The sequence below is a fragment of the Takifugu flavidus genome, chromosome 1, assembly GCF_003711565.1.
Source record: "Takifugu flavidus isolate HTHZ2018 chromosome 1, ASM371156v2, whole genome shotgun sequence".
Taxonomy (NCBI): Eukaryota; Metazoa; Chordata; class Actinopteri; order Tetraodontiformes; family Tetraodontidae; genus Takifugu; species Takifugu flavidus.
The window spans coordinates 13634967-13685757 of NC_079520.1; the positions used below are offsets into that span (position 1 = coordinate 13634967).

The 50791-nt window shown below is 43.7% G+C and overlaps 1 long non-coding RNA gene across 1 annotated transcript; it reads left to right on the plus strand.

Moving 5' to 3' along the window:
* Window positions 1-872: 872 nt before the first annotated feature.
* Window positions 873-25958, plus strand: LOC130540232 (uncharacterized). The gene is made up of 7 exons (XR_008954336.1): window positions 873-1214; window positions 1806-1896; window positions 9610-9707; window positions 9968-15397; window positions 17113-17186; window positions 17999-18087; window positions 18229-25958. It is a non-coding gene; the product is annotated as an uncharacterized LOC130540232 (long non-coding RNA).
* The last annotated feature ends 24833 nt before the right edge of the window (window positions 25959-50791 follow it).

Sequence of the window (50791 nt, forward strand, 5' to 3'; positions counted from 1 at the left end):
TGTGTGTGTGTGTGTGTGTTTATCTGTGTGTATAAGCAATTATCTATCTATCTATCTATCTATCTATCTATCTATCTATCTATCTATCTATCTATCTATCTATCTATCTATCTGTCTGTCTGTCTGTCTGTCTGTCTGTCTGTCTGTCTGTCTGTCTGTCTGCCTGCCTGCCTGCCTGCCTGCCTGCCTGCCTGTCTGTCTGTCTGCCTGCCTGCCTGTCTGTCTGTCTGCCTGTCTGTCTGTCTGTCTGTCTGTCTGCCTGTCTGTCTGTCTGTCTGGGCAGCAGAAGTGTCTTCAGTCAGCGCTCCATGTGAGGGCAGTCAGTGTGTTAATGGGGTGGTTCCGTTGACACACCGGAGGCACTGATGTTGTTTTGGCGGGGGCATCGGCACGGATTGTGTTTTAATTTTGGCGGAGGGCTTTCTCAAGCCTTGCACCAAGCTGCACCCATCCCCCCACCTTTGAATCCCCCGCCAGCCTTGTCACCCAGCCCCCTCCCTCATTTGGTCCCAATGAGAGCCAAGAGTTGAGGAGTCAGGGTGGTCTGCTAACTGGTCAAAGGCAGCTGATAGGTGTAAACTAAACTCAGCAGGCCTGTTGTTTGTGTTTACTCTGTGTGTGTGTGTGTGTGTGCGTGTGTAACAGTGTGTTCAATCCCACACCTCTTATATTGCTTCACATGTTCCACTTTTTTAAAATGAAATCAATCAGGTTTGATTGACTTGCACAGTTGGGGAGACCTGTCGTCGCATCCCCGGTTCTCAAGTCATGTTTCATCAGCAATACTCTCTTTGGTTATTACTTCTAATTTAATTACATTTAATGATTCCTCTACTGCTGCCTTTGTGGAATTTGTGGCCGTGTGGTGAAACAGTACGAACTAAAACAAATGTTAAAATGTAGTCTGACATCTGGTGTTTGCTTTAGAAATCTAATCTCACTCCTTATCTCTGACAAGTTTCCCTTTGCTTTTCTCAATTTGCAGATTGAAAGAGGACAGAGGTAAAGGTCTAGTCTTAATTACGTTAGTTATCTGTGCGCCAAAAGGATAAAGTTCTCTCACCAGGGCTGTTTCAAATTAACCTAATTGGATTTTTAGCAGAACCTCAGCAAATAGTCAGGGTTAAATAAAGAGTGGGGCATAAAGGAGGGAGTTCAAGAGAGCTGTGCTGCGTGAACTGAGAAGAAAAGCCCTTTGGAGGGTCATGTTCAAGGTACTCTTTTCTATTTCCCCTCAGCAAACAGCAGAGAAATGCTGCAGGCTTGTTCCAAGGACGGCTGGACTGGCCGGCAGCACAGGGGTTCTTGTCTGGAGGCCTCAGCTTTGGTGGAGAGACACTGAGAGACAGGGAGAGAGAGCAGTACAATCCAACTTTTTAAAAAAATGTTTAAAATAAACATTAGAATGGTTATTTTTATGGTATGTTATGAATGATTTCATTATTCTTATTCAGTCTAAGGCTTTTTTCTTTTGGTATACGTAAATTGAACCCTGTTGTCATATAAGTTAAATATGCCTAGATCAGGAGTGCTCACACTTTTTTAGCACACGAGCTACTTAAATGACCAAGTCAAAATGATCAACCTATTATATTTATTTAGCATTATATTGAGGATTTCTACAATTTATGTCAATGTATGTTGCATAACCACCTATGTTGCACAACACAACATCATTAACTATGTGCATTTCTTCTATTGTGATAAACGACTTCTGTCCTCAAAACTGGGACTTTAGTTCCTTCATCTTTCTCTTTCTCAACTCGCTTTTCGCGGGAATTCAGTGTCGTATTTTCCTTCAACAGTTCGAAAATGCTGCTCTACATTTCCCTTCTTTGGTATTGCGATGGTAGACTGGCAGATGAGGCAAAAGCAACTTGAAAATGTCATCGTAAAGTAAGTCCTCCTCTCAGTCCGTTTGAAAGTTTTATTCGTCTTACTTGGTCCTGCTCCCCCACTCATTTCTACACTCTTTCTTAAGTTTAAGAGAAATAAAAACAAAGTAACAAACTGACTAGCCTGTTAGCTTTGCTGCTTAGAGCCGTTGTTTGCATATGCACAGTGACCAAAGTGTCAAAAAAGATCAGATGTCATCTGACTGGCTGCCCTGTAGATCAATCAAGTGACGGGATGGATGATCGGCTGACGTCCAGTAGTACCTTGGCGATCGACTGGTAGATCGCGATCGACGTATTGAGCACCCCTGGCCTAGATAATAGCAGGCCTGAGATCTGTCTGATTATTTTAGGATTCCTTCCTCTCAGAAAGCACTAGGAGCACTCACACACCCTGGTGTGTGAGAAGAAATTAAACCAAAGTAAACGTTCCATTGTACCAGTTTCCTTTGTTATTATTCGGTCTTTCTGTAGTTGTTTCTTTAATTTGTGGCGCGCAAATAAAAGGGAGACTTAAGTGAGCAGAATTGAATTCCATTTGTTTCTCATAATAAAAGTCAGAGGAATGTTATTAGGCTCTCCCCCGTCTGATATTCAAATATTATCAAATTATCACTTCCTGGAGCAGCAAAGGCTGCATTAAGAATCCCATCTTCCCCAACATGTCGAAGTGTGAAAAGATTCCAGGGGCAGTTTGATTATAACAGGGTAAGAAAATGAAAGTATTCTGTGTTCAAGACTCTCAGGGTGAATTCATTAGAGAGAGGAGCAGCCAGACATGTGCAGCCATCTTCAGACCGAGTTAACATTAATCACAGGTGAAATATATTTCATTCTCCTGACACATTCTACCTGATCCAATTCAATTTCAGGAAGGAAAAATGAAATTAATGATAATAGTTTTTATCGCTGCAGAGTCGGTTTGAGAAAGCGGTAATGACACTAGCATGCTCTGAATTAGAAACAAATGCTATTTTAATCACAACCTACCGTGTGTTCACATTGGGGAGGGAGAAAAGGAAAAACTTCATTAGTTTCTATTATTTTCTAGATTTAGAAAGCGCATTTCATTATTTGCTGCAGTGATAGACGAGTTAATCAACCGCAGCAATCACAACAACTGTGTGCATCCGTAAGTAGAACATGGCAGAACACAGGACAGGACAGGACAGGACAGATCACCTCCGCGTTCCACTCTGTGACTCTGAAATAGGCCTCCATTTTAGGCCTGCCCGGTCCCTGCTGCCCTTCATTTTGAACGGGGCATTAGGCTGAGCAGTCGTCCTTCCCTGAAGGTCCCTCTGAGGGAGCTCCTTTGGACCCCCACAGATACTCATTCTCTGAGCTTATTTCATGTATCACATTTCTTCATAAATATTTTACAGTTCTGTGATCAAAGCCCACCTCTGTGAGCCTGTGTTTGCCTAATTGCTTTGGCTCATATATGTGAATTCTAGACATGTCCTCGACACTAAAGCTGGCTCTGCTGAAACCAGCACTAAAATACCAGTCACTCCTTTTTTATCATCATAATTATTGTAATGTTTTATATTTTATAACAGCAGACAATGAACTAGTCAACATTTCAGGTTGTTTCTGCCGACATGGGTAAAGAATTTCTTATGGCTCAGCGCCTATTTTCACTCTTTGGGGCCACTTTTGTATGCGGTGGAGAGCCCGGAGTTTCAGGCAGGTAGACACCAACAAAAAGCTATTTAGCCTTTTGCTGTATGTTGGGCCCCATCTAAAGTGCTAATGCTAATAAAATCAAAGTTTTCAACACATCCAGCTAATGCAGTTGGAAGTCGACGGATTCCTCCAAAATGCTCCGTGCCGACACGGTTCACAGCCTTTCATTTACCATTTTAACATGTGTGAGTACTTTACATCCCTCTGTAGATTTGAAAGTTTGGGTGGGATGTTGTCTTTTTCGACTTAGTGTGTGGCTCTTTCTCACAAGAAGACCCTCCTGTCAACACGGTCTCAGTGTCCAAGGACAGAGATATTGACATAGAAAGGGAGAGAAACAGTTGAAAATAGGCTTTAGTGTGTTTGAAATTCAAGGTTTCCGACCGCCGAATTGCTGTCGTACAGAGCCAAATATCTCGACGAGGCCTCGTGTCAGTTGAACCGCTCTTATCAGGGCCCGTTTTCACGATGCAGATCAGACATCGGCAGCAGCACGTCCCACACTGAGCATGAGAGGATGCCCACTGTTGTTGTGTACCTCTCTATTTGGCACCCTCGCCGCTCTCCGCACACACACCGCCCTCCCTGACACACACTTTCTCGCTGCAGTCTGTCACATTTCCTTTCCAGAGAGGACACATGCGTGATGAGATCACACACCTGGCCCCGGGGCCGGTCTTTATTATGTATGAGCGGGTTTATCCTCGAGATGCCTGGTGTCCGTTTTTGCCAGAGAAGTGGGGAGATGCGTGGTTTTTATCAGTGGCTGGCCGAGGTGTGTCAGAGGTGCGGGGCAGGCGGGAACGGGAAGCTCCGCTGCGCAGCGGAGGCCTGGTTCACGTGCGCTGTGGGCTCCCAGGCTGGTGTGCTGGCTCTCAGTCTGGATCTGCTTCAGACAAGCTTCCCACGGAGGTCAGCTGCGCCGACGGCGAAGCAGAACAGAGAGGAGAGGAACGTGCAGCACAGCACACCTGTCCTCACCGCTGAGAGGGTCAGCGTGACCACATCTATGGATCACGCGGTTGTCGGATTTTGTTGATTATCTGCTCATTCTCTCTTTGTTCCTCCTGTTTGAAGAGATCTACTCTCAAAGCGGTTTGACATCAGTCTAATTTCCGCTCAGTGCAGACAGGATCATTTTAAGATAAAGTGGCCATCTAATAAGAAGTGGCCATATCTCCACATAGACTAGATCCCTGAGTCGATCTAGGCCTCCCTGCTGCCGCACTGATAAACAGCGCTGAAGCCTGTGGTCACTGTTTAATCGCAATATTCAGACTCCTCCATTCACCCTCCTCTTCAGCCTCGATGAGAGTGTTCGCTGGTACCGAAATGGAAGGATCAAGATGCCCCGAAGCCGGCTCTATGATGTAGAGTTAGTAAATAAACAAAGAAATAAGGAAGTGCTGGTTCTTTCTAATAGGATAGTGAGGTAAGAATAATCAGCCACAACCTGAGAATCACGTCTGTGTCCCGTTACAAAGCGGGGGTTCTGGGGTCAGGCTGCCCCAGACAGGCACGGAAAAGGATTTTTAACAAGTTGTCATGCTTGACCAATATCGCAAACCCTATTTCTCTTCACCTTTGTACCCTAAACACAAATACACACGGGCACACACACAAGGAGAGAGACAGAGAGAGAAAGAATAGCATCCATTCATGTTAGCCATCTGCATCCTCTTTCACCTGGGGCTGTTGAATGTCCCCTGGAACCTGACACACACACACACACACACACACACACACACACACACACACACACACACACACACACACACACACACACACACACACAAATGCGTAGCAGTCCAGAGTATCTGAAGCAGTTTTTCACACCTGCTCAATTTGTCAGACTCTGCGTTTGTGCAGTGGCGTGGAAGACTTCCTCATTATGGCGGCCATTGTGGCTGCGCTTCTTTTCAAAGGAGCTGAGGTGGAAAGCTTACTCACTGTGGCGGGGAACATCATGTTCATTGTACAGTCTCCAGCGCCTCTGAGCACACAGCGCACTCCCACAATGACACAGGTGACACCAAGCATGTCCCTACTTCCTGGCGCCTGAGACGTCGAGGGTGTGAGAACCAGTTCCTTCGTCATTAATTCGAGCCGCGAGCGTTTGCGTACATGCACGTGTGTCGGCGTGCTGTCAAGCACATGCGCACGTTTGGTTTAACGCGGCTCGTCGGTCCGGGGACCATTGAACTTTTGGTTCGGGCCATTAATGGCCCAGTTCTGAGACAGATCCGCCTCGATGGTACCCAAATCACCTCAAAGTCCAGGATGGCGTGGGCCCACACTCTGAGTTGCTGTAAAGCACGTTTCCGTGCACGTATGTCTGTGAAAGAACGAGAGAATAGGAGAGAGTGGTGGGGTCAGCGAAGAGTTCAGTGTGTCAGAGGTCTCGGAGCCACGGCTCTTTGATTCCTCTCCCTTGTGGCTCGGAGAATTTCCTCTCCAGTTTCCCAGTGTGGAGCCCCCGCTGGGCGAGGAGAGCCACGCCAGGAAAATTTATGTTGATGTCAGCAATGAAAACAGCACCATCCCTCCACCACGTCTCACAATATTTGTCAAGCAGCAGTCCGTCCATTCTTTCCCGTTCACTCCACTTGTTCTTTACCATCTCTGAATATTTCCCACTCGCGCTAAATAACCTGTTTTCCTTTTTTTTTTTTACCCTGAAATATTGAATTTGGTTGGAGTGGGGTTTCACACTTCACAGGGCTTGTTTTTTCTGTGGGGACTTTGGTAACACAACTCACAGCTGGACTCCTCGCGGGCCTCGCATGTTCGGGACGTGTTTTACACTTCCTTCGCTCAGGCTTTTTATACACAGGAGAGAGAATATTCAGGCAACATCCGGTGGAGGACTTTTACTGTAGGTTTGCTCATATTGTTTACTTTTGTTTTATAAGCTTTACCAACATTACACAACTTTTTTTTTTCGTTTTTGGGAGGATTACCAAAAAATAAGTAAGAGAAGAACAAATGACCATCTAAGTGAGAGGAAGCTGACAGAAGATTGTAAAATGGCGTCAGGTCATGTGACTCAGGTGTCAAAACTGTTATTCTCACCATATTAGCCTCATGGCTGTACATTACCAATGCTATCGTTAGCCGCTCTGAGCCATTTGCATTAATGTGGTTAATTAATGTGGTTGTGTAAATGCCTTGACATATGATTGATGTGTAAAGAGTCTGTGTGGGAACTACAGGAACATCATGTTTGTGGTTTGGATGAGGGATTTTTTTTTTAAATGCACCAGTAACCACTCCCGTCACTGGCGGATGGTTTGGACTCTTCCCTTCACTCCCTGACACATGCGCAAGGTCAAAGAATCAGCCAAGAGCCCTAAATAGAATGAGAATGGCTAACAGGGCCACGACTTCAGACGGCCCAAGACGGTCCCTCGAATCTTCCATTTCTTTGCCCAAATTACTGCCAGTGCCTCCATCGTGGTTCCATTGTTGTCATGGAACGCAGAATCAGCCACTAATTCAAGCACACAGGCGTCACTTTCAGAGATGGGTTGTTTGGCACTTCTACTTCCTTATCCATGATTCATGTCCTCCACAGGCCACAACACACACTCTCTGTTTCTTCACCCGTAGAATGACCACTGTTCTTGCCTGTGATTTGCATAGATTAAAATGTAATTGCAACTGACTGTAGGTCTGTTTGCATGACTGCTGCTGGCAGGATTTGAATTTTAAAACAAACAAAAAAAAACAAGCAGTAAATATATTTAACAGCAAATGTGACAAGTAGTGATTCCTGTCACATTTCCCCTGCATGCCGCTTGCATGGCATCCATCCATCATTTCATTGGTTGGGATGCTTGGCTCCTGCCATCATCACCATGGCAATGTGAGTGTCCTCCTGCTAGCTATCACCATGGTGATGGGAGTGTCCCCCAGCAACCATCAGCATGGGCCAAATGTAAGCCTCTTAACCAAAATCACCATGGCAATATGTGCCTGCCCAAACACCGAGCTTTGGTATGTCTGCGAGTGTATTTTTGCTGCTTCGAATCCACAAACCCAGCAGCAGGAGCCGTCTCTGCCGATGCTCCTCTGGCTCTCTGTATGAAGTGCTCCCTTTTTAATGTCAGTGTAGTTTTTCCACGTGGAATGGTGTCGCTGTAAGGCCTCTATTTCTGTAATCTCCGCCTTGGCCTGGCAAGGATTAAAGGGCTCTCCGGCCCTCCCTGCCCCACCACCTCCAGGCTTCTCACTGGGTTTTGTGTCCCATCTACTCGGGACTTCAAAATAGTGAGAGCTGACAAAACCGGGGGAGCGACTAAAAAGGGGGCCTGATCCAGAAAGAAGCATGTCACCATTCCAGCAAGGACACGGACACATGGCACACACAGCCATCCTCCTCAACAAACACCATCATTCACACACACATTTCAAATAGGGCACATACGCTGATGTGCAAAACGTCCTGTTCCACTTTTGCGAAAACGTGCACTCATACACACATGCACACACTTAATTGTGCATATTCATGAGCATACATACAGAGTGTTCCGTTTCGCAAGGCTGACTTTTATTGTTTCCCTGGTGTGTACAGTGTTTGTGCGATGCCCATGGGTATGTTTGTACGTGCACGTGCGAAAGCGCACGTCTCCGCATGTGTGTTTGTGCATCTAGCTAAAGACCCCGGTGAGTATCAGGAAGCATAGCTTTAAGGTATGATATGTTAATAAAATGTGTCAAGATGTCTGGAACCCTTTCTCTCTTTATAAACAAACTTACAGCCTGAGCGCGGCTAATTAGCCAGCCCATCTGTTCAGTTTAGCAAAGTTGTTGAGATTTACCACGGAAACTGTAAAAAGACAAGCTCAGTTCGACACAGCAGATGACAAGTGTTAAGAATTCCAAATTCAATTCCCCTGCCTACAGTCTCTTGTTGAGTCTTATTCAATTACTCGTCTTTATTTATTAATTTAAAAATGAATTCGATGCGCCCTTTATTTATCTTTTTTTATTTTTTTTTGGCTGGAATGACCATACTGTGACACCAGCGGGACCGAAGTGTTTGCTGAGCCACAACATAAGAAGATACAAGGTTACCTTCCCTAAACAGCATCTTCCAAAGCTGTGGCAATTTGCTGGGAGAACATTAATTGGTGTGGCTGGGGCCCAGGTTTTTGCATGCTAAGCACTCTGCAGCTAAGTCTGTAATAGGTGTGCACGATTGTGTGTGCGCGTCTACGTGCGTTTGAATTCATGTGTGCGTGCTAGCGCCGGTGCGGGGCAGCAGGGGCGGGGGTGCAGGCTGGTCCATCTGCTCTCTTCTGCTCCTCTGCACTGATATAAGATTACGTTAATCTGGGTACTTGTCAGGACAGGTTAGTGAAAGCAGACGACTGGGTGGGACTCATGCTAAACAGGTTGGCTAGAAAACGGAGGTTTTTGCCCTCAGACTGCGGCGTGGGCTTTGGCACCAGGCTGGTGAGCAAACAGTCCCCAGCCTACCGTGGGCCTTAACTCGCTGGAAAAGTGCAGCATGTGTTCTCACCTCCAGAAAAACACGGATACACATTATTTGACCTTTGCTGGACGCTGTTTTTTTTTTTCTGTGCATCAAAAGTTACCTTGTTTTGTCTACTTTCTCATCATGAACGCATCTTTTTGTCAAGTTTTTGTCTCTTCCGGCCTTTCGTTTGTGTCCCTCCCGAAACATTTTTATTCAATTAAATAGCCCCCCTAAATCCCATCCTGTATCCTGTGTGCTTCAGATGTTTTCTCTACAAGCACTTTAAGACCGTAATGATTTTGTAACTTGTTATGCTAATTAGAGCGGCTTGCTCTCAGACTATGTAGCACAGAGGATTTATTGCCTGTTTGCTTCAAGGGGAAGAAAAGAGAAGTTAGAGTAATTAATCCCGTTAACCAAGGATAATTGGAGAAAAAATAGCCCTGCGACTGGCACTGGGTGGGAGGAGTAGTAGTTAACTGTTGTAGCTTCCTGTGTTTTATTCCAAACTTAATGTTTCCTCTTGTTTAAACTTCCTCTCAGGAATCCTGCTAATCCTGTAACTCATGCCCCATTGGTGGACTGGCTCAACACTGGGGGGCCACAAGAGGAGGTTCCTGAGTTCAATCAAACATCAATAAGTATATGTTCCTCTATCCTTTATCATGCTATGACTTTGGCTGATTCAGCTTTTCATGATGCTTGTTTGAAACACGCATTGTGTTTTTTGAGCTAAGCGTTTTCTTTTTTTGCATAAAGTTTTCAAGAATTATTTTTGTTTTAAGAGGGACTTACCCTGAAATTGATTTTTTTTTCACACTAGCAGTTTCTAACTTTGTGTTTCACCTAAAGGTTTTCTATTTACAATGTAAAATCAAGTCTTTTCCTTTTTTCTTTACAGTGGGCTTTCCATGTACGGACTCTTTATAATCAGCTGCACCAACAGGCAGTGTGAACTCAAATCCACAGTTATTTCCCTCAGGAAAAAAACAATCTCATCTGTGTTTTTCAGCACCTTGCAGAGGCTGTATCATTTAAACAGGAGTAGACCCCCTCCAATACCAATTGATGCTAAACAGAAAGAAAAAATAAACAGTGGAGCTTTTTTTTTTTTTTTTTTTTTTAAATGTCTCCGTCAACATCTTGTTACCATTCTGCAACTTTCCTTTGGGTTCTGTCATCCTCTCCTCTTTACTCCCTGTTTAACTTGGCCGTTTTGTGGAATGTCATCCTAAAATTACACTCAAAGCTGGAAAATAATTTTGTCTGCATTAATTCCAATTGAACATTTCTGGGCTGTTGGAGCTAATTGCTGTTTTGATTGTTTTCATTTTCAGCTATTAGCCACATTAGGTCAGATTAAGGACAAGCCCGCTGCGACAGAGCCTGGTAATTAAGCAAAGATCTGCAGTCTGGAATCAGCTCTGTCCACAGAAACCTGACTTCATTAACAGGACTAACCTGGAGCCGCTGTCACAACGGCTGAAAGAAACCTTTGCTTTACTGTTTACTGTTTTTTTTTTTCTTTTTCTATTTTTGCCACCCAGACATCACAATCTGCTGTTTAGCATCTGCTGTAAGGAAATTGTCACAAACAGCCAAAGTATGGGAGGCAAGGGCATGGCAGAGGGGACGGAGGAGCGCTCCACATCCCTTTTTGATCATGAAACCTTCATTAATTAAGGCCAAAGATAATTATTTTCTCAATTTCTTTTGCTCCGTGGCTACATCACTTCTGCTGCCAGCGTTTCCTTTTATTTATCGTTTTCATTGTTTTTGTTTACCGCCCCACCCTGTCTGCACCATATGGCTGCAGATCAAATAATGTCAAACATTTTGCCCTTGCAAGTTTTTGCAATTTGCAGTTTCCAAACGTGAGACCTGTTGAAAGCAGGAGTGATAATAGGCATGCTCGACCCCCTGTCGTTTTTGTCCCACCGTATCTCCGTTCAATTAATGCTACAGCGGGAGTTTCATGTAATAACACTTGCACTTCGGAGATGTCCACGTGAGCGAGGGACGGGAAAGGGAGACAGGAGGAGGGAACGGAGGCAGGAGGCAAACGCTGCATGAGGGGGAAACAAGCCCCCCCCCTCCCAAAAAAAAACACAACCCCCCAAAAAACAATTAAACCTGCGATGAATGCCATCATGAGTCTGTTCTGTGCAGAGTTGCACGACTGTCGCTTTACCGCGTGCTATGCTTGTCTATCATTGTTTCGGAGCACAATTAGACCGGTGCCAGCAGGGTGGAGGTTTTCGTCGACAGCTGTAATTACCCATCGCCATGGTGATCACTTTTGGCCCTCCGTGGCGTGGACGGACGACAGAGGCCCCTCCTTCAGCCTTTAATCAGATTGGCCTGTCACTTGACAGGTAGACACAGGTGGGCTGGACACTCTATTTGCATGCTGTGCTAAGTGTCTGAGGCAGTTCCATCCAAACAGTGTTAAAACCCGGAGAAGAGAAGCTTCAAAACACTCAGCGTTGTTTGCAGAACGGGAGCGTAGGTGGACTTTGTGTATTTGTGCACGTGTTCAATTTTAGGACGTATTATTACAGCTCACAGGAAGGCTATTTGTGGTTATCTATGGCGTGTGTTGGATGCTCCATAAAAAAGCAAACACCAGCTTCGTCTCAGCGCTCGCTTGCTTGTTTTGATGTGGTTTATACTTTGCAGTAACATTGAAAAGGAAATGCATGTAAGATATATACTAAAGTGTTTTTGAGTCGCCCAGATTTGTTGTGTTCTTTAACCTTTGTTTACTCTGGTGGTTCCAACCCAATTGCAATATTTTAGTAATAGCAAATCCTCTGAAGAAACTGCATCCAGGCCCTGTCCTAACCACAGCCTGCAACTGTAACCAAAATCCACCAAATAATCTATGTCTAACATGTTTTTAATGTCACTTTTATATTTGACACTAATATAAGCAGATAACACTGCAGCTGTATGAATGTTTAGTCCTGATTGCATTAAACACATAGGATTCATCACATTTGGACAATTATTGAGGAGCTGGTGGCTTCGGGGACCTCTGGGTGGGTGTGTGGGGGTGAGGGGTGTGGGGTCTAAACTCCCCGGTAAAACCAAATCATTGTCAACAAAAGATCAGAAAATCCTGATGATAAAAATAAGAAATATCCCCACATCATGTGGCCGAGTCAGCGCTCTTTAAACACTGCACTTACGGTAACAGAAAACCTCAGGTACAATCTGATAATGTCACTGTGATAATTAGTGCAGAGAGGCTTAAACCAGCGGGCTGCAGGGAGACGGCCCCTGGAGTGGAGAGATGGCACACAGCTGGATCATACTTAATTAACTAATTGAATATCATTTTGCCAGTTAGCTCGGAATTAGCAGGATATTAAAGCGCAGACAAACACGGCACTAAATGGACAATATGAAATTAATTTAAAAGAATGGCCTTTTCGGGCAAAAGCTAAGGGTTTGATGAAGATGGTTGATTTTATTGAATTCTTCATCATTAAAAAATAAATGCATATTTCATAACTTGGCACATATTTAATTAGTGTAAAGAGACTTTAACTGTTTAGCTCACAGTCCAGACAGTCCCTCTGGTCATTCAGAGTGTGTGTGTGTGTGTGTGTGTGTGTGTGTGTGTGTGTGTGTGTGTGTGTATGTGTGCGTGTGTGTGTGTGCGTGTGTGTACGTGTTTCATTATTCCCACACACGATCGCCAGAGTCAGCTTCTTGCTGTGTAGAGGAGAAACGTGGCTTAAGAAGGAAGGAAAATGTCTCTGGGTGAAGCTGAAAAGAGATCACGTTGACGGGGGCGACGCTGGAACCTACATTAACTGCTGTGGTTTGATAGCATTCACGCAAAATTTGAGAGCCTCTTCAACAAATATCTCATTCAAATGACATATTATTGATGCACTTTATAATGTATTTATTAGACATGTAGTCACGCACAGAAAACACCCACAGCAGTGCTGGTTTATTTTTACCCTCTTGCAGCTGCTTTACCTTTGGCCACATCTACAGCCAATATGAGCAAAGGAGGTAATTTTTTCATCTTATGTATTGCAACTTCCCCCCTTTGTGCACCGTATCAGACAGCCGCCTCAGTTATCTTAATATGGGGATCAGCGGGAGGCATCAGAAACCACAGGAGGAAGCCACTCACTACTACATCCTGTTTGTTGTTCCACTACCCCCCCCACCCTCACTCTCCATGCAGTAATAAACAAATAAAGTGGGGGAAATTAATCCCCCTGGAGCCATTGTGGGCTCTCCACGTCACCCACCGCCGTGCTCCCCAGCTGCCTACATGAGTATGTGTGTCAGGGAGTATATACGGCATCGCACGGAGCGACGTGTGTCTGCACAGTGGCCCATGGGCGGGAGAGGTGTGTGAGGAAGAGGAGAGGAAATGTACTGACAGGAGAAATGAAGAGGACAAAGAGAGAAGGAATATGAGCTGCTGATGCATGCCGTGGCAGGCATTGACCCTGGTGTGAGCTGGTCCGCCAGCGGAGCAGCTGAGCAGGACCGTGCGTCTCACAGCTTCCAGCAGCCAGAGCTCAGAGAAAATGTTCTGCCTCAGATCTTACAAACCCGCGCACAATGGGCGTTCAGTGTGTGCGGGTCAGCACAACAAAGGACGTATGGCTTGTTGTTTCCTAATTAAGAATGTAAAGGGATTAGGCTTCAAACACCACTATTTTTTTTTTTTTCCTTTTTCTTCTGTTATTAGTCTCTTGGTTTTTTTAGTCGTACTTTTGTTTTCCTCATTGTCTACATCATACCTCTCTTTTTAAACCCCTTCAATTTCCCTGGTGGCAAAAGTAGCACAAAATGCACCGAGCAACCCCACCCCCACCCCAAACCCCCTCTTTCTGGTTCCCAGAAATAAGCAGTATTCTCTGGCCCTGTTTGATCCTTTGACTATGCAGGGGCTTCATGTCTGGCCAGTGTTTTTGGATCAGCAGGTAGTCGCAGGCAAGCTGTTAAAGAGGTCATCATTCTTCTTTCTCTCTCCGCTCCTTACACACAGATGGGGACCTGCTGAACTCTGCCAAAGGTCAGCGCTAAATTACATATTTTATGAATTCTTGCTTTAGCTGGGGCCTTCAGGAGGGCACGCTGGATAATGAAACCAGAAAAACAATTATCTGACTTTTTCATCAATTACATCTCTTGTTTAAGCGTAGCTACGTGCTGACAGTTTTTAAAATATTGCATTATTTCCAATTATAAACCAAATGCCCTCCTCCTTTTGATTGCCTCTCTCTGAGCTGGGCCTTGCCTCCACCCGCTGTGGGCTGAAAGCACCATCTGAAACCTGCGATGTTTGGAGAGGAGACATCTTGGCTGGCATCCAGCTCATTGTACACCAGTCTGGACGGGCTGCCATGACGCTTTTTAACTCGCTGTACAGCAGACAGATGACAACTGCCGCCATGCCATTCAAGACCTCAGAAAAAACATCTCGCCACCATGTCTGATGCATTAGGAATGGAAATCAGGTTCTGCTGGGGGTGCTGCCCATCCCCTTTGTTTTACAAATGGACTCGCTTGAATAGATGCGTGTACTGTATGTAGCCTATGTATGTTCAATTTGGGCCAAGTTCTTTTATCCACTTGTGGTTTAAATGGTGCTGGTATGCAGAAGAGGCGGTAAATAGAGCTGATGCATTGCTGTTCTTGACTATTTCAGGTTCAGCATCTGCCATCAGGTGTCTGCTCCCCAGGTATTCTGACTTGTGCCGGAGTTGTGAGCGTGTGTGCTTTTACACAGTCGAACATGACATTTCAACGTACACGCGCATTCCGGGGGAAAAAAAAAAGGAAGAAGAAGGCAGTGTGTGCACACAAACGCGCTTACACACTTCACAGAGGCTGTGGGAGAGCCAGAATGCAGAGCCTGAGGGTTGTTGTGCCTCTGATGTTTCTATTGTTTACTCTGTTGTCCCAGTGCATGTAGGAGATTGTTGCACACTTATGCCTCAGTCCAGCCTTGTATTATTAACTCTGACTGCTGTGGACAGCAGGTTACTGTCCAGGAGAGCTGCGAGACCATGCGAAGGGAGGAAGAGGTGTGGGGGAGGAGGCAAAGATCGAAGGAGACCAAAAGAAAAGATCATTGAGTGTACCTTTTCCCCCTATATTTGTTCACATAGTACTTTCTTCTCTTTTTGGGCTCAGCTTTGATCCTTTATCCTCAAACCTCTGCCCCCATGGGTCACCAGCTGTCAGACAGCCAGAGGAGGGTGCCGCCTCTCTTCTTATCCTCTCTTCTCTCACTTTTCGGCATTTGGGATACACATCGTTTTGCACCCAGGGAATCATTTGGGAACCCTAGGTAACTGAACCGAAGCCACACAGATTTAATCGCCCCTCAGCCCCCCTCAGACACGCACCACACTCCTGCACCTCCTACCGGGTCTCCTCTGCCTGGTTTTGCCCTTCTTGCCCTAAGTCTCTGAAATCTCATTGAAGGCAGCAAAGTGGGAGTTGAAGTCTCTTGATTAAGTTTCTTACTTAATGGAAGAGGAGGGGAGGAAGGTTGCAGCAGGTGTATCTTTTAGCCTCACTTTGGGCTCACAGGCAGGTGCTCAGGTCCTTTCCTCACTCTACCCCCCTCTTCTCCCAACAATCCAGTTATCTGTGTCTATTACAGTGGGGTGGCTGGCAGTCAGGATAAATCCTCACTCTTCTTGAGATGTTCTCGGGTCCTATCAACTGGGGACAGGACCTTGAACTCTGATGAGAAAACTGGTCCAGGAAAATTGAATTAGCTTTTGTGTCTGTGACTTCATTGATTGCTATTAGAGCTGGCCCGAAGCTGACTGAAGCAGCGTTAAGCCTGTCTGAGTGGACTCCTCATGCCAGCCTCAAACAGAGCTGGATTCTATCTGTCACATCCAAAATGCAATTAACGGCCGCAGCAATTAAAAATTTCAGAAATAGGGGTGTAAAGAGGAGGTGAGGATTATCTGTGTATACTGCCCGGGTTAACGTTCAGACTCACTCGCGTTAGAGGCTGTTAACAACGAGAGTGAAAAGTCTATAATTGTGACAGGTCTTTTGGCCAGAGATGATGGATGGATACTGTGATGCAGACGCTTCCTGTTTCTCCGGGTGCAGAGCTGCGGATGAAAGAGCGTCGGTGTGTTTTCAAACCGAGGAAGAACAATAGGTCAGAGGAAGAAAGAGTTTCCCTGACCTGACCCTCCCGCCCCCTCCCTTCTGTTGAGGCTGGGGCCTGATAGCTCTGACACCACTGATCTCTCTGGCTGACTCACACAAAGAAAGAGATACCTGTGGGCTTTGTCTGCTCTTTCTGCCACTAAATACAGGCACCTGCCTCACTTATAGCAATTTTGGTAATTGTGCAGAGAAGATCAGAAATGTAGCATCTCCTCTATGATAATAAGCTAATAGATAGATCGCTCTCTATCTCTCCCTATGCAAAAAGCCTGGGATCAATACTATAAAGAACAAGAGACGACCCTGTGACACTTTTAAACTGAGCTGCGTGACAACCACCTGTGCAAGCATGTGCGTGACCTTACAACACCACCACATGTCGCTTCCTTCGGGTAACCAGCAGGGCAGGATGATTGATGATCACTTGTTTGTTTATCTGTTCTCCCTAGAATGCTCATTACAATGTGTTTCATATACATATTGGTGTAGTGTTGGTCACACAGCCGTGTGTTTTGATCCTTTGTTTGTTTTGGGGGGGAAATCACCTATAAAAATAATCTCAGTTAGCTTTGCTCTGTATTGCAGAACTGTTAACAACAGCTTTTGCAGGCTGATACGTTGCAGAACTGTCAGAAGAAAAAAATGAAAAAAACTGTTTTGCTCTGACAGGAAGATGCATCAATGATGGCCAACATGTCCTCGATTAAATATTGTGCAATTAATGAAATGAAAACAAATGCATTTACCCTCCAAAGATCTAAACATTTAAAACAAACAAACAACAACAGTAATGATGAAACTCCAACTTGTTCAGTTTCCTTCACGTTCTGTAACGTGGTCTCACCCTTCCCGTTGGTGCCATTACAGCCTCCATAGGTGTGGGCCCAGAAACCTCCCCAATGGTAGCTCCCACTGTGATCGCCTCCAGCTCTTCATATGAGGTATTATGTGTGTGTGCATGGGTCTGCGAGTGTGTACACTGCCACCCTCACTCTTTTATTCAAGTATAGCTCTTTCATCCTCTGTAAGAGGGCCGCAGGGTCTTGCCCTCTGAGCCCCAGAGATGAGGTCTAGTGTTTATGTGCATTAGATTTCCATCCCACAGAGCAGACCCTCCCTTTTTACACACATTAAAGAAGAGATGTGGACAACAGCTCAGTGGTTTACATCTTTATTGTTGTCTACAGGCAGGAAAGATTCAGGACAAAGCTTTTGATCTGAGAATTAAAAGTGCTGCTTTCATGATTATTTCTAACATTAAGGAATAAAGCAATTATCTTCACCTATTTTCAAAGATAAAATATGTTATTCCTCTAGAATTGTGTCAAAAAAGTTTGAACTAACTTGTTTTATATTGCCGTTAATATTTTACTATTCAGATTCTTATTCAGTTGTTTATTTTTCAAATATTTTTTTTATAATTTTATCACATTAAAACATGAAATCTTACAAAGATATGCCATAAAATCAAATCTAGTTATTGGGTGAGTCGCATCCTCCCTTAAAGGCGTGTGTAATGTGCACAAATAAGACTCCTGAAACAAATACAAATGGCACCGTGTAAATTTAGGCTTTCATACAGCCGTGTACGTGAGCACTCAAGTGCAATCATTATCTATTGTTGTAGGGTGCACTCACACAAACACACACACACACACACAAATGCGCGCGCAGGTCCGATCTGCAGCAGAGGCCGAAGCTGACCTCCAGTATGTGTGTAGATTTATTCTAATCAGTACTCTGCTTCTGACAGGTTAACTGCTGCCCCCTGACCTGGGAAGCTCTTCGGGTGTCACCATCCTTGTGTTCCCTGTCCGCTTTTATCGGCAGCAAAAAGAAAATGTAAATTAAACGCAGCATAAAAATAGATGATGGGAACTTGTTCTTCTCCTCCTTTTTACCCCCCACCCTAATTTTCTTACCCTTTTCACCACTGCATTGTCTCTTAGCCACACCCTCAATATCATTTTCCTTCTTCCACAGGTGCCATATTTAAAAACGCAGACTGGTGGAAAGCGAGTGGTGACATGACAGGTGATGATCAACCTTAGTCTACTAAAGTTATCACTGCAAATATATTCTTTTTATTTTTGCGGAAAGTGACCTTTTTTTGCCCTGGTAAAATGCCTCATTCACACATTTCACACAAGCAGAATTAGTCTATCCCTCTTTCTGTCTGCACGTCTGGTTGAAGAATGCCCTGTTACATCTGTTTTGTTTTGCTGAGGAGGCGGCAGTCATTAGATAGCATTGTTATCCCTCCATCAGACCATTTTTCCCAAGCCATGCTTCTAAAAGCCCTCATACACTTCATCAGTTGTAATTCTTTAGCTCTAGGTTATTTGGCAGCTGCTGTGCCCCACTGGCAAATCCCATTCGTGATGCCGTCCCTTTCACCACAGCCAGAGACCCATTGATTTTTCTTTTCTCTCCTCCAGCCTTACCCAATTCATTCCACATTGCTCGATATGAAACGTTTTAATTTTTGCTCACACATCCACCCGGGCAGCAAACGCTGTTTTCTTTTTCACACTCATTTTCCAACATTTTAAACAGTTCAGAGGTCTCTAAATGTTATTTTATTCTCTTTGTTTCTGTCGACATGCTATGAGTACCTTTGCATGCCCTCTGTGATGCAGACAAACTAATAAAAATAGTTTTTATCTGCACTGTTAGAGATTTTTAGGATTGCATGTCATCAAGTGAGTGCTAACATAAGCAGCTGCATTGCTTCTATGACTGGGCATGGATGGGCTATTATAGAAGCTCTGTGCAGTCTGATGGAACATATTGATGTCTGAGTATACAAGCCCTACTTAATTAGTCATCACACCCACTGTTTTGGTCTCTATAGAATCTCTGTAATGGTGCTGCTTTGCATATGTGAAATTTATAGACGGGCTTCTTTTTTACTGAGTTTAAATTACTGTATATGGGAAGCAAAACAGTCTTGAGATTATGTGTGTGATTCAGTTTGTGCTATCTAACAACATCTCTGTGTCCCTGGAGGTGTCATGACAGAAGTCTCATAACTGTCTCCACTATTTTGTAGCATTTTTCACACTAATCTGGAAGCCCTGAACAGGCCATTGTAGACATTTTGGACTGTGTCATTGATTTGGAATCGAGCTCTGCGCCCCTTGTCCTTTACTTAGTGTTGAAATCAATGATGGCTGCTTTTGACCATGCATTAAAATCTGAATGCTTGCACCCTCCCAAACACACACACACGCACACACACACGCACACACACACACACACACCACACACACACACACATGCTCTTCCTTCTGACTTGTGCTTTTAATCTCCTCTGTAGCCTATTTCTCCTTCACCACAGGACCTGGATGCGTGCCATACAGGAATATTCAGATAACATGGCTCCTGTAATATCTGACATTACCTGGTGCAAAACTAAAAATCAGACTTGTGTTTGCTTCCATGGATTTTAAACAACACTAAATGAAGGAAAAGTCACAAAAACCTCTTGTGAGTTCTTCATTGACCGAGTAACTATCTTTGGTGTACCATCGGCCTCGACTACCTTCTCACGTTTTTATTATCTGCTATTTTTATTATGTACCCTAGTGTACATAAGGACTGGCATCATTTATAATTAATATAAAAAGAAACCTTAAAACCAAGGGTCCTGTGGTCATTTGTGGCCCCTGCAGGGTTCCATTTGACCCATGCATTTTTGTTTAGAGTTTCCCTGGAAACCACTCAGGTTGACTATTCTTTAAGTCGTTTGAACCCCTTCATACATTAGATAAACTAGGCTGGTATCCCCTGTTTTCCTTCCAGAATGATGATAAAACTGTAAATTCAGCCACCATTTAATATGGAATAAAAGATTTAATGTGCTCAGGCAGACAAGCTTTGCTTTTACAAACCCCTGTTCGGTAACATGAACGCAACACCAAAACAGTCATACACACTGTAATGTTGGTTTTGTCTGGTTAATTAACTTTCAGTTTTTAGACATTTAGACATTTCCAACCATGGAGTAGATTTGAATATAAGAATATATAATAATAATTAAAGTATATCCATACCTGTAATTGCAGCTGGATAACATATGAAAATATTCAGTGATTCTGCTATGAGGACAACAAAACTTTAACCACAAAGGTGTGAAGAGTTATGAGGCCTTTTTTTTTAAATTGTCAAATCAATGAGCTACATAAAGTTTGTTTTAATATCAAGTGTCACATTGTCTGCTCAAAATTAATTTGGTATTTTTCTTCTGAGCCTATATCAAGTACATACAAATGAAGAGACCACTGTTATTACCGCATAGCCACCACTGTTGCTCCATACTTAAAAGCAACCCAACAGAAAGAAGGACACAATGGTTGGAGAGGTTGGAAAAGGTAAGTTGATAGAGACACAGAACAAAGGTAAAAAAAAGAGGATATCTCAGATGGGCCTCCTGCAGTGCCCACCTGAATGGACGTGGAGAAGAGATGTGAGAAAAAAGCCGTCTCAACCACGCACGGTGCACACCTAGCTATCTATCCCCATACCATCCAACAAAGGGTATCCCCTGTTGGCAAGTAGGTAAATATTGTGGATGGCTGAGGGTTAGAGGTGCACTCTAGACCCGTAAGACTTAAGTGAAAATCAATGCCGCTGTGCCTTTGAGGCCACAGTGGTGATTCCGTGAGTGTGCATGTTCACCTGGAGCGTTTGTAGTAATGGTGGGCTATCATAATGGTGAGGCTCTTAAAAAGGTCATTGTGTTTGAGTCGAAGTGAGCAATTTTACCTCTTTTAAAAAAATATACTCACAAACACTGAACAATGCTTACGGGGAAAGACATAGAAGCAAATGTAATGTTTGTGTTGTAAAAACTGTAAAAAAAAAATTATGGTAGGTTGGGTATGAATTTTTTAGTGTTTTTATCATTTTTTTTTATTTTTTGAATCTAATTATCCACTGAAGAGGTGCAGGCATTACCCAGATGCAATGGCCATAAAATATCTGAGAAAATCAAGCCTCTAAATAGGCATTCAGGCATATTCTGGGTGACACAGACAGAATGAACAGAATGGGGAGTTTCTATCCGTGTAACACTACAAGTTAGTGCTTCACCCTCTACTGTGAGGCATCATGTTGTTGCTCTGGCTCACGTTTCTGCCTACACTGTGGGCACGGCGCTTTTCTTTTCCCATTTCTCCACACTCACTCAGCTTTTGTACTACACTGGCTGTTCATTACTAACCCTCAAATAAAGCTCTTTAACAGCTTTCAGAGCTCTCCTGGTGTAATCCCTCCAGTCTGAAGGTTTGGCTTGATAAAATCGAAAAGTGGTACTTCCCCCCCCTTGCGTCCTCCATCAAATAATTAGTTGCACATTTTAGATATCTGATAGCAGTTTGGTCATTAATAATTCATGCTCACTAAATTCATAAAACATCATCCAGTCCCCAGCAAGTAACATTTGATATTACATCTAAGGCCCAGAGCAGAGATGTTTGCCAGAATCCCATCAAATGAAATTTCTAAAAATACTGACTAGCATATTCTCCCTCAAAGGCTCGCTGTGGCTCTTTACAGTGACTGGAGAAGGAGCAAAGTCCCCTGCTATCTATTTTCTTTGGCGCAACAGCTCTTTTCTGAACATCTTCCATTTGATTTCCTCCCTTTCTCTCTGTCTCTTCTCTGTCTTTGTCAGCTCTGACTCACGACGTCAATCTAATGGATTTGAAGCCACCAGTATCTTTTAATGTCTGATGGAAAGGCACTTGTAACTCATCGAATTTACTCACACCTTTCTGCTGGGATTTTGAGGGGGGGCTAAAGATCAATTATTTGCTGAATCTGAAGTTTCATTAAAACCGCTTTTCTCTCTCTGTGTCCTTGCATCGTTTCAAGTGGGCCATCTGTCTAAACATCTCTCAGGGTTCTTTTCCCTTTTTTTCTGATCATTTCCTCGCCTTATTCATGAACCCTAGGAGTCCAGCTTTGTAGTAGCATTGGAGCTGTTGCAGCCTCCCCCCACTGAATACAGCTCTGTGCCTCAGCCTGCACAAGTCTCCCCCTTCTCTGTTACGTCTCCCCGACTCCCCCAAAAGCTACTCTTCCCCTGTACCTCTATCCACCTCCTCCCCATGAGGACCCATACAAGCTCTGAAGTTACTACACCAAAATGACTGGCCATGTTGAGATCGGTTATCCTCAACCTCTGTCCCTCTCTCTTTTCCTCTATCAAACCCATTCACAGTTTGAGACCCCCTGCCTTGAACTCGGCCTATCCTTCTTCCCTGTCTCTCCCCTTATTGCAGATTTGTATGCAGGCTGTGACCTGGGTGGCTACAAAGCACTGCACATTATTCTTGATCATTCCTCTGCCCCCCGTGAAGCCAGTTATGAGGAAAGATCCCTTAATGATGCTCTGACTATTAACCATGTTTTATGTCCAAATGTCGCCCTTATTCTCCTAACCAGCTGGTCAAATATAGATATAAAATACAGATCCAGTAATATTCTTTTAGTTCAGATACAAGTGCAGACAAGCTTAATTTTAACTGCCAAGTAAGCACTCACAGGGAATCTTTTTGCATAGGCAAAAATGCTTGTACTCCTTAACATGTCCTCATTTGCATAGTTTAAGGCTAATAAATCACAGTTGCAGTCTTTTCAATATCTGAATCATGCTGACCGATGTCAGGTTGGACAATGACGTTTTTATTTCATTTTTGTTGAAGAGTTTCTACAGTACTTGGATCTATCGGCCATTCAACCCGGCCTGCGTTGTGTTTCGTCGTGCGAGATTAGTGTTGATCTGTTGTCACGTTGCCAGTATTGTGTCTGCGCTGAGTCCATCCAAGCCCCCGCATCTCCCATCCTGTCCCAGGCTCATCCCTCTGTCTGTGGGAAGACAAGTCACAGTGCCAGGCTGGCCCAGAGCCAGTGTAGAAGCTCTGGTTAAGTCCCGTTGCCAAGTCTGGATTATGCTGAGATGTTAATGGTTGGAGACCATATTAAAAACACTATTATACTTTCCGTTTCCAAACTGGCCCGACATCTCCTGGGCCACCTTCAAGGTCTTTTGGACTGTTGCCTCTTTGAGCTTTTATAGAGCCTGGAAGCCATTGGAAGCCATGAGTACTTGAGAATTAGCAGCATTGTTTGGGTAGAGTTTGCTTAAAGAGCAATGCCCTTTAAATTATTGTCTTTTTTGCGACTTTATTGTTGCAGCTTATTGTGTCATATGTAATTCTAGCTGACTTCAAAGAAGACTGGGGCACAAAAGATGGGTTGTGGGAAGCACTGGGAATGTCAAATAACCCAAACAAGCCTTTCTCGGATGGGGATATTTTATTTGTCTGGTATTTCTTTTCTCAGTTTTTCTCTTTGTTATTCTTTAGGTTACTGATATTGGAACCATAACACCAAATGTGACCCCCACAAAGTGGTTATATTTTTCTTTTTGTGCATCAGGGCTGTGTCTGTATTTAGAAGTGTGCGTCTTGTGTGCAAGGCTCACATCTAATGGGTTTTTTTAGAAGTGAGTGGGTGCAACCAAAATGGCAAAGGGAGCAACAAAGAAATGGATCATCTTTCTGGATTCTGTAGTTTTTCTGCTAATAAACCAAAGCAATATATCAAGATTATGCATAATCAGGGCTTTTCAATATTGGCTAAGTTGATTTGAGTGAGGGGTGTGTAGGAGATAAGAGGTCTGTAACTAGTTCATTTTGGGAGTATGTATGCATTTGGGCCCCTATAGTGAAGCAAACAGACTTTCAAATTAGAATGATAAATCGTAATGATCTATGCCTTAGATCCCTCTCCGTCCTGTGCCCTAACTGGCTGTAGTCTGTACAATTCAGGTTAATAGAAGATTGTGTACGAAGAGGCTCGGTCTGAATTGGCATGTTTGTTTGGTCCACAAAAAGTAAGTTACAGTGCTAAAGGGTTTAAAAGTGTGAGCCCAAATATGGGGTAAAAAAAACTAAAGAAAATGTTCACAGTAGGAAAGTGAAAGTTAATGAGGCATTGCTGTCAAAACTGCAGAAACAGCACAACAATGTTGAAAAAGCTTTGTAGGAATTAGACAGTGAGAATAATCACATCTGCCTCTAGATGCAAGTGCCCAGCGTACCCCAGCCTGTGCATCCTGTGTGCTCCTGGCAAGAAGGTGGCTCTTCAAAACAAAAAACAAAATCATTGACACCAATAATTGCGATTGTGTGAATACAGAGTAAAAGAAAAGTTTCTGAGTGGTCCAGATGTTGGTCCAGTCCAGTTGATTAAACATCAGTCACTTCTGATCAAATGCCACATGGCTCCAATCCGTGTGTTTTTATTGGCATCGTGTGGGCTGGAGGAAAATGGCTGTGACAAATTTCAAACAAATCTTGACTGTCTCTTAACGACGAGCATAGACATCGTAGAACGCAACAGAAACCGTCAGACAGACGTTGGGAAAATGACTGTGACAGCACAGAGAATTCAAGCATTGTTTTGCAGAGTTGCTGGGAATCAGCAGGAGTTGGACATGCAGAGACTGTTGGCCAGGCTTAAGCTCTAGAGTTCATACTATCACTGTCTAGCCTGCTGGAGAGATCTCCGTGGGGGGAGAGCGAGTACCCTCTGGCCCCCTACCCTCTTGACACATCCATCCACAGTGATCACACCTCCTCCACATATGCATTCCTGACATACTTCTATGATGGGCCTGTCTGCATTCCTCCCTGTGCCTCCATTTCAGTCTGACTTGCACTGATTTCTCGCCTCATAACAGGAACGAACGGTATAAACGTGTGCTGGTTTTGCTGCTCTATAGTCAAAAATGTGTTGATAAGGACAAGGAGAGTGTTAACACATTTTGTTGTTTTGACAAACATATGTAATTTTCAAACATGAATCACACTGGCTATTCCCGCTGTGCGATCAGGCATATTTACACCTCTGGGGGATTACAGCAACTTTTTTTTTCTTTTTGCCTGTCGTCAGCCATGAAAGCATCCTCGCTGCTCATGCTAACAGAGCGAAGTTACACCTGCACACTTGCAGCTGTCACAACTTCCTGCTGATGTTCAAGTTAGTTGTCTAATGAACACACACTCCCACGTTGCACAAACACACACACACACACAGTTTTTAAGAGGCAGCGACTTGTTCTCCTTCACAAAAGCCTCGTCTTCATTACAGTCTTTCATACTGGACAATGCTTGCTCTTTGTCTAATATAAATCTTTGGATTTGACACCAAACAGCTCACACAGTTGAACACTGGAGCTGTTATTTGTTGCTTTCAGCCGTGAAAGTTCAACAGCCACGTTCCTGAGTTTTAATGAACTCGTCAGTCAATAGTATTCAATGACAGCAGTTCCCCACATTATCAGTATTCATGCGGGAAATCGTCAGCTTTCTAATTAAGTGGATCAGAATTAATCAAGCCGCTCATTGTGTCTGCGTGTCAGAGGAGGAAGTTATCACACTTGAACACACACATGCGTGCACACACACATAATTAAAGCACATATATATATTTAACCTTGTAACTGCATCTGTGTTATAAATCTCATTATAAAATTCATTAAAACTTGAGTAACTGCTGCCGTGGTGCTTTTTCTCAGCCCATTTGGGCGTTTGAAATGTTCCTTCTAAAATCAGCCTTGTGTAATGAAAATCAAAGTTTGTCTTTATCTGTAATCATGTGGCATTTAAACTCTGGTATAATAAAATCTTGGATTGCACTAACCTTTCAAACTCGAATCTGTTCTTTGGTATTTGGGTACCTTGTATATTGTTTGTGTATTTTTGCTAGTGTGTCTACCCAGGTACCAAAATGTACGCTTAAAAAATGTGAATGCGTTTGTGCTCTTTTGTTGATGCTTGTGTGCCCTCTTTGTCTTGAGCCACAGATCCAGCTCAATGCCCTCCCCCAGCTGACCTTTTAATGTAAAGTGCTTGTTTAAAGATGCCATGTTGCATCAGAGCAGAGAAGCTGCTGGGATGTGAAGCTAGTGTTTCAGGGAATGAGGGAGACAATCCAAAGGTGGAGAGAACCCATCCAAGTGACCCCTCCAACCTTTGACCTTTTAATGAAGCATTTAGTAGTGACATCAACATTCACTTTGTTTTGCTTTGAGCTTAACCCCTGTTGAACCCTGGAAGTTGTTCTTCCCTTCACCCTCCTGCTTCTCTCCTTACTGTCTACATTGCAACAGTGAAGCAAAAGACAGCACACAGGAGTGCAGAATTGGGTTGTTAAATCACATATATTTAAGGTATAGATGGAGCTGTATCACTGGTCTGATGAAATTGTGTTTGCTGCACTGTGTAATAAACAGCATTACACAATGACACGTTCTAACGCATGAGTGAACCAAACATACCCCATTTTCATGCATTAAAATGATAAAGATGCCTCCCGGTTGTTTTTTCCCAAAATAAATCCTCAGGTCTGCAGATTTTATTGGCATGGCTTTGTCAATAGTTATATTCTAGTCCTATTTGCTTAAGCTACCAGTAACATTTGAGTTATTGTATTTTTTCTAAGAATTTTAAATAGTGCATTTTGTTCTGATTCCTCTTGTGGTATTTTGTGCACATCATCAAGTTATGTTTTGATATTAAAAAAGGCAAAATAATAATAACTCCAATTCACAAAATCAAATATTTCAAAAACAAACAAAAAAATTCTGACCCAACGGTTTGGTTTTCCTGCAGCTTCCTGTCTCCAGTCATTCATCGTGTGCAATCCTGTAAATTTGTCATCAGCCCTCCACCCCATCTCTAAAGCCCCTACTTTGAGGCTACAAGTTGCCACCTTAGCCTGTGACTCAACTGCACTGACTTTTGAATGAGGCCATTTTTTCCCACTCTGTATACGTGTGTGTTCCTACTTGTGTGTGGGGTCACAAGCACCAAGTGCTGTCCTGGTTGCTATGAATAATTCACTGGCTATTTGAGGTTCCCTTCATAAGAGTACTTGACTGACCCTTCAGTAATGGCCTTCAGCCACGTTGAATGCACAATTGAAGAGTCCTTAGATGCCTTCTTCTGTTCAGCATTTCAATGGAAAGCATAAAGTAATACCAAGTTCATAGTGGTAAAACATTCCAAATGATAATGAAAGATGTGGTAAAAATGTACAGCAATGTTTGAACTGCAGCTGTGGGGATTAGGGAAGAGGGGGATTAGGAAATCAAATCTGTTCCAAACCAAAGCAGCCTTTTTGGTAAACACGCACAAAAAACCCATTTAAGACATTGTCAAACTTTTAGGATCAAAGTTTGGCTTGCAGATTTGTGGGTGATAAAGGAGCACACCTCTGACCTTGGAAGTGGTCCAGTGTGTCTCTATAATATGGTATTTGCATTTTCTGTGGTGTGTGAGTTAAAACAATGAGGAGCAGAGAAAGAGCTAATCAAGAGAGGTGAGGGCGACCGGAGGTGGAGAATGAGGCATTGAGAGGTCAGAGGAGCAGCTCGACTCCCTGGGAGAAGAAAAAAAAAATGTCCGGCGGCTCCGGCCTCATTACTATCTGCCCCTCCACGCCTGATGTCACCCTGCTAACCCTGAAGAATATACATTAGCTGTGGGCCATACCTATGGGCCAAGAAAACACATTTGTACAAGTTTTTGCCCATTAACTAATTCCGAGGTAAGCTTCATTATTCCTCTGCCTTTAATTGAGATAGCAATGCAAATTCCCTTCATTAAATGTGACATGGACAATTTCTCTATGCTCCACGGGGACACCATTATATTCAGAGCCCATGGAGCAGGTTGCAAGGTGTCATCAGATATTCAAATGGCATGCTTGTTTAATTGCAGTAAATGTAGCATGTCCAGACAGTTTGGTAGAGGACATGGAGTGCATTCCTGGACACTTTAATGTCAGTAAACCGTAGCTACTTGTGAATGCTTACTAATAAAAGCATTTGAATTTGGTAAAGGTAAGAGTCAGTTCAAGGTGTTTGGCGTGAGTATGGTTATGTATGTATGAGTGAGTACTGGACCAAAGCCCCCCACTCCCAGCAGCTGTTTGCAGAGCCCTGTGAGAACCCATAGGCCTCCTAAGGGAGTGTGTTGTTGGACTCTTGTCTTTTATGGCAGCAGCGGTAAACATGACAGGCTGTTTGGAGACCATCTGTTTCCAATGGCTGCCGCATGGTAACAGGGAGCTCAACCTGAGACATGCTCAGTGTCTGTCTCGGAGGTAACCGCTTCTGCAAGGCCATTCTGACAGTTACAGAGAGGCAAGAGGTGGACGAGGGAAGGAGCAAGTCCAAAAGAGTTCCCCCTTGGGGAGGACCCACAGGTACGACCTCATCACGCTCACACGTGCATAAGCTCAGAGACAAGGTAAAAAAAAGATAAGCATAGCCCCATCTTAACACATGGTGCAAATGCACTGACACCTCGGGCCATTAGGCAAGAACAGTATTAAGAGAAGTGGTCCCAGAGTGTGGCAGATTAAATCAAGTTCCTTTAACACTTCCTGCCGACACAACGTTATGTCAAAAGCTCATTTCCCCCAATGCCTCCTCTTGCTAAATTAAGATGGATATAAGAAGCAGCAACTCACACACTCCTCTTCCCACACATCATTAATATGTCTCTGATGCACTCATTCGTCCCGCTCAATCATTAATCTGAAACCTCCAAATCCGAAAGGGTTTCAGGTGTGACTTCAGGTGCAGCTTTTTTCTCCCCCCAGTTGACTTTTCACAAATGCAGTGTATCCATTAAGACATGTGTCACATATTCCTTCCCAATTATTCTTTTAAGTAATTTATTTTCCCACCATTACTCTGCTTAAACACCCCCGTTCTGAAAAGCACTGAACCTCGCTCCCTTTCTTCCTTGTCATTTACTCTGTCTGAACAAACTCACCCATTAAAGAGCTGCTGTGGTCTGCCACTCATTACTGTTCAGTACATTTACATTGAATAGGTCATTGGGACCCAACTAAGTGGAACTAATGTGGTACAGAATAGTGGAGGGTTTGGGTTCAGTGTCACACATCCCCTCTGCTCTGTGACAAGGAATTGCTGATTGCTGATAGGTAGGGAGAGCTTTGCCTCACTGAACCGAGTCATGTCCAAAACAAATCTGGTTTGTTCTGTGGCTGTCTGTTTGTTTTGGGACTTTTTCTTCTGCTTAATGAGCACAGAACGCAGCCATTGAAATTGAGAAAACACAGCTATCTACACCTTCCTTGGCATATGATAAAAACCTTTCAGGGCTCTTTTATTTGAATATTTCTTTCAAGTTCGGCAGAGAGCGTCGCACTGATGATTATGCAGACCGTGCCGCAGAAGGCCGGGCCATATGGTGGATGTCTCAATGCCACTCTTACGACGAGAGGACTCGGGACACAGGGTCAGTTTTGGATGCCAGCAACCATACACCATAAAGAAACTGCAGTTCCATACATGGAGGCCTTCTCAATGTTCTCTGAAAGGCAGGTTATGTTCATGGTTATGCAGCCATGAGGTCTTTCATGCGGACAATAAAGTTTATCTTCCTACACAACATGTGTTAGGTCTCCAGTTGAAGTAAAGAGGCAGTAATTTTGTATCTCGTTTCGACATCGTAGGCTCGTCTGTGGGTGCAGGCAGGGTAGAGATGAGAGCTGAAACTTACACCTCTGGCTTAACATGGTGGGTGGGAGCACAGCAGCTGGTTGACTTTTATTAAGCCATCACTGTGTGTGTGTGTGTGTGTGTGTGTGTGTCTGTGTGTGTGAAAGAGAGAGAGAGAGAAGGAGAGCGATCAAAACCTTCAACCTCTTTACACATGAAACTGTAAGTTTACTTCAGTCTGAAATAAAGACACACGTCCAGGACACTACAAACGACCCCACCCAGACGTTCGGGCTGCTGGTACTTTTATTCACTGTCATTGCAGGGAAGTACATTTTTAATAAAACTGGAATTAGAATCCAGAATGTTTTTTTTCCCTTATTCTTCACAGAGGGTTGACAGAAACATAGATAAATGGAATTTATCATTTCTGTTTAGAAAAGAAATTAACCCAGTTTTGACGGAACAAAAAGTAAGGAAATGTCTGATTTTAAGATAAAAGCGTAATGATTTTTGCTAAGTTGTTTTATTTGTTTGCTCACATTCTGTAAGATGAATCAAATAAAAGTAACAGGAACACTTGTAATGAAGTAATGCATGAAAAATATGAAACACTGACACAACATGGCTAAACATGCAACTGTTTTGCTGTTTATGATCTCTTTTTTTAAAATATCCAAGATAATTGTGTAGAAGTGTTTTGAAAAGCACCCAAAATCACATTGGATTCAAGCAGACACAGACGGACGGACAGACAGAGAGTCAGACAGACCGACCGACCTAGTCCTGGTGCAACTTTGTGATGGGCAACACCACCGATTTAAGATCAAAAATCTGAAAATGTTCATCCATATTAGCCGCTGTCTTCATATTAGCCACTGTCTTCATATTAGCTAGTGCCTCAACGAGCCTGATCTGCCCCAGTGAAAGAGACCATCCAGGACTTTAAAAGGCTGCCATACACAATGGCTTTAACAGTATGATTTTTACTTTATACTTTTAATACTGTTATATAAAGTTAATGTCTGTTTTTTTAGGAATATTCAATTGACTGCTCCTATCAATAAACACAATCTCCAGCACCACGATACACAATGGAGCAAAAAGCGATTTTCTATATCGGTTAAGCGGACATTTTGCTGAACACGAGTGAGGGGGGAAAACGAGGAGGAAGAACCAGAAAAGGAGAAGGACTACCCTGTCTATGTGAATCCACTTCAACTGGATTTAGCTGTATAAAGTGAGATAGATCAAATATTGAGTAAGTGAAGGAAGGGCATCACCACATCAAAGACATGGATTGGGAGGCACAGGAGAGATTAAAGGCAGCCTTGAAGAAGTGGGTGAAGGAGACCCAACTGTGGTGGATGCAGCCACACTGGACGGGCAGTCGATAGTCGACCCACTGCACTGCACCTCCAAGTACCGACTTTCCGAGCTCATGCGTCCTCTCTCCCTTCACAGGCTGCCAGAATTAAGGAGACAGTGACCTTGAAGAGAATTTGGTCATGAGAGTTTCAGGAGAGAAATCATTTAGAATCTCTGTTGGAGAGGGTTCTTAGAGGGTTCTTCGGTTCTGACCGATACCCTCATACCAGAGTGGCGTGGCTGCGAGATGTCATAATTAGACCTGATTGTGATGGTGAAGCATGATTCCAGCTGTGTTTGAACTCTTTCTATATGCACTTTAAGTCAAAAGGCACAGAAGACCTAAGATCTCTGCATGTACAATCTCCTGGGAATCTGTCATGTGATGATCCCTTTTTATCTGCACAGTTGGCCTGTATGTGTATTTGTGTGCATGGTTGCTCTGTACTTAACATCATTACCAGTCTCCAACTCCATCACTGGGTTTTTATATTGGCCATTTGTAGTTTAGTAAAGATGTGCATATGCCATATTCTAATGATTTTTTTTAATGATAAAGGGTTTTTACCGATCGTTATCTTTATTTCTAAATCTCCCAACCACTGTCTCGACTTATTCATTCTTTCTCCTATTATATTTTAGTTTTAGGCAGAACAGATTCTATCTTCTCTGAAAATCCTGTCAGTGTGGCCAAAAGCTGTCAAGAATGAACTCATATCAATGGAACTATGGCTTTAGGCCTCAAACCAAGTGGTGGTTTTGTGTTTATCAGTCTCACATGCAGTTAGAAACATAGTAAAAGGAAGCTGAGAGGCCACCAGAGGGTTTCATCACTTTGGTTTCTGTGCAGCTTGAGCCATAAAGCTTCTCTAAAATGATAACAAGATAACAGAATATTGATAGAATCACTTTTTTCCCCTTTTTCAACCTATCTGCAGGGTCAGAACCATTAAGCCTTTCATTGCCTTCTGGAGCTGCCATTAGGGTGAAGAGAGAGAGAGAAGCTGTAAAACAGAGCAATTCAATTAGTCCTGTGTGGTTGACACTTTGGTACTTTAAATAATATGTTATAACAGAACAATAACAACTGTAGATTTGCACTACGCATGAGTCCCACAGTCACCCTATGTGGATCGAGTGCCAGCAGCTACAAAGAGAACCACTGTAGGGCCGACAGGGCAGGTGCTGTCACTGTTTACTATGTAAGAAAAAATACTGTCCTGAATAGTCTGTGCATTTTCTGTATGAAAGTTGTGACCTAAACCAAACTATTAAAGCCAAATTTCTGTAAAAACAAATAAAATAACAACAAAACAAACCCCATGAAGGGTTACATTTTGGTTTGAATGTGTCAGTCTTATCAGAATTGCTTTTTTCTGTTGCAGCAGTAGAAACAGACCCTCCCAAGCAGGGACGGCCCACTCGGCCCTGCCAACCAAGTAGTTTGGTTCCAATCTGAATACCTTGATCAGGCTGACCTGCTCAGTTGTAATATTGCTTCTGATAAGTTGCGTGAACTCAGCAGGCTCAGGGAATTGACCCTTTGAAAGTAAATACTGTAGTCTTAATTTCCATGGAAAACAAAGTTTTCCCTTGACTTCATTTTCCCCCTCAGGATGAGTCTGACTTTTATCAGATTCAGCTACATTCCATTTACAGTGTCCTGAAATATTACCACCCTTTTGCTAAAGGCCCATCTCCACCAGGCCCGGGCCAGCATAAACTCCTGCCTACAGCAGCCTGTGCACCCTGTGCCCTGGCTGTCAGCTTTCCAGGCAGGCTGTGCTGACAAGGGGAGGCCACTTGGGCTGTCTGTCATGGGGTTATTCTCGGGGCGGAGATGGTTCAGCTGATTCACTGACACCGGCTGGTGTGTGTGGGGGCTGGAAGGGCGGGCATTTGGCGGGGTTTTTCTGTGTGTGTGCGCATGCAGGTGTGTACGTGTGTGCATTTGGCGGGGAGCTACCAGGGGTTAGCCTTGCCAGATGACAGGTAGAAGAGAGGCGGGGAGAGAGAGACTCGGGAGGCAAAAGCAAAGGAACACAGGGCGGGATACATCGACACGACCAAACCCACACATAGACGCGCTCACACGTACACGGCCAGTTGAAGGACGATGACCTCAGCAACACAGCTGGGAACAAATGCCCTTGAGAGATACGCTTTCACCAACAGGGAAATGTAAGAAACACTTGTGCAGCAGCTAAATCGAAAGACAAATTAACCAGCATTGAGAGGCAATTTGACCTCTCGGGTGATGCTTTTAAAAATCAGAGGATGCAAAAATAGATGATGATGAGAAGACTGTTTCTATCATTATTGCTGACTAAATGCAAACATACACACCACCGCCACCACTATAATTACCTCACGGATCAGCCCCAACATTAAAACCCCAACTCTCCAGGGCAAAAAGAGGGTTGTTTATCAAGTGTTGTTTCACGATCATGTTGTTAACTGAGCGTGCGGCTTCGACTTTGGCCTTTGCTTTGTTATAGCACATGAGATCCCCGCTGGAGTCTATGGGAGACACGGCTACAATCATGCCCAACTTGAAGGTATTTGCGGTTCATTTCAGGCAACACAATGCACAGAATTCAAATGAAACAAAGAAATACTGTCTGTATTTTTTTGCTCATCCTTGGTTTAGGGCGCAGTATTTTGCATGCCTTCAGTCCAAGTTCAACTACAGAGACAGGACTAGTAAAATCATTTAAAGTAATCCAAATCTCAAATAAATTGCTCCACTTATTGCTAATTAATACACAGGTAAAGGTGAAGAGGTCACTGTGACTAATAAGGTTAGCCTTTAACATTTACTTTTAGATTTCTGATATATCAAGTGGTTGTCGCTATGTGGAAATGCACCATGTTTTAAATCATGATGACCTAATCTTAATGTGATGAGACTCTTAATTCAAGATGTTCATGATGTGTGTTTTAGGACATAAAAGCACTACACAGCACTACACAGCACTACACAGCACTACACCAGCATACACTACACTAACCATATGATAAGTGATTATGCTGCTATGACTTCAAGGAACTTTAAGTTGTGACAATCTTGGCTGGTATCTCATGATTTATGGGCTGAACAGGATGATAAATCCCTGGAAATATCTGGATGCATCTACTGATTGAGCTGTGTGTGCAGGCGTGCACGTGCCTGTGCGTGCGTGTGTGTGCCAACAAGATCCCAGCACCAATGCAACCTCATTCCACTCATGTGCTGCCAGCACTGCGAGCCTTGAACACACAGGGTCAACTCATAAAGACAAGAGTGACATGAATCTGGAATCTTGGACAGGTTTTCAGATGTCCTCTCTTCATAAATCTGTCCATCTCCCTGCATGCACAGCTATTGACAGCAGCCGGAGAGGTCACTATCCAAACAGAAGTGTGCAAGAGATTCACTTGATCTCAGCAATAACGCAGCTTTATTTGGTTTTTACAACTTCGGGGGCCTTTTATGCACGTTCCTTGTGATTCCATCTTCTGAGGAATATAAAAAAATGAGGTGTCGTATTTAAAGCGCTGTGCTTATTTTTACCAACGGTCTTTGATCATCGCCTCCTGCGTATGCATTCCACAAAAAGTATGCATGACAAAGAAGTCAAGAGCACCTTCTTTTGCTCTTATCTTTGACCTCAATTATCATCTCAAGAGTTTCTATATTTTACAAGAGATAAATGGCAAATTACTTTTCTGTTTTCTATAATAAGAAGAGCAACTTTATGCCGCAAATGAGACAGAGTTCAGGCATTATTATTCTGTTAATTTGACCCAGGGTGCCTTCACGCAATCAGATCTGAAGCCAAAGCACTTAGCCTATGCTAAGGATTAATGATGGCCATCTAAAACAATTTCAGAGCCAATCAGTTGAGGGGAGGAGGGTAAATCTAATATGATAATTCATCTGCATCAACGCGCGTTGCCTGGCAGGGAGGAGTATGCTAATTGCACGACCCTTACCTAGCGACTGGATGCACGCAGCTGGGCATGCTGGCTCTAGCTCTGCTATTAAGGAACTTTGTGGGACTTTGGAGTTTGCTGAAGCGATCTCTCCTTGGAGGCTGATGGGAAGTGAACCCCTGGGCCTCACACTGAGCAGAGCTGTGCACCCCGCAACCCTTCCATTTCAATTTCCATAATGTGCCCGCCTCCAATGACATGACAGCAAGGCGCAAATAAGCGTCTATATTGGTATCAGATGGAGATGTAGAGGATAGAGGTTTTAATATGGTTGCAAGGCCTCCCCAAGGGACCATTTTTAGCAGTACAGAACATCAGTTACACAGTTACAACAATGGTCTCCTAATTGATTCGTTTAATTAGCTAGAGATGGAGCTAGCACTACAGCATCCAGTATCGTGGGGGGCTTGTCAGCAGCCAGCATGGCCAAAGTCTCACTCCACATCAGTCAGATTTCCATTAAAATAAAATGATATGTGAATGAAAAATGAAAAATCATTTCACTGCCCTCTTTTTATTTCCTTGCATTTAATAATTAAAAGAAACTATTATGAGCCATTAGAACTATTTTATCAAACTTGCAAAAAACAAGGGCCCATTTTGATGGAGAGGTAACTCTGTAAATAAGCTGGCAACTTTGTCTCCTCAACTTTGAGGAGCTCTGGTAAGCTGGGGGAGAAAGGAAAAACTGGGGATCAGGGGGCCTGTATGGGGTTTTGTAAGAGTTTCTATTTAAACCGATGCCTCAAAAACATCCACCGTCCAAATCCTATGCAACCCCCCCTTCCCCTCCCCCCATCCTCCTCTTGTCTTCTTGTTTACAACAGTCCCAACTTCACAGGCCTCCATGGTATGAAGTTGGAGCCACGGAGCTAAGAGCAGGGGTGTGATTACAACTTCCTTCAGTGTGAATGGTGCAGATGTCGGCCTGGCCTCAGTGAAGCAGAACAATGCCCTCAAAGGCGCCTGGACACAATGGGTCTTTCTCCTTTGCCGGAGATGTCTCTCTATAGCAGCTTGCAGTGTGGGGATGCTAAGCAGGTGGCAAACAGAGAGACAGAGATGGTTTTGGGCCTTTCAAGTTCCCTCTGCTGAAAAGCATCAGCGGGTACGTGTGTGGAGGAGTCGTAGAGGATTGCTTCTTTGGTCAGTCTGGGCATTAGCGTCTGGAGGTGTCATTTAGCTGTGGATTAGTCTGTCTGTTCACTGGGGATTTTCCCCCATTGATGGGCCACAGGGAGAAGCCGGGATTGATGCTCTCCAGCGTCTTTTTCTGTGATCTGCCATGGCTTGGTCAAAGATTGAGAGCTCTTTCACACTTGTACGAGGAAGGCCTGCCACCCGCTTTGACGGCCCCAGCTTATCCATATATATATATATATATATATATATATACACACACACACACACATACACACATATGTATGTATGTATACACACACACACACGCACATACATATATATATATATATATATATATATATATATATATATATATATATATATATATATATATATATATATATGCAAGTTTCTTTGGTTTTGACTTGACCCATAACTTTCTCATTCTTGGGATTTCATCTTCAAAATATCCAATCCAGCCTTATTTTATATATATTTCATTGCTTGCCGACATTTACATTCCCAAATGGGAGTGCAAATAAACCAAGACACTATTTCAATTGGTAAAGCATTGACTCAGTTGGGTACATTTAACTGAGCTCCTAGCTTTGCGTGGAAATAGCTAAAGGCTTTAAGGATTTCAACAGTTTAGGATGATCGATCATATAAGCTGTTGGACTGCAATGCCATGTGCAAGTCACAACACTACCAACCCACACAACAGCAGATGGTTCAGGCTAAGTTGGGAAGTGTGCTCCGTGTGCAGGAGTGAAAAGTTTATCCGCAGGAAACTCTACCAACTGTAGTGTCTAAATAAAATACTGTCCAGCCAATGGTAGTTCCACACTTTATCTATTCACTTTTATTGCTCCGCTGATAGATGATGTAATCAAGTAATACGCCCACTGCCATTAGGGCTATGTGAAATAAATGTGCTGCTAATGGCTTATTAATTACGATATAATTTATGGTGGTTAGCATACCGCAAATAGCTTTTAATTTGTAAAGTAGAGATAAATTATGACCTAACTTGATACATGCATTCAGTTCAAAAACATGTATATTGTGGATGTAATGCCCCATGCTCGGTCTTGGTGGTGATTGTGTACTCAAAGGGAAGCACCCCACTCTTATGGATTTGCACATTTAATTATGACAGCACAACATCCCACCGTGTGTTTACTACAAACATTCCCTCTCTATGGAGATGCATAATTTCCTCTTCACTTCCCCAACTGTGTGGCATTACTGGGCTTTCTCCAGGGCCCAGTGGAGAGCAGTGGGGATCAAATGAAGATGAGTCACCTGGCATCTCCTTCCAAGGTCTTGCAGAGTTAACATGTAATGAATAAATTAATATCTAATGAAGGAGAGGACCGCCATCACAACCAGGGTGCCCCCCCCCCCGTGCCATCCGCCAAGATGGATGTTAAAACGCTGAATGCTGCAATGGATGCTGGGACTTCGCAAACAACATCAAAAGGCGGAGAAAGTGGTGCTAAATACTTAGTGTGTTCGCCAACTGTCCTCATCTAAGCGTAAGTTGATGTCTTCTGCAACTTGGGCTGATGAAAGATATCTGACGCTTGTGATTAATAAACATTCCTAAACTTATCAATCCTTTAAAAAGGATTTTTACTTATTTCTCTTATCAGTCTTTCTATTACTGCTATTTCTTCCCAGTTCTAATCACTCCTCAGCTCAGCATGTTTATTTGTCAATAGTATGTGGTTAGAAATACTGTTCCTGTAGATTTACCTTTATTTTATCTTTTGTCATTGAGGGATTTAATGTGTCACAGGCGCACGTGCAAACTGTGTCCCGCTGGGCTTTTGCTAATACTGGCCCCCTTCCGAGTACATTATCTCTTAGCCTTCCTATAATTCTCGAACCCTATTGACTTCTAATGTGCCTATCTGCACATCCCAGATATCTAATGTCATGATGATGTTAACTCACAATCTATTATATTCATAGCTTGTTATTACTGCAAGAAATTCTCCATCAATTAAGCTATATTGTTTACTTCCAGTCTTTTACTTCTGCCTTTTATGCTGACATAAGATAAAACCACAAAAAAGTTGTTCATGTCACAGACTGAGATACATTTCAAGTTTTCACAGACAGGAAAACAATTTATTGCTTTGATTTAGTAAAAGATATTCAGATCATGACATCATGTCATCAGTAGAATGACGTCATGTCTGGAAAAAAAAGATAACTTTATCACCAACGTGCAACGTGCACGCGAAGCTAAACATCAGTGAAAAAATAAAGTTTGATGTAGCAACACATTCCAGGAATGAACACAGATGAGTAGCAGCAGAAAAGAGATCAACTGGTGTTTCACATGCAGGCACATGAATCAGGCGTCGCAGCTGCTGGAAGTGACGGAGCGACACCGTCACTGGCCGCGACACACACACATACACACACACACACACACCATTCCCCGTTTCGCAACACCTGTCGCCCACATCACCAACTATCGAGGGTGCACACTGGGCTACGTTACACACTGGTTTCACATTCACATTCAGAGACATACCCACCACAGGCGCCATCGCTGATCTCCGGCATTCACCCACACCGGAGAAACCGTGGCGTCGCCATCGTTCCAGATAAATAGAGGGATGTAGGGTAAAAAAAAAAGGGTCACCTGACCAATAAAGGATTGAGTTTTCATTTATGTCATTTGGGTTGTTTGGCAAGTTGTTGAGGGCCATTGGACAGAGAAGCATCGTAAACACTGTTGTTCCTGAGTTGTTATTGTATGTGCTTGATGTGTATTGGCCGGGCTGATTATTTAAAAGGGTGGCCAGTTAGTACTGTATATCAGACAGTCAAGGCATCTTTTGATCAGTTGTGTCTAGTTTTGTCAATAGTTTCCTGCTTTAAGGGTTTCTGTTGCTGGGTTCCCAAGAGAGAAAAAGAAAGAAAGAAAGAAAGAAAAGTCTTGGAAACAAACATTATTGAGGCTATGCAATATTATTAAAGGTACATTACCAAAAACCTTGTGACATTTGGTGTCGGAAGTGGCAAGATAAGAAATTTGTGTGTTTTGATTGCCAGCAGGCCGCTCACGGAGCCTCGGTGTCGACTCGGCAGAGCAAAATGAAGAGGCACCTCAGCCTGATGTCAGTAATGGGACAGTCACGTTGCAAAGATGGTGCAGCCACACTTGGTGCCTTTGAGTGCAAACGACTTTACCACCAATATATCCTGCTTGTGTGTGACTGCTCGGTTTCCAAAGGCTTTCTTCCTGTAAACAATCACTGAACCCTCGGTGCTGCTGGGTCATTCCAGTTGTGGGTGAACATAACGGATGACATCCTGACTTTACCTCAAGGTTGATGCTGCTCTTTGAGAAACAACTGGGCCCCACTGTAAACAAGACCAAAAAATATGGTGCTACAAAAGATGGTGCTACAAAAGATGGTGTATGACACTAGCGAGGACTGGCACCCCCGGCTGGTCTTTGCAGAGCATGAAGTACCCCAAGCTTTCACATGCTTGTTCCTGTTTGAAGTGTTGTCTGATTGGGACGTGCCTGGCATGCTGGGTCAGCTACAAACTGCCCATACCCCACTCAGAGTAACACAGGGATTTTGCAGTTTGTGTTGGAGATGAGGAACGGTTGGACAGATACCACGAAGAAGCTGAGGTCAACCTGCGTGAGGCCTGGAGAAGCCATACGATCTGGTATGACCAACAGGCTTGAAGATATATGGAAAGATCCCTGTGGCACAGCTAGTTTTTGAGGTGGAAGTGTGGAAATCTGTTTAATGTCATTCACGAACCATCATAATTACAATCTGGATGGCTGCAGGCAAAACACCACATGACAGAGTGACAGACAAGCTGATTTATTAGTAATAACCTTGACATTACTGTCCCAGCATGGACAGAAGACTAAAGTAACACCGATTTGAAAAAAAAAAAAAATGAAAAAAGCTGAAACAGTGTGTGACTGTGTAAACACACCCAGATCATTGGATGAGCCATTGTACATTTTTAAAACAAACATTGAAATACAAAAAACACAACGGGCAGGAAAAAGTAATCTTAAAAATGCACGAACTGCCTTGATTTGAATTCCCTCTACACATACGGGTCATGAATGTTGTATTAGTGAATCTTGCTGAATGGAAAATCATCCTCTTCCACATCACATCTCCAAGCCTCTGAAATGCTGACTAGCAGAAGTATGAAATTGTGAGATCTTTTTTCATCAAGTTATTCCATAGTGACATCAGAACCGACATCTGAGTGTGATTACATTTCTTGACTTTGAGCTCTGTGGCTCCACGGGCGTCCACGGAAGTGCATGTACTTGTATCCAGAATGATACAGATAATTCCCAGTTACAATGCAATCATCAGCGGAGGTGAAAACATTTCCCTTCATGCGTAGGCATGTAAATCCTCCTCCCCTTCCCAGCCACAAAATATATTTTAATACCGCTTAATAAAAGAGACCAAAGTTGATCCATTTACTCCCTTGTCAGAGGCTGTTTGGTTCTTTTTTTATGCCTTATTACTTGTTTTTCTTTGCAGAATGGCAGGTGTGTGTCCTTGCACCATAAATCTGGAGTATTTATGAGGTGGACAATCAGCACTACACCAACAGAAACAACAAAATATGTCACCGTTTGCCCTATTCTTGTCCATCGTTGTTTTTAAAATGACATCACTGACTGCTGGCTGATTAATTACTCCATTCTTAGTCGACAGCACATTGTCAGGTCACAACCTAGACGGTAGAGGAAATGGCCACAACGAGTGGGGGGTCATCCTTTCTCTTGTTCCCTCTGCTGACCACCTCTGTGCCACCTGTGGCCACCTTACTGTCCATCTACAGTCCTGGACCTCCAGGAGAACAGTGAGCGGTCTTGTTCCATCTGCACTGCCAGGCAACATTTTGGCCCAGGAGAACAATATTCCAGTGTCAGTTTCAACAGGAAAATAGAGACAAAGTGAAAAAGGAAACAATTCGTCCACAACAGGACACATGGCTCTTGAGGATAACCTGCCTTCAAAGATGCTGGGGTGGCGGATCGGAATAGTTTAGAGGTGGCGCACTTCAAAAGGCCCGGAGCGGCTCCTGTACTGACTGGATTTTCCTGCTATTCTTGTGGGCTGGTTTTGGGTTGCTATAAGTAGCCTGCATCCTGTCCCTCTGTGGTCTCAGGTGGATAGGTTTTGTTTTTGTAGCTGCAGCCAGGCCTTTAATGGTTCTGTGTGCTTCCATTGCTTCTGTTGGCAGGGCTGATTGGCTTGTTAGTGCTGTAAACATATATCATACTAGAAGACCTTGTGCTACACTCTCATAGTTGGGGTCAGTGTATTTCTAATTACGACTTTTTGTTTTGTTTTGTATTGTTTTTGTGTGTGTGTGTGTTGTGTGTGTGTGTGTGTGGGGGGGGGGGGTGTATTTTTGTATCTTGCTACATCCTAGTTGAAAAATTTGCAAAGGACCGGTTGAGGCAAGGGTTGGGTTTGGGTGAAGGTTAGGGGATTAGTTGGGATGGTTTTGGTTAGGGAAAGGATCTGGGTAATGCATGATTATAAGTCCTCAAATGCAGAAGCAGAAGGAGGTCTGCGTGTGCATTTTATGCTAACTTTGCTGGTCAAATTCAAACAGTCCAGCACAATATTTGTTTTTTTTAAATACTGGTTTTAGTTTATTACATTTTTTAATCTTTTCTACTGATGAGTTATTTCTTTAAAGTTTGAATGTACCCGACTGACAAATGTACCTCCAGTCACTGAATAACCGGTGCAGCTGCTCACTGCTAAAAGACCTGAAACTGTATTAAAATACAATGAATTAAGCAAATGTGAGTGAAAAGCCAATAACTTTTTTTAATAAAATGGATATCTGACACTTGTGGTTTCTTAGAGTATTCCAACTTCTTTGTCCCTGTGTGAGAAAGCATCTGCTCCACGCTTGTGTATGTGTCACTGTATCTGCCGTTATCCTGCAGAACCTCCCGGATAAGTACAGGTTTTAAGGCATTTGAAGATCAGCCTGCAACTTTAGTAGACCCTTGTCCGTCCTTCTGTCTGTGTCTGGCCTCTCCTCACGCTCTCCCCTATTCAGAGCTTTTGAGTCCTTTTGAAACATCTTGTCCATGTTGATCAGATGTGGTCTACTGGTTACCTCTGCTCCTCCCACAACACTCAGAGGCACACATGGCCCATTGTTTGGAACACCAAGCCTGATTAGGGTGCACTCACCAGCAGGATTTGGTAGACATGTAAGCCCTGGTGACCTCTGTGGTGTAATTATGTACAGTCTGTGGTAACCTGGTGGTCCAAAGTCTGGCCACTGTCTCCCTGGACCACATGCTGCTTTTTAGACACCCAGAGAGGACTGTGGCAAAGAAAGCCCGCAGCCCTGCACGCTTCCCTCAGCCTCCATTTCCTCTTAATGGCTTTCAACTTTGTTTGGCTTTCTTCTCCACTGCTCTGAACCTCAGGTCAGCCTCCCCGCTAATTACGGCTTCTGGTGATTATGGGGTGAGAGAGAAAGTGGCGGAGTTTGCCTGGCATGTGGCGGGTCCCAACCGGACAACTCTGACTGTTTATTTAGGACTCCTATTATCTCATAGTATCTCCAAGCCATTGTTTCCTTGTGACCCTTGACCTCTGATGTCTAAATCTTATCAATCTGTGACTATATATAACATGTGTGTGTATGTATGTATGTATGTGTGTGTGTGTGTGTGTGTGTGTGTGTGTGTGTGTGTGTGTGTGTGTACAGCTAAGAGCACTGTTAAAAAATATGTAAGGCGGCCGGCCAGCAAATGGGTGTAATCACAAGCTCATATCCTGATTGTGCAGTTGGTAGTGTGGACAATGAGGGCGGAGAAAGGGAAATGTGCAAGACAGCTTTCCATTATGAGATAGTGTGTATTACTGTAATCCAGAGGGCCTCCTGCTCACTGCAGCATGTGCCAGTCTCCCAGGTGGGCAATCTCAGAGACAGTGGGGAGGCCCAGCTTATTTCTGGGCACATTTGGCATGGCCTACATGGCAGTTGCAAGAACGAGAAGTGGAACGGAAGTCATAAAAATCTGTTTTGATAGTTTAGGGGGGAAACTTTTTAAGTGCTAGAGGTGAAAATAAATGTCAAATATCTGCCGAACGATTACGTTTACAACACATTTATATCTCTGACTTCCTCCTATAATATATATATTGTTCACCATTTTGTTATTTTATGACAATTATGAGCTGTATTTATAGACTAATAGACTATTGAGGCACATTGTAGTTTGAGGGTCTGTTTGCTGTGGAGCACCTGTGCTCCTTCTAAGAACACTTTTTTGAGGTACACTGAGGCACCTGGTGGGTAATATAGCCTCGGGAGATTCTAAAATGTTGTCGTTGTTGGTCCATTGAGACCACTCTGGAACACCACTGCCTGTTAAGTTGCCTGAAGAAACACCAGCAAATGCTTGCAGATACCATTTCAGTCCAAGCAGATCCAGAATTATTGAAATTGAAAGAAAAATCTAAAATAATTAATTGTTGGTATAATTTGTTCATCACGATTGATAAATATGTGTCATATGCAAATAGCACGACACTGCGGCGCCATAATTGCCATAGTTACTAAAACAACAATGGTGATCATCCCAAGGTCATAACCTTGTACAACCTGAGGTCAGAGGAAGGTTGTCTGGGGTTTCCTGAGAAGAATAAGTGGGAAAATCTCACTTCCCAGACCTCCCAGTAACCCTAAAAGTGGGAGATTTATGATGCCTAATGAAGGCTCCCTTGATTGGCTTAATGGCAGGACTTCCACTCTCGTGTCTGCTTCTGTCGTTTCACTCTAAACTTAGGCTGCACTAAACTGAGACATGGAGGACATCTGTGGAGCCTCGTTACATCATGGAACAACTATCTAAGCTCAGAATACGTCGCCTGGATGTTGCGTTGTACCACTCTGCACGTGTGCCTTTTTGAGCTAGTAAAGTTTAATATAATGTCCAGTGCTCACATGGCTGACTTTCACTCACACGCGCACACATGCACATATTCCCGGGCACACACAGTCACCGGGGGAGACGTACATGGGTCACCTAGCAGGTCACGTCCCCCCACTGTCTGGACCTGCTGCAAGGCTGCATTGATTATGAGCTTGTCTGGAGGCCTGCAGTCAAGCATGTGCATTTGAGCACCTGTACGGTCGTTATGTGGACATGTGTTTAGAGATCTCTATCGGCCCGCTGACACATGCTGCCTGACGTATCGGGGGTTTATCCAAAGAACCTGTTAGCATGGACACAGTTTTTAAAACCAGATCTGATACCTGACACACCTGGAAGGATTCAAAAAGAAGAATCATGACTTGTTGAAATGACAACGGCCAGGTTGAGTCCAGATGGAGAGATCCAGACTGACTGCCCAACGGAATCAGAACACAGCGAGTACGTGCCTGTGTGAATGAGATATATTTGCTTCACCCACACCCTCGTCCCTCATTTCAACCTTAAACAATCCACCACCACACCAACTGAAAACATTCTGTGAATGCTGTAAAAAGAAAAAAGATTAATCTCTGTGTGAAAGCTGCCATCTTTTCTTCTATTTTTTTTTATCTTAGTATTTCAACAATAGTGCTTCCAAGGCTACAAGTGACCTATAAGTGTTTTAAATGAATATGGTCTTCTAATAGCTGTGAGAGGACACCCCGGGAGCCATGAAATATGTGCAAGGACCCATGACCACTGCAATAATAGCCCCTTCTCAGACCACGGGTTCCCTCTGTCTGCTCTCTCCCTTCTCCACTCGCTCCCACCCAACGTTTGGAATGGCTGTTGGTCTGCAGCAGATGGTGAGACGAGCTCCGTGGATCCAGCGCCTCTCTGCTTTAACGAAGACCTTTTTCATCACAGATAAAATGATTCTGATTGTCGGGATATCATTTAATTTACCATCTAACAGAATGCGCACAGAAGTGAAGTGTATGTAAATCAGCCATTTCTTATCATTCCTTTTTTTGTTTTCAGCTCAAGATGCAAAAAACCTTCCCATTATTTACCTTAATGAAATCATGGTTGTTTTTATGGAGCGTTTCAGTCGCAGTATATCTTAACTTTACTATCTCTATGTTGTTGTTTTTTGCACAGGTCAGATCAACTCCAGCAATCACTATATTAATGAATTCGCCATTTTCTGGTTCTATTAATTCGTTGGTTAAAGAAAAGATTAATTCATCCTTTGAAATTGATTTTTTTTTTCATTTCTTTTTAAAATCCCAAATAATATGTCTCAAGTGTAGTTTTCATGTTGGCATCATGTCTTTACTTTTGTACACAAAGGTGTGCATCTGCGCACAGCATGCCCTCTCTATTTATAGCACGGGCTACAAAACCTGTTTCTTGATCATGTTTATAGTTAAAGCACCAAATATTAATGGCAAATAGTGAGCTCTTTCTTAGCAGGGAGCTTTGTCTGTAGGAGCTTTTTGTGTTCTTGTGTTCATGCCACATCCAGGGCAGCAAAGAAGAGAAGATGGGGGCAGCTCTAATTAAAGCCAAAGGAAGAGTGTCATCTGCTGTGATCTCACGACCAGGGGCCACAGCAAATCAATGGACAGCTAGCGCTGCCATCATCATCAGCGGCTCTCGATCAGAGAAATTGGAGGGGAACAAAAAAGAATGAGAAAGACTCTACCAGGAAGCTCCTACCACCTGTGCAGAGCAAGAGAAAGCGGGGGAGATGGAGACAAACGGACCGAGAGAACAAGACTGGCTGCAGGATTTATCTCTCTAGTTGGGGCAGCCACTTTTGTCATCTCCACCAGGGACGTTTTCTTATTTATTTCCCTTTTGTAAACCACAGTAACAATGTGCAGCCTTTCCATACATCATACATTGTAAATGTTTACAATAAAAGCGATGAAAAATGATGCAGATGTCATTTATTCGGGCGTTTCTTCACCGATCGGTTTTTGGAGGCCGTGTCTGGATTGTAGGTTTGGACCATGTGAGTGGGATCAGAGTGCTGAACCGGGCCTCTTGTCCAGTAAGCCAAGCGAACGCTGGCTCAGGTTCCTACATAAACAGCAGCACATCGGCGGCATGTTGCCCCGGCATTAGCATTCCAAATGTTTTTGAAGACCGACGTGAATGCAGCTATTTTGGTCTCATAACCTGCTCTCACAGAAAACTTTCGTTAAATAAATGGATTCTGACAAGGGGAATCTGCATACAAAAACACAGCGGGTTTGGAGGCAGCGGCTGGTGCGCCGGCCTGGGCCTCCGAAGATCTGTCTGAATCTCTTCATTCACAGCCTGCTCCCTGTAGGCTGGTGGTTCTTTAAATGGCCGCCTCACTTGATCCCCTTCTCAAAATTGGAAGCTATTGAGGCATGTGCCCGCGTGGACGAGCACCTGCACGTCATTCACTGGATCAAACCGCACACTTAAAATGAAAATAATTCTGAAGGTGTCAAAGTTTGGATGAAAGAATACAGGTAGTGGGAGGGAGCGCATTAAGGTTGACATGAGAGAGATATTAAATATAAAGTAAAGATCAAATCCAATGCAGTTACTGGAGACTGGTGTGTGTTTCTCCATGCATGAGCTTTGAGAATGTGGCTGTCTGCAAACCCAATTTGGGTTCACACGAAATTAATCTTAAATCTATTTACATTTTTTGTTTTTTTTCTCCCATTGAAGTTTTGACAAAGTGAAACCTCAAGTCTAACGCGTTATTATAGAGGCCCTCTATTGCAGGAATCTCAACTACACAGGATGACAAGAATAAAAATAAATTATTCATTTATAATTAGTTAAAGGGGCTAAATCAAAGGGGGAAACATTTAATTGTATTTGATTTAGATTAAAGGCTGCATTATGTAAATGAAGAGTGTTTCCAGCATCCACCTGTGATGTAAATGACACTGAGAACAGTATTTCTGGATCAGACAGTATTTTATACATACAGCAGACCTCACTAATATTTTATTCATCCAGCAAAGACAAGGGGCCGATTACCATATTATAAAAGTCACTCTGTCAACAGTCGTTTATTGTCTGCAGCTATAAATACACACAAACCTGCCGTTTGCCTATGCTTTGTTCCAGTCTGCACCCTGCCTGCCTTACACTGTTGGCACTCGACAGGGCTGGTGGCGATAGCGAGCAGACGTTCAAAGCAGTAACTCTCCATATGTTCACTATGATAATCTTATACCCGCCATTTATTTTTTTTTGCTCTCTTTCACTCCCCTTCTCGCCTGTGGCACCAATTTTATTTCTGCATCAATTAGCGGAGTGATTAATAAAACACGCAAACAGTTTAGAGTTAAAGTCACGCTATTAACATCTCTCCCATCATAAAGGGTATGCTAAACACTTACACTGCCACTTTTCGCTGCCTGGAGTACAGAGACGTGTTTAGCCCCTAATTCATACGCTCTGGGATGTAAGTGGAGTGTGCTTGGCTTTGTTTTATGCCATTACCACATTAATCTAATTATAGCTAGATGAAAATGAGTCTTGCAAATCAGGACCGTGTGTGTGACACCCTATCCCCCCGCCCCCGCCCAACCCCCTATCCCCAAACTCACACAAATACACACATTGTCCCGCAAATAGAAGAGTAAATGAGGATGCCTTTGCCTTCCAATGCAGTGCGAAAGTGCCAACCCACTCATCAAATGCCAGCGTCGCTGGTGAAAAGGCACCATTCACTTGCTTTGTATCAAAACTTGTTACTGACTTACTTTTACCACCCCCGTCTCTGTTCCTGTGTTCTAATTACAAACCCACTGGCACTGGGAGGGTGTGCATGGGTAAATAGAGCTGTAGGGGCCTGTCATGTGTGTACTAGTGGAGAGAGGTCCTCGCAGCGCTGAGGGATGAGATGATTTCCCGTGATTGACAGCTACCTTGAGACCGTCCTGATGGAGTTGTCAAAGCTGTATGCTAACAGCCTGTTTCTGTGCCGCTGCAGATGTACGTTGCTCCGCTGTACTGCACACACACTCGCAAAGACGCGCAGATGCACGCACAGCATTGAGAAGCAGAAGGCACATCATGGGAACTCAAATATTTATTAGGACAATAGTTTTGAGATGCAATACGAGAGGACACTGTCAGGTTTCAGCTCCAATTTTGTTTTGAGGGGCGATGTTGTCCTAGTAAAAACAAACATTTTGCACCAAAAGCTTCACGCTACCACCTCTTCTGTATCAAAGTCTTGTTTTTTCTGCAAAGCCAAGGCGGCGTTGCGTTAAAGGGTGCCGTCTTGGGCTAACACCGGGTGTGAGAATACAATGGCAATCCTACATCTGGGAACTCAGTGGGAAAACTATCCCATTTCTCACTTGTGCTGTTAGAAGAGGGTGTTCATTTTTACAAGGTGGATAGTGTTACTACAAAATGAAGTTGTGCAAAATTCCCTGTGAAAATCTGGTTAGGAGCGCGAGCTACGGGTTTGACTGGTACTATTCATCACATGGGGTCCAGTGAGAGTCAGCAGAGCATGTTTGTTTATGGTGGGTTGAATCTCTTCCCACCATTTCACCACCAGTGATGGAAAATTGTCAGTAGAGAGAAGAACAGCAACAATCAAAACTTATTAGCAGCCTTTACACTGTAACCTTTGATGCTCTGTTGCTTTTATAAATGTGCATAATGCTTTGGGACGGAGTCATTTCTTTTATGTTTAGGCAAGTGAAATTCATAAACGTTGAGAATTCCCAGGTAGAGTGTAAAACGTTAGCTGAAGAAGAAGCGGAGGCGTGTCATTCTTTAGGGACACGTCGGTTCAACATCATTGAACTCTGCTAGGTCTCCTCTGGGCCCAAACCTTCTCTTTTTCTCTCTGGCTCTCCATTGCGCCTCAATTTTTCTTGCAGTTATTCATCTCAGGAACAAAAGCTAAGTGTTTAGCTGTGAGTCAGATCAAGGGGCTGTCTTCTTCCTCCCAGGAAAAGGTGGAATAACAAACATGGCCAATGTTGAAATCAGCCGTACCTTCTGTTGGCCCCAGACTCTCACATCTGCGCCGCACCTCTGTCTGTCTCCCACACAGCTGCTGCTGAAGCTGGGGAGGCTTCAGCCCAGCGCCTCCCAGCTCCGCTCGCCTCTTAGTCCCCTGGGAAGCAACTGACTGGCACCCAGACTGCCAAGCAGATGATGGATCCTACCACGAGAATCAAACCTGACAGGGGGAGGTGAGGCCGCAGGAGTGGCCACCACTGAACCTGAGGAAGAGGGGCAGATGCAGTCAACTGCCTCAGCTGTGTGTGCGTGCGTACATGTGTGCGTGCGTGCGTGTATGGATCCGTGTGCTAAATGCTGATATCTGTGGGAGGTTGTTTTGGTACATGCATCCCCTTTTTCCGGGCTTTTTCCCGCCCCAATCATGATCTCCATCTGGACCAGAAGTCTTTCATTAGTTGTAGGTTGTAAAATTCTATTTTGAAAGCTGACAAAATACCAGCATCCTTTTAACTCCTGTTTGCCGGGGCTGCTGTTTAACTTTTCCAAAGAAACAAAAAAAAAAACCAAAAACCCAAATGACACGTTGTTCCTAAACAAATTGAACTACAAAATAATGCAAATGAACAACAGTGAAGGAAAAAAAACGATAAATTATTATTTCCCTAAAAACAGTCAATAACAGTCAGTATTAACTCAATAAAGATAAACCTTCATTTTGCTGCACACAGAATGTTGTTTTGTCACTTCTGTCATGACCAGCTTGAGCTGGTGATACCAGCTGGATGAAAGCATCATTCTTGCCTCGCGGCGTCCCACTGTGCCATTGCCTCAACCAGACACTGTGATGGTAAGTGACTGCTGTAATTGTTCTGCTCCCCACTCGCACGCCGCAGCCAACCGAGCGCCTCCGTCGTGGCGGTGCCGCGTTGCCCTTATGGATCATCTTGGCACAAGTCGCAGACATGAAGATCTAAAACAAGTGTTGTTGATACTCTGATAATGATGGAGCAACAACAGAAGCCCTTTCATGGACTCGGCGTCACCACCGAGGCCGCGAGGCCGCTGACACTGATTTACATTCTGCGCAGCTAAACTGAACAAAAAGGTCAATCCTCCAGGAAAAGACTCGAAACAAATGTGACATAATCGGAATCAAAATGAAAGCGGAAAACATGGAAGGTGCACGTTTTCTCCTAAATATTGGGGGATATGCTTGCATTGCAACAGTCCACACACATAATAAACAAATAAATAATAAATGACTAACGTTGACTCTTCTTCATGACTGAAAAGCTTTTGTTACCTCATTTACCCTCATTTAGGAGAGGAGAGGAGAGGCGAGGAGAGGAGAGGAGAGGAGAGGAGAGGAGAGGAGAGGAGAGAGGAGAGGAGAGGAGAGGAGAGGAGAGGAGAGGAGAGGGGAGGGGAGGGGAGGGGAGGGGAGGGGAGGGGAGGGGAGGGGAGGAGAGGAGAGGGGAAAGGATGAGAGGAGAGGAGAGGAGAGGGAGGAGAGGAGAGGAGAGGAGAGAGGAGAGGAGAGGAGAGGAGAGGAGAGGAGAGGAGAG